Genomic DNA, 66718 nt, shown 5'->3' with positions numbered 1-66718 from the left:
GACCCGAGGGTTCAGATACCAGAGTGGGGCTAGATTTGTCATATTCATTATGTATTGAAAATGCAAAAGAATATCATGTTTACTGCTGGACATTAAACAGACAAACTATAATGTGAGATTTATTATACAACTGGGTTCAGATGCAAGTGGGGGGGGGGGGGGGGGGGGGGGGTAGTTGATTATATGTTGAAAATGCAATATACCTGAGTAATGATCCATCTTTCAAAACTGAAAAACTCCATTTGCCCATTTAGAACTCAAACTGAAAATCGCATTTCGCTGTGATAAGACTTACTGACCTATAAAAGAATTCTAACTATTGATTGTGTATGATAGTTACATCAGTATACATGTATTTCTATAATCTAGTAAAAGTATGAAAATGAAACAACGATGATTTTGGTTACTGCAATAAAATGTAAGAGGAGTTCTTGGAAACAGGTTTTTCCATAGAAAAATGTTATTTTTTCAACCTCCAACTGGCCCCCAGGGGGAAGACGAAATTCTGAAACCTTTATTTCCCCATCTATAGGACTTCACCAATTACTTTCCAAAAGATGATTTACCTATTGCATGAAATATATGAGTTCTGGGAACCAGAATATTTTTCCGAAAACTTTATTGCACATCTGCAGGATGCTACCTATCATATTCCAAAAGATGAATTGGTTACTGCTTAGAATAAAAGAGGAGTTTGAGGAAGAAAAAATAGTGACCGACGGACGGACGGACGGACCAGGATAACAACAATTTACCCGAACTCTCTATTGAAAGTGCGGTTACAACTAAATATTGTCATAAGACAGAAATACCCGTTTGTCTTTAAGGGACATGGACACGATTTGAGCTGAAAATTTTAAACTTTTATTTTTCCGTGTTTAGCTCACTTGAGCTGAAAGCTCAAGTGAGCTATTCTGATCGCCTGTTGTCCGTCCGTCTGTTTGTAAACTTTTTACATTTTCGACTTCTTCTCCAGAACCACTGGGCCAATTTCAACCAAACTTGGCCAAAAGCATCCTTGGGTGTAGGGCTTTCAGGTTTCTTCACAAGAAGGGCCATGTCACTTTCAAAGGGGAGATAATCGCAAAAATAGGGTGGGGTCATTTAAAAATATTCTCAAGAACCACTGAGCCAGAAAAGCTGATATTTACATGAAAGCTTTCTGACATAGTGCAGATTCAAGTTTGTTTAAATTATGGCCCCCAGGGGTAGGATGGGGCCATAAGGGGGGATCAAAGTTTTACATACAAATATATAGGAAACATCTTTAAAATCTTTTTCTCAAGAACCATTGGACCAAAGAAGTTGACATTTACATGAAAGCTTTCTGACATAGTGTAGATTCAAGTTTGCAAGAATCATGGCCTTCAGGGGTAGGTTTGGGCCTTACTAGGGACTAAGGTTTTACATGCAAATATATATGGAAAGTCTTCAGATATGGGCCAAGGTGACTCAGGTGAGCAATGTGGCCCATGGGCCTCTTGTTAATGTTTACAATGATTAACTAAGGCATTTGGAATGATCAACAAAAAATTCAATGTCAGTTGTCGAGGTACATGGAAGATACAGAGCTCACAACTCTTTGTTATGAAAGGTGAAGGCTCGTGCCATGTTTTTGTTTACATAATTATAAGCTGAATATTCTAGTAAAAGTTCCTTTAAAGCAGATTTTTTCAATTTACAAGTTAATTCTGAACACAACTAAATAGTTTCTAGTGTTTAGCACATCTCATTTTGTTTTAAACACGCTATTTTTTATTAAGCAATCCATAGGTAAACAAAAACATGGCACGAGACTTGTTTACACAACAAAGAATTGTGAGTGCTGTATCTCACTTGTAACTCAAAAACTAATATTCAAATTTTGATTGACCATTAGAAATAGTTAAGCATTGTAAACAATAAAAATGGCAAAATAAAATTTTCAGCCCAATCGTGTCTATGCCCCTTAAAATATACTCTCTGTCATACTGAAGGAATTAGGAAAGAAGCCACAATAGTTACCTCATAATATACCCTATACCATATATATTCATGCTGAACATATCACGATTCATTGAGTATTATGTTGGGCAAGTGCCCTGGGGGCATCTCAAACCCTATATCATGAAATATATTTAAAACAATTGAGGATCTGACCTCTAAACCATATATTCCAGCTGAATGCATATATCAAGATGCATTGAGTATTCTGATGGGCAAGTGTCCGGGGTTTATTCTAACCTCCAGCATTTTTTTTTTTTATTGTGTCAAATATAACAAGTATAAGGTTTTTGTTCGTCATTTTCCCCACACCATTTACCCCTCAAGATGAAAAAGAAAATTCCGAAAACTTATTACACACCTATAGGACACCACCAATCATCTTCGAAAAGATTATTTTGTTACTGTGTAAATTGTAATTGGAGTTCTGGGAACAGTTTTTTTTTTAACAGAAAAAAGTTCGGTTTTGGCCCCACAGTGAAAATGAAAATTCCGAAACCTTATTGCACATCCACAGCACACCACCAATCATCTTCCAATAGATGATTTGGTTACTACGTAAAGTGTAAGAGAAGTTCTGGGAACCGTGTTATTTTTTGTTTGTTTTTTAAAGAAAAAAGTTGTTTTTCAACCCCAATTTGAGCCCTAGTTTGAAAATGAAATTCCCGAAACCTTATTACACATCTACAGGACACCACCAATCATCTTCCAAAAGATGGTTTGACTATTGTGTAAAATGTATGAGGAATAATTGTACTTTGTTTAACGTCCCTCTCGAGAATTTTTCACTCATATGGAGACGTCACCATTGCCGGTAAAGGGCTACAAAACGTAGGTCTATGCTCGGCGCTTACGGCCTTTGAAAAGGGAGGGATCTTTATCGTGACACGGGTCCTCGGTTTTAGCAGTCTCATCTGAAGGACCGCCCCATTTAGTCGCCTCTTACGACAAGTAATGGGTACTAAGGACCTATTCTAACCCGGATCCCCGTGGGATAAATGTATGAGAAGTCCTGGGAACCTGGTTTTTCTTGGGGGGAAAACATTGTGGGTTTTTTTTAATTCCCAATTGGCCCCACGGTTAAAATTGAAATTTTCCGAAACCTTATTGCACATCTACAGGATACCACCAATCATCTTCCAAAAGATGAATCGGTTACTGCTTTAAAAAAGAGGAGTTTGAAGAAGAAGAAAGTGTGACAAATGGACGGACCAGAATAACAACATCATACCCAAACTTCTTTAGAAAGTCCCATGGGGATCCGGGTTAGAATAGGTCCTCAGTACCCCCTTGCTTGTCGTAAGAGGGGACTAAATGGGGCGGTCCTTTGGATGAGACAGCAAAAACCGAGGTCCCGTCTTGCAGCAGGTGTGGCATGATAAAGAATCCCTCCCTGCTCAATGGCCATAAGCGCCGAGCATAGGCCTAAATTTTGCAGCCCTTCACCGGCAATGGTGATGTATCCATATGAGTGAAATATTCTCGAGAGGGACGTAAAACTATATGAAATCAATCTTTAGAAAGTTCGGGTATAATGATGGTAGCTGTTCTTTTTCTCAAAGACACCCCCCCCCCCCAAAAAAAAAAACCCCTGACACCCACAATTTTGTGATCTTTGCCAACAAATTATGTTTGTATACCATTGTTCATTTTATAAGTTCATCTTGTACTTCTAAACGTTGATGTTAAAGTTATCCGTTGCAAGCCTCACGAGTGTCCATTTTTTCATTACGATTTATTACTTTGTAAGATAAAAATCAGAGAGTTATATAGATCGTGAATTTAATGTATCTGACAGCAATTATTTAAGATGTTTTGTCGACTCTCAATTTTGCCTGTGCTTTAGGACTGGGTTTCCTTTAGGACTGGGTTTCCTTTGGACTGGGTTTCCTTTAGGACTGTGTTTCTTTTAGACTGGGTTTCCTTTAGGACTGTGTTTCCTTTAGGACTGCTTTTCCTTTAGGACTGCTTTTCCCTTAGGACTGGGTTTCCTTTACGACTGTTTTTCCTTTAGGACTGGGTTTCCTTTAGACTGGGTTTCCTTTAGGACTGGGTTTCCTTTTTCTTGTTGTAGTTTAGCTTCCCCAACAACCCGTTCTTGTTGTCATGAAGCTGAAGTGTTCAGTATTCGTATTAGATTGATTGTTTTTTTACGTCCCGTCGAGAATTTTTCACTCACATTGAAATGTAACCAGATGTAGGTGAAGTACCACAAATTTAGATCTATGCTTAGCGCTCAGGGCCGTAGCAGTGGTTTTTTTTTTTTTTTATTGTACCAACGTCTGCCACGACACGGGACCTCTGTTTTAAGGTAATATCAGAAAGATCCGTGATTCTCACTCCCAAATGCCGAGCGTTTGGTGAAGGAACAATCACTACCTATGTGTGCGTCTTCTATGTGACACGGCCGTGGTACAAGCGGCGCTCGAACTCACGACCTTCCCGGTTACGAAACGAACGCTCTACCACTGAGCTACCGCTACCGGTCTGCTCGTTTTAGTCTTTCCCATTGTGATGTATTTGCAATAGTATCCATTGTAGATGCAATATCTAAGCTTGTCAGAACTATGAATAAAAAGCCTTGGAACATTTTCACGTGTATATATACATGTATATATGAAAGGTGAAGAACAGTGATCAATCTCATAATTCCCATAAGCAATACAAAGTAGATAGTTGGGCAAACACGGACCCCTGGACACACCAGAGGTGGGATCAGGTGCCTAGGAGGAGTAAACATCCCCTGTCGACCGGTCACACCCACCGTGAGCTCCATATCCTGACCAGGTAAACGGAGCTATCCGTAGTCAAAATCAGTGTGCCAAGAACGGCCTAACAATCGGTATGAAACACGTCAGACAGCATTTGACCCAATGATAGGTTGTATTGACGAAGAAGATTGTTATAACGACCATATAATTTGCGAAATGTTGACTACAATCGAGACTGTTGAAACCCCTGTACCATCAACTTGTTTGTCAGTAGCCTGCCTCGATTTAAAAACTGACCATACGCAGAACAAGCTCTTGCATATCGAATCAGTTGAGAGATATATAAACACCATACGCAGGTGATAATGGAATATTGCTACATAAATATGGGAAGTTGACGATGAAGAAGCTGAAATCAATCCGTTTGTCATACAGTTGAGTTTTCAGTTTGCCGTTAATGTCTACTTTCAATAAAATGTCTAAGTATGAAGCAGAAGTGGACAACTCTGTGGTGTCTTTTATTTCGAGTTCACAGGAATATATCGAATCGACATATGAATTAACGTTATTATTGTTAATAGACAAAACGTCGTCGATATATCTAAATGTCGAATTGAAGGCCACAGCAAGAGATTTTTTCTTCTCACGTAGAAGTTTTTGAATAAATTCTGCTTCAGATGAATATAGAAACAGGTCAGCTAACAAAGGAGCACAATTCGTTCCCATTGGAATTCCAACAGACTGTTGGAAGATCTGATCACCAAAGACCACGAAGATATTGTCAATGAGGAACTCTAGCATATTTTTTGTTTCAACTTCAGAATACTTGTACGTGGAATCACAGTGGTGTTTAACAAAGTAAGTTTAACCCTGATCACTAGATATGAATATTTCTGTTTTCCATTTTTGTTGAAGAAGCAACTGTCTATGATGTCAAAAAGTCTAGTCTTTAATTTATCGTGAGGAATGGTCGTGTAAAGTGTTGAAAAGTCATAGGTTTTGATGTTATTGATTTGGGAAAAGTTTTGCGATTTCAAGTTTACTAAAAGCTTTTTTTTTTTTTTTTTTTTTTTTAAAGAATTTTTTAGATTCCGCATTTGATTTACACCACTTCTGACATATGTAGTCGCACAATAAGGTTGAAGTTTCTCCTTCACAGCTGTTGATATTTTCTTGAGGAGCAATATATATATATATTTATAATTGTGTCCCTGGATTCTTATGGTCTCCGTTGATACTTGTAAGAATTGTGACATTGTACAGAAGGCTTTTTTGGCTTAGGTCAAGTTATTTTCAATCGATGGCATTCTGACATTCCCGCAATTGGGGCTTTCCCAACTTCGTGGATTTCATTTTTAATCCATCAATTTTGCTTATGTTGTCATAGTAATGAATGTTACAGAATAAAATATTATCAAAAAATGTTTAAAATCTAATTCAGAGCTGAAACAGATAACTCCGTTTACCTGATCAAGATATAGGACTTACGGCGGCTGTGACTGGTCGACAGGGGATGCTTACTCCTCCTGGGCACCTGATCCCACCGCTGGTATATCCAGGGGTCCGTGTTTGCCCAACTCTCTATTTTGTATTGCTTGTGGGAGTTATGGGATTGATAACTGTTCGTTATCTTCGCCTTTCATCATAAGGAGAGTTACAAATACATGAAAAGAAACCAAAATATATAGTTAAACACATTGACACATTGTATATGAGTTTTGGAGAAATTGTCTCTTAACAGCTAGAGAGAAGGAACCATTGCACATCATATAAATTATAATATTAATTCAAGTAAACAGATGGAGCTCTTTAAGCTAAATAACTTGTTCTATATTCTTGTTTCTCTGTTGTTAATGCACATGCTTGGGTTTTTCCAGCTTCGAGATCAACCTCGAGTTCATCGACTTTGTTGGTTCAGCTTCGACTCTGTGTCCGCTCTACACGCCCTGTAATTACAATTCATGTATCATTGTTTATCAGTAAAACTTGTATGTTTCATCAACAAATAACAGGTCTCTTTTTTCCAAAATTATGCTAAATGTACCTACAACCGTTGTTTCTAATGCACCAAACAGACATTAACCGTAATCACCATCCTTTTTAAAATTCCCTCTACTTTCTATTGTTAAAAGAAATATGTGATTAGAAAGTAAAATCACTCATAAAAAACAGTTCAGCCCTACAATACCCTTTATCCAAAATTGCATCCAAAACTGGGCCGAGAAAGCATTCTCATCGAAAGAAGTTCTTACGATGAATGAATTTCATGGGTAGGGGGTGTCATCAATTTGAACAGTATTTTATTACGATAATTCATGTAAGGATGGGACAGCAGGCTAAATAAGTCCTCTCTCGGGGTGTCATTGCATACAAAGAGTGATTTGTTTTTAAAATCGATGTTCTCTGCATAACGGTACATGATTAAAGAACTCCGCGCGAGAAAAAATTTAGTGGGTAACTTACATTGTTACTCCCCTTTGACTATGTATCAAACCTTCCGAAAAAGCAGATTTAGACTGTATAGATCGGCAATGAGATATTCTAAATGATATTTGGCTAGTGTCAGTTGTTCATTCAAACAATAAAATGTTTTATTTTATGTTTTGTTGGATGAGGAAGGTATTAGGCATTGCAGAAAAAAAAGCATAGCCACCTTCATCATTATTTATTTTATTATTTACAGTATTTATATAGCGCATTATATGAAAAAAAAATTACTCTAAGCGCTTTATATTAAAACAACTATTAACTACAATTCAAAATTGAACATATCTAAAACAGTGTAAAAAAAAAAAATTCGTTTCATGAAAAGAATATGAATTCTAATTTCATCACCCGATAAACCAACAAAGAAAGACATTTTATTGTTTACATTTGTATTTGTATGTATATTCTAAATACATGAATTATATTTAAATATTAAAATATCATATCATTGATCCATTCGTCACTTTGAATACGAAACAGCTAATGAACCCTTTGACCTTGACGACGCTCCATATTTGGTGCTGATTACGCAGACAGGTGGTAATAAAAACCTGATCAAACTAATTTGTAACAAATATGCATACATGGTCTCTGATGAAAACAGTGTTAATTTCGAAAAGTTCTGTGAATATAGATATATTTTAGATTATAAAGCCTGGCTGTATAGAACGTTATAGGAGCATACTGTGCGTGTGTGTGGTGGTGTTGTTGGTGTGTCCGTCGGTTTGTTTGTGTACAGTTAGTGAATCAAAACACGCGCAATTTCCAATCTAATTAAAATTAGATCCTATGATCCGCTCATCTACTATCACTACACTAGCGATAGTAGATGAGCGGATCATAGGATCTAATTTTGATTAGATTGACGCAATTTCATTAATGGTATGTAATATAAGTACATTATTTTCCTAGTTTAATCAATTCAAGCCTACGTGTAACTGCTTTATATTGTATCAAAAGTGCAAGTCTACACAAATGTAGGTTCAATATCAGACCTAATTCATCCAAATGTATACGCAACTGTTATACATGTATCATATCGGAGTTTTAAAACAGTCACGTTGCAAGTTGCGTCTAGCTTTTATATCAAAAATCAAGGTTAAGTCAAGGACAAAGAGACAAAACGACAGACAGGCTATCCACAAAAAAAAACCCGTCCATCTTAGATGCGTAAACATTTGTTTTTGAAACGCTATGTCCCAGAGCATGGCTAGGTTGATTTTGATAAGGAACCTTGACCTTTCTCAGTTCCACAGTTTCTCCCTTTGAATTCACCAAGAGTAAATTATTTATAATAGCTAGTATATTGTATAGTCCACAAGTTGAAAATAACACGCCACAGACAAACAACGATAGGACCAGCCCAGCCAAACTAAAGCAGCAGAACAGCGCGCTAAGAGCTCCATTTTCTGTTACTTAACACCCCCAGGGTAGGCCCGGCTGCATGTCTGCAGACTAGTGTGGTCGGCCACATTAAACTTGAATCTTTCTAGTTAATATTCCACGATCTCGGTACACAGAAGTCGGGGATGCTTTCTTCTCATTATTATAATAAACTGAGAATTAAATTGGTCTGTGGGTTCAGAAATCCTTCACAAATGAATACTAAGTAACGTTTGTACCTTAAGTAATTTCGTGACATTACTTGAATGACTGTAAGCAGCATCTTGATAATGTAGAATTGAAGAGAATCTACTAGTATTTAAGAGTCTGGCACTGAGAAGACCGTGCACTCAACAGCTGTTTGTCATCTTTCATTCCTGTCATATATCGGCAATAGTTTAACAATGCAAGGCCACATTATGTATCATGGAATGTCATACCAACACCATGACATCACACTGTTTACAATCATGCAAATACCGGAAATCAAAATATTTGACTGCGGGAACAGCATGAACTCTCGTTGGAGGCGTCAGAACTTTTGATGTGGTAACTATTGACTCACTTTCCGAGTCGCGATGCATAAGTTAGAACTTTAGATAATGAGAAATATAATGGCATACTTTTCCAAAACGTACTTAAGATTACAAATGGTTTTGAAACACAAAGTAATGCATTGAATATCACGGCTATTTTTGAAAATAGATTTTGTGCATGTAAACGTATTTCAAGAAAACTGCATGTACAAATACAACATGCATGCAGAGAGTTTTGTATTTTGATGAGTTTTTCATGAAAACGTGTTGTTTCTGAAATAAAAACAGAAAGGTTTGTTTTCTCTCTCAAGCAATTGACGTATATTAGAATCAGTTTCCCGCAAGTCCTCTAAAACAACTACAGAATCGACACCACCTAAATCTATTTTTACTCTTTCTAAAAATAGAAAATTATTTTCATTAGAATAGACAATGATCAGGATGTACAGGACAACAAAACAATAAGAAACATTGTGTCGCAAATCAAAGTAGCACATGAATATTCTGGCATATGACAATACTTCATAATGATAGCATTTAGCATACGTCCTTTATTGCGATGATAAACCTATTACAAATTATATAAAGGTTATCTTAATAACAAATCACTCATTTCCGCAACGTATTCCTTAACAATGGTGGTCAGCAACGTAAACTTTGCAGACCGTAATAAATATTTTCTTGAAATCGTTTTTGTTGGGAGGTAAATACAACACAGCTTTCTTTACAGTTTATCCAGAAAAAAAAGTTTATTGAGAATTCTGTGTATTACATCTGTGACCATTGCTTTATTTGCATGAACTAACGTCAGCTGCTCCTTTACGCTCAATTATTGAAATATGTCTCGTGCCTCTTTTTCTTTCTAAGTTCCCGTTAGACTAACCTACAGTCTTAGTATAGCGTTAACACTTACGGTAAACCTAGCAGCTGGCGCCTCCGATACACTGTATTTCGCGAGGACGCCATCTGTCACGGGTAGGAATTCACCCGACCTCTCTTTGTTGGCGGCGATTTGTACAGATAAATGTACATAAGTGCTTAAATCGACAAAAGGCACGCGCCATGTGTCATTTCCCACCTGCCAGACTGGGAACACGGTGGTTAGGACAATAAAGACTAGAATCGTATCACCTCTTCATAATTTAGCGTTTTCTTTTGTTGTGTATCGGAAGGCCCAATCTCGTTACCTTGCACCTCTCTTAACTTTGTTAAAATTTTTGTTTAATGACATTCCAGCGGTTGCAGTATGCTGCTTATGAAGTTAAATAAACGGAGGTTTATCTAGACAGATGGTGTCGACGATTTATGTCTGTACCATGTACTGCACCACAGAGATTTCAGGTAGCAGAGTAGTTTCCACGGACCTGTTCGAAAATTTTAATATTGACGTCACAATGACGTTAGGTGTTTCAATCGGATAGCCGTATCTCTATAGAAGAGCTAGGCTTTTATTTCCGATATCTGTTATACTGTGTTGATCTTATAGATGTTTGTGATAGTTTTTCCTGTTTATCATCTCAATTTTCAGCCCGGGTTTAACCCCTCAACGTGACAACAGGTAGCTTCATTATTTTGATAGCTTTATCTGTTACATCCGACGTAACTAGAATTTTGGTAACAAAAGAATTTCCTCAAATAGTTACATGTACGTTTGTTCTCCAGCGGTGTTTCCTGATTTGGAAAGCTTGATCAGAATTGGAAGCACAACTCTGCAGCTTGTTACTATGTATCTGCCGTGTTGGCACGAACCCGTGTACAGAGAAACACGCTCCGACTTGACCTTTGTTATGATGAAAATATTTCATATCTTTAAAATATATTTCAAAACGCCAATAAAGACTTTGGGCGTGAGACACAATCAAGGTTTACGTAAGCTAAATATAGAATTTACAAACTCGTGACTCAACTAACTTGTCTTTCCATTCAGGATCATATGGTCCGTAATGCTAAATATAGACCTATATATATACATAAAGGCCCGTACGACATTATCGGGCGTTTTTCAGAGATCGTGACGATCACAAGGGAAGACGTATTTTTCTCCGATCGAGAAGCGGTCTCTCATTTGGCGAGACCGAAACGAAACGCTTGTAGTCTTGTCTGCTGCATCGAGATAGAATTGCTTTATTTCATGCTTGAAAGAAAACTATTTCAAAATAAGAGCAATGCAACATTATCTTCAACTTTGTAAAAAATTGTAAACAAACAAAACAACTCTCTATCGTATCTGTTACAGCAATTTCAGTCTAAGGTTTGCTAGGTCTTATTGTTATAGCTAGTATACTTGAAGACACATGATTTTTCGACCATTCACCCCAGTCAATGAAGTGTTTTTCATGCTATTTAATTTATTTGTCACTCTAACCAAATAATAAAAGCAATCCGAGTTCGTTCGTCCCAATCAATCGCTGGCTGTTGTACATCATTAACACAGTGACCTACAGAGTTTTCCAGGCGGGTTCAGAGCCACGCGAACGTTGACCCTCATATATTGCGCGTATTGCTAAAATAAAATCGATCTTTGCCACAACAACAACGAGAAAAATAAAAATGCTGTACTATGATGGACAATGCGAACACATTCATTCATCATCACTGTAAGCGAAATTGGCAATCATTTGATAGTAATTTCATGTAAATTTTGCATTTATTAGAAAAATTAACAACAGGTTGTATCTGAGATACGGATATACGTCGAGGCCCTGACTAAGTGGTACCGAGCTATTGTATTTCATCATTGTAATTCATTATCAACTTTAGATATTTCATGAGTTTTATTGTTCAATATATCCTTTGCATTGAATAAAAAATCTACCATTTGTTATGCATCCTTTATGGAAAAATATGGGGTATAATATTTTAGTTTAGTTTAGCTTATTGAAACTTTGAGAAACCTCTCATTGGTATGATACAGGTATATAATAATCAAGTAACAATATACTAGTGAGTATAACCATGTGAAAAGAATAATGTGACCAAATATGGAGGATGGACAAACAATATCTTATAAGTTTCTTAGGCTCAGTGCCTTTATCAAAAACCTTGCTAAATCACATAATGCTTTTATGTTTCTCATTGAAAAAAGTTGCACAAGTTTGAACATGGATGGTTGAGTAAAATAATATCGTTTGATGTATTTTTTTCGTAAATCGGAATAATAGAGACATGACAGAACAAAATGGTATTCGTCTTCAATTTCGTTAAAGTCACATTTCTGACATTTTCTTTGAGACCTTGCTATGTTTGAGTATCGACCCTTTTCTATCAACAGCTCATGTGCAGACATTCTAAATTTACCCAATATTGTAGTAAAAATTTTGATAAACATTTCAAATAAACATGGTTCGCCAACGCTAAATAGGTCAGTTGGTAGAACACCTTACTTGAGATTTAGGGAGCCCGGATTACTGCCGTTCTGTCTGGTGTAATATTCATAATAAAGAATACAGGAAATGGGTAAGCATTATAGGACTCTTCTATAAAACAAAAGATACATTTTCTTTAACCCTTTTGAACGTTGTTCTTTAACAATAAACGTGGGATAACAACGCACGACACTTCACTGGTTCCAAATTAGTGTCAACTTGGAGAAAATTAAGTCCATATAAGGCAAGCCAAGAATATTAGTTCCGTGTGTGGGCGTACGGGGAACTCTAGATCTGCTTTCATGTTTGATCGAATTGCATTTTGGGTTCCTACTTTGCATTAGGTAGCCTCATAACATTTTTGAAGGTGCTAGCCTGAACACACATATTGCTTTGTGTAATGTTTTCACTGCTGTGTACTTGTGTGTCTATGTTCATCTATTTTTCCATTTGCAATTTACCAGGTCATACTGTTTTGTTTTTCATAACCTTGCATAAACAACAACATATTCGTTTACTATGTATAATTATTTATTTCAAATAAACATATATACGTTTTAGCAAAACAACGCCTTTTTGAGTCAGACAGGCACGTTATGTGGGAGTTTGAACATCATGCGGAGTTGGAGTAAACTTGGGACATCCCGGGTTTTTGTTTCCTGCGCTGTGATTTTCGCCACTCACGCATGCTGTCGATCACTTCCTGATTTTCGCCACTCACGCATGCTGTCGATCACTTCCTGGACGGATTGTTTCCTTCCATGGAGAAAGCTGCACATTTTTATGTAGACCAGAAAGTGGGCTTTTCCTGGAAAATAACGGGTTCTTGTTACAACTACGTTTTTGTCTTTCGATTATAGTAGTTTTGTTTAGTGTGATTTCGTTACAGCAATAATATCATTTGTGTTTAATCAAAGTAGATATGAATTACAATATGCTACCTGGTGAAAGCAGAGGATCATTTGGTCCCTGTGATCATACGGGCATTTCAATAACTGGTCCATCAGTCACATCCATAAGGTCATTGTAGGTGTGGTCAGTTTTTTCAGGAGCAGTGACCAAAACACAACTGCAGTCAAGCATATCGGTGTTGGAAGTCCCGGAAAAGACCGCTTCTAATTTCTCTAAACTGTCAACCTGTAAAGACGAAGGTCACGATTTTAGGAAGCTGTTAGGTTTCCACAAGTAGGACATGACGTACATTCATCAATGAAAAGGAAGTAAAGTACAATTTGGATAACCCACTTTGTTGCCCTAGTTGAAGTCAATTTCCTAGAAATTGACGACTCTAGATAAACTATAAGTACCGTGTATTTTGAGCTGTTAAATTAGATGTTGCAGAAAATGAGAAAAATGCTTGAGTAAGAAATTGTTTCTTACCTTTATTAGCTTTATATCGTTTTCCAAACAGAAAGCCTCCATTAAGGTGTGATGAATATGCACCGTGACGTCATTGACATCTCCCGGGGGAAGGATGCAGAGTGTTACATCATCAGAATTTCTGCAACAATAACATAAAAATCAGTTTCAAATAAAAGTCATCAAGCAATATGAGATAATTAAAACTTGTTCTTTGAACATGATTTTTGCAGACATCAAATTTTAATGCACTACTCACGTATTCAGTAACTGGGCACATTCATAGATGCCAAATGTCGCTCGGCCCTCTTCTTTGGCCTGCACTAGTACGTCTTTAAGCATCTGTCCAGTATTTGCGGTCCTACAAAACAAAAGATCGGAATATTATTTCAAATTCCCAGAAACACAATGGTGACATGCAGTTAGTTCAAAGAGCACTTGTACGCAGATTGCATTTGTGTAACATGATGATGAAAAATACTAAAAATGTGACCTAAGACTGGGGAGTTTTTCTTGTTGTTATTCTGGTATTTGAACCAACTCGTGATTCTTTCTAGTAAACAATAAATAGGTCAACCCAGTCATGCACAGATGATGAAATCGTTGGACTGACCAAAGGGTAAAGAAAGTTCATATTGCAGACGCAGTTACCAGAATTGCGTAATATAACTTCTTGCAGTGCAGATTAAGAAAGATGCTATACAAATATTTCATAAATTTAAACCATGATCAATCTAATTAAATTTTGATTAGATGAAATAACGAAAATCAATTCAAACTTACCTTTTCTCGCTTTGCATTGTGGATTCGGAGTTCTCAGTAAAAGTCATAGTAAAATAAGTCCTATATCAATTCTAGATATATGAGGGAAAACAGATCGTGTAGGCAACGTCCTCACTGTTCGGTATATTCTTTTGTGTAATCATACACGCGAATACACAAAGGTTTAATACCAGGAAACAGGAAGGAGGAGTTAAAATGTTTTCGCGTTATTTCATTGGCTGAAAAGAACCCAATATGGCAGATGGTGTCCTTAGAAACACATCGGTTCGAAATTATTATCCTAAAATTACCTTATTCTATGTGTCCCGGAGATAATTTGATTAGAGGATACGAGATTTAAACAGTACTAGTGTTGATTTTTAATTGCAATGGCATGGTATGTGGGTGCTAAATATGTAGTATGATCGCGGAGAATTCGCAAGATGCATATTCTCCCAACCTTCGATTCGTCAACGTGATGTACTATACACGTATATTGATTCTACGTAGTGCCAACGTGTTTCGACCGAAGTCAACTCATACGAAGTTCGTACCTATCCAAAGGGTATTTCCCTGCATTACGTGTCTTGTTGGAGTATTTTTAGGCAGACTGCAACACGCCAGCGTTTACCTGTATTTAAATGTCTGGGTGGACTTCGTTATGATCTACATGCAAATACTATGAAAAAGCAAAGGAACAGATGACAAGCGTAATTTCATTGTAAAAGAGAAAACAGGACCGTGGCAATTATTAGTACATATATCATCTCCCAGCTGGTCGGTGCACAGTCTAAAAATAAAAAATCAGCACAATGAGAATCATTTGTTTATTTAAAAGTTACAAACACATTTAGGGTGTATTACAGGTAAACAGGTGACCAGCCAGGGAAGAGTCCTCGATGTTTGATAACCCCCTACTGTTCCAACTAGTATTTATGACCCCCCTTGTGAAGCTGCAAGGACTTTAAACTTAATGTGTATTGGCACAAAGAGCTGATAATCTTGGCTCGTCACTATATTATGTACAGTAGGTAGTCACAAGCTAATGCTGTTTATGAATCATCCCTGCCTGGCCACTACTGAGTCAGTGCTTTTAGTGCACTTTGAATCATCATCATTTACAAGTGAGCTTCACAGTGCCACCTGACGTAAAAGAAAAGAAATGAAGAATCGATGTTGATGACAAATTGTGTTCAATTATTCTAAATTCACCGTCTATCTTTCGTCATTTTCAATACACTTGTGCATCTCGTGATATGCATGTCGAGCATTACGACTATTCATTCAACAAGACTACTCTGTGTTTTGGAAACACAACACGGGAAGTCGGGGTCGAAGTATTGTCTAGGAGGGGTTAAATGAAACCGAGGGTGGCATATACTGTGACTTAACGACACACTGAGGAGCATTATGAATCCATTCATGTAATCCCCACCCCACCCATCCCAAGTGGTTGATTTAAAATAGATATTTTTCTCTTGCATGGTCACCACATTTTTTGTTTTGTCCCGTTTCCGTCTTAAGCTAACATAAGTTCAGCATCGAACAATGAAGGCCACAACCTGAGAGATAGAGAGTGAAATCTGTAGACACGGGTAAGGTTAGTACAACCAGAAATCTCCTGTGGTGTATCATACCTACAGGGTCAGTGGATAACCACACACCTTAATCCTGACAATATCCGTTTCTTTATCAAAAGCTGTACTCTCATTAACTCTTCAACATTGTCAGATCTTTGATGTTATTGTAAGTGAAGAAAGCGGTGTATCAAAAAGCTCGTGAGTCGTGCTTTGGAACCCAATACATCACAGCTTTAATATCGTTAATGAGGACATGCACCGGTGACTCTACACCAGACACTATTGTGAGTCAGCATTAAACAAAGATTTCCTTGCAGGTTTCTTTGGTAGGTTTTGACATGAAAAAACCGCCTAGTTTCCCTGTTTTGTCTTCAGCTTGGCCAGTTATCCGGTGCAAACTTGTAGCCATGTGAGGGTCTACACAACGGGGGGGAAAAGATCGCTCAAAACAGCCACATGCACATATTTTATTCTGATCAAAGAAAACCCAATATATTTTGACTATTTTTATGATATTTTTTTCCTTTTGATTGCTTTCATGTTTCAATGATTAAATAATCCTTTTGCGCCTTTGAAAATGTCATCTGTGCCTTTTGAATTGAAGAAACATTGTCGTAAACCTGCTGGCGTCTGTAAACCGTAACCGAGAACCAGTATTTCTTAAATACAAAAGAGTCGAGAGCAGAGCACAAGGTGTGATTTTGATAAGAATAACGTTTATTTGATATTTGGAATTGTAAAAAATTATTCGATGTATTTTGTAAATTATGTTGAAATATTACATAAATGTATTTATGAATATACACGTGTATTTTTGGTTTTAATTTTTCAAATTTGTGTCGCCTTAGTATTAATTATTCATGTACAAAGTTTCACTGCAGACACGAGAGCACAAAGTTTGACGTTTGGTGCCAATCCTAGACGCTACGCTGTATAGTAGACGAAATTATTTCTGGTGCTATTTTGGATCAAAACATTTATAGCTGAATAGACTGTTTTCGTGGAAAAGGAACTCGTCAAAAATATAGTATGGTCAACCTCGTGTAAATATCAAAGACCAGGCAGAAAGAAAAACAACTTTAAAAAACACCTTTCTTTCATAAATCAGTATTAAAAATATAGTCTATTATCTATTTAACAAGAGCGTCATTGAATTTCCATGGAAGTTGTTGAAAATGTAAAAATATGTTTTATAACTGAGAAAGACAAGTGTAAAAAGCTGGTGTTACTTAAGCAGGTTTATAAAACAATGTGTGGAAAAAGGCACAGCAAAGACACACCTGAACGTGATGTACAAGCATCCGCTCAGCACAGTAGCATGTGTGACACCGACACGTGATACAGCGTTCAAGAATATTTCTACATGTAACAATTACTTTTTTTTCATTTCAGGAGTTTATTGAAGACTAGAAGAGACACCGGATCTTAAAAGAGAGTTTACACCCATCTCAACATCTCGAAATTACATGTAATTTTGCAAAAATACTCATTCAATATTTGTTTTTCATTGTAAAACAAAATTCAGATCTTTCTATATCTGCATCCGGACGGAATCAATATTTACGGGTAAAACCTGATTATATAAGGTTGTATTGTTCTGGGATTGTATCTGATAAACAAAAGGTTTTGGAAAAGTCTCTGTCGATGTTCAATCTCATCTGTTCATTGATTTTAGATTATGGAAGACGTGTTAATTTTCATTTATCAAGGTGCGTCTCTGTTAAAACTGTAAAACAAAACGTTAATTGGTGGTGGCACAGTGGATTTTAACTGTTATTGATCATTTATCAGTATGACTAGGATGACTCTCGCCCATTTGTAGTAATTAAACAGGTTTCGTGGACCGTAATTAGTGGGGAAAGGGGATGAAATGGAAACAAAGTCAGTGGGGGTGGGGGCCACCTCCCCTTTGACCTGGGCTTTCCTTAAATCTTAGTTTTCGCGACTGAAATCCTTTTGCTTTCAATGGTTTCGCCCCCAGCCTTAGTTATGATAACTGCAAAGGGCATTCCATTAATTTTGCAATTTCCAGTCATTCATTTATTTTTGGGCATCTTATTTTCAAGAAATATAAGGATTCCTGGATCCGCCAATTTTATTTTGAGGTTATGGTTGAACTTATTTTAAGTTGAAAATATTACAATTGAACTATAAAAAAAATCTAGGCATTCAAAAAAAATCCCGCTTTGCTAAAATTGAATGCCTCATGTTGTGCAAGTTACGCAAGGGAATTCCAAAGATCATAAAATTCTAGCATGTGAGGGAAATATCACGCGGATACGGAGAGAGTACATCGGAGATTCCTCTCACATTCTAGCTAATCTGAGGAAATGCGTAAAAATCTTATGCTTGTAGGTATTGAATATAGATGACGACATGAGAGATTTATTTCTAACATCGTCTGTAGTATAGGTACATGTCCTCAAACTCTCATGACGGGGTTGGGTAAATCATTATTACAAATGCAGAGGTGAAATCCATTAAACTTAGTACCATTTTATAAATAGAATTACATTAATGTTGCGACAAAAATATTTGACTTGCGGCTATTGTACTGACGAGCTTGGTCTTTGTAGAGGAGCTATTTTTAAATCTAGATTATACAGATTGATTTTGCCTGAGAAATGGGCGTTGTTTTTCTGAGCTTCTTTGTGTGGGAGAAGTAAGAGTAGCGGCTTGTTTTCGTTAACTGACTACACACACAAAAAAATTAAATGCATGAACATGTTAATCTGAATTTATCTTATTTCGATAAGGTCACATGAAATCCCACGCTTGCATGATGCATGGTACTTTCCGCCCAGCGTTTTAATGTACAATTCATTGCACACATGTGTGTACGATACATAGGTACATGCATTTAATGAAAATGATGTCAATGTGCTGGTTTTTTTCGACGATTTTTAAAAAGGAAATATATAGTCCTAGATAGATATGAATATGACCAGTATAGATACATTGTTCATTAAGAGTAGGTATGACCAGAGCTGGCTTACGTTTTGGAATAGAATAAATACATTTTACATTTCTAGGGGTTAAGTTATTTCTAAATATTTATTATCGACATATCCGCTTTCTTGACAATAAAAATTACTGCAATTCACTGTATAGTATATCAAAGTATCCCCGCCAGGAATCGTACCATAGCTTGGCACGTCTGGCTCCTATTGTAATATGTACCTATTACCATCAGTAGATTCAAGTTTTTGTTGGGAAAACGGTACCGATACTTCTACGAAAACACGTATCTTATGAATATTTAGATAAAGTGCTATGTATACTGTTTGTCAGCAATGTACAGCTTAGTCAGTAAGTTTTCATGGAAGTGCAGGCTTAATCACGTCGTACTATTCCACGCCAACAGCCCTAGCTGTGGAATGCTAAAAGTATGCGAGCTATGCCAGGCATTTAATTCACTCCCGTACAAATCACCTGTGCAGCAAAACAGACAATTGCAAGAATTTTAAAATTCGCTTCGTATCGAACAGGACATTCCTTGTAGTATTCGCGATATTTAAAGGGGATACACCCTTTGCGATCTTGCATGTGTAGAATGCTGGCGACCTTGATAATCTGTAGATTTCCTTGTTAATTAATTTTCACACCACATTAAGGGGAAACTTTTCTTAAAAGAATAATATTCCAGGAAACGCTGTACACACACATTTATAGGTTACGATCAACAACCTTACAGCCCACATTAGTGAAACTCTACTTGAGTTCCCGGAAAACAGTCGTCCTCGGAAATCTGCGATATTTACTTGATGCCATATTTCGGGTTTCCAAGTACATTTTGCTCACGATAAACAGAAGTCTGATCAATTCTTCACCGATTATCACGGGGATGACGATAAACAGCAGCAGTTAGCACATTATACATGTAAATCTTTTTTTCTCTCCTATCACACCATTATATACAAGTACATGTAATTCGCTGCATGAAGAAGGGTTCGATTCGAGTACGTTGTTAAGGATAGTTCGTTGTTTTGAAGCATGTCTGGCCGGGATCACAGTCAAGGTCACTGGCCGAGGTGGCTCGGTGTAGAGGAGTGAATAGTTGTAAAGGGACGTACCTATAATGATACTGAGATATTGAAATTGATGAACTCTATGTAGATTTCGAATTAGTGCACATGACCTTCGAATTGAAAGAGGAAGATATGAATTTACAAAAACCAATTCTGGCCAGAAGATCTCTTTAGAAAGAAACAAAAGAATATGTGAATTATGTAACCTTAATTGTGTTGAAGATGAATTTCATTTCCTTACTGATTGTCCATTCTATGCTGAAGAGAGAAATATGTTTTTTAATGGTATATACAAGCTCAACAAAATTTTTATCTATCTAACAAATAAGGACAAATTTACTTGGTTGATGATTAATGAAGACAAACCAGTAATTGTCAAATTGAGTGAATATTTAGTGCAAACTTTCAGAAAAAGAAGTGATGCTTTAAAGCTGCAAAAATCATTATAGTTTATTATTAATATATTGGTATAATACTGATACTGTCCATTTACTTGTATATACACATGATTAGCAATTCATATATGTATGTACTTGTTTCCCCAACATGCTGCATCCACATGCAGTTTGCAGTCTATGTAACCTGTAGTTAATGTTGTAAACTTTCTTTCTTTTTTGAATTTCCTTCTTTATAAACTGTCTTACTGTTATGCCCTCTGGGCCCAAAATTGGAATAAACTGAACTGAATTACATATCTGCATGCGCTAGTTAACTGCTACATTGTACAACGTGTTACAACAAACAAATCTATCTTAGAATTAGGCCTCGTTGAACAGAGAATGCTACAATTTGGCCAAGTTTAGCTGTCCACTCGGAAACAAAAAATCCATATTAACCTTTCCACGAAATTTTTCATGTTAACCCGGATTTGCACAATTCATTATCAGTCACCATTTGTTTGCTTTGTGGTTTGTTTGGTTTTTTTTTCTTTTTGTTTTGGTTTGGGTTTGTTTTTTTTTTTTTGGTTGTTGTTGTTGTTTGTTGGATTTTTTGGGTTTTTATTTAATTTAATTTTATTTCTTTGGTTTTTGGTGACTAGTCACAAGAAAAATCCTGTGTATTACATAACCATGAGAATATTTCCTGCTCTATTTCACATGATACTCGGAAGCCGAGTGACGTTATATGTCACTGTAAGGAGTTTTTTTTTGGTTGTTTTTTTTTTGCTTTGTTTTGTTTGTACCAGATATATGTAATTTCAGAGTTTTGGGGGTCCATACTTACGTAAATATATATACTTCAAATACACGTGCGCAAGTATTGCATGTTGATTTATTCATGTTACACCCAGGCCAGCTAACTGATTTGTACCTACCTAGCAATCTGTGTTTACCTGTAATAGATACTAGTAACTAGCGTCAGAGTTTTGAGCTCCTCCGGATAAACCGTGCGCGGATCTAAGGAATCCTGTTGCACAAGCGTCAGCGATTGCCGGATCAACCGTGCGCGGATCTAGAGGAAGGGGGTGTCAGGACTTCACCTCTTATTTAAGATGCAAGAAAAAGTTTAAAAATTCGGACCCTTTGCCAAGAAAAGTTTCCGTGGTGTACCATTCTCGGTAGCAGTGAAGCATTGCGCGTGAAGTTCATTTTATGTCGCAAGGTGATGGCATCCATTTTTCTGCTCTTATCTATCTATTCATTTTGTACATCTAAAAAATCATTGAAGAAATTTAATTCAGGCAAAATAAAGGCAGATCTGTCAGATGAAATCAAAATTGGAAACACGAAAGCCTGGTAGATTATTCACCTTTAGAAGTTGACGGGGAAACGTAGAGTTGACATGCAGTTAAAAAAAAAACTAATAAATAATATGGCGTAGTTCGGCTAGTGACCTTGTGACGAACAACAAGCAGGTGAAGCTCTGATACGGACTTTAAACAATCTGGGGACCAAACTTCTTAACGGAGATTGTCGCCTTCTTGTGTAGGATATAAAAAGCACTGATTTCTTTCACCTGAGGCTATTGGGAAAGAACAACTGCACGTTGTACGACTTAAAAATAGCGCACTTGATGGCTTAAAATAGCATCAGCAGACCTAAAATAGTTTGCTTTTCGATTTAGAAACTCATTAGATTTCGAGATATCCATAGAGAACAGCGTAACCACAAAACTGAAAATCAATGTGTATACCAGTAATCTTGAAACACTGTCATTTTGCCAATAGCATGCATTTTTAGAATTTCAGAGTAGTGCAGTTGCTTGTGGGATTTGATATTTCACTGCACATTTTTCGGCATTACATTTCCAAGATGATAAAGCCAAGTAAAGTTTATCATTGATTTTCTGAATATCGGAGAAGTAAATTTCGTATGGGTAAAGTTTGGTGCCTCCTTCCGCCATCATATATATAAAGGACACTAGTGGATGACTGCAAAAGATTTTTGACAGTCCGGTTGGTGTTCAAAGAAAGGTCAACGCCTCCTGAATGATGACATTACAACATCGATCACATAGATCAACGCTGAGCAGCGAACACTGGAGTGAATCAGGTCAGCGATCTGTAGAGCGTGCGAGTTCACTGCTCTCAGAACCTACTACATGTAATCAGACCACGGATGTCTAATCAGACCGCGGATGCCTAACCTAATTAATGTTTTGCTTGATTTCATATCATATCTCTTGCCGACATTGATATTTCCATAGATTGGAATATATCAATCCAAATAAATTTGACATCTCGATGGTTTTTTGTGACAATGATTATATGAATTACGATTTTGTAAAATGATTTTTATAGTTCCTCAATGAAATATAATGATTTAAGGACCACTTAGAAACATTTTTTAATAACCGCGGCTGAATAACTTTTCGGAAAATAATGGGAAGCATTCACAATTTTAATTGAATGCCGCCTCGTTTTCCAAAATGCAAGTATGTACAAAAAATACTCGAAGAGGGAATGAATTAAAAAGAATTGTTAAAAATCTGAAATTTTCTGAAGAGGAAGTGTGACAGTTGCGGAAATTGAATCTAATACTGATGCGAGTGAAAGCCAGGGATAGTAACTGATACAATGGCTGAATTTTTTTCTTTGACTGGATCCGCCCCTTTTGTTCCTTTGAAAAATCATCACATTATACATATCATCAGTAATGGTTGTGTACCTCAATATAATCTACAGTATATCTTCAAAATACGGCATAGCATATATCTTAAAATATTTCAGTTATCAAACTCAATCTTGTATGAATGATAGGCTTTATCTGTTGTTCATTGCCCTCAGTGTGTTGTTCATCAGGTACGATAGGTTTGAGACGCGTGGGTCTACTTCTGCATTATTATCTAGTTCTTACAGCATCGTTCTAGTTCCAGTCAGTTTCTGTCGGTGTGTTGCCTCTGTGGAAGACGAGAGCGAGTTGGTGGATATAGAATTCATACGGTGTCTTGAGCGTCCAAACCCAATTTTCCAGACAAAGACACATCTATATCTGGTTCATGACCTATATCTATACTTTGTATTCTAGTTTTAGCTTATTGCAACAATGAGGGTCAGACCAATAGAGGTGCTGTTGTTGAAATGACCTGACATTTTACAGAAAACGCCTTATATAATTCATATATTTTAAAATGTTAGACCTATTGTACAATATAGGATAGTGTGAAAACTGTGTGTAATAGATAGATGTTCGAAAAATATGTAACAAATTGATTTAAGCGTTTACAGGTGGCCAGTGTTAATGATGCATACTGCAGTATTTCATGCCAAACCAGTTTTATGTCACGTGCTTTTAAACATAGTATATTTCGGGACATTTACAATGTTTTGCTTTCAATATCTTTACCGATTATAGTGATAGCCATTTTCTCATGAATGCGAAGCAGATATGACCAATGTACTTATGAACCTTGATAAATACTGTACGTCTATTTCAGCAACTGGAAATGTAAAAGAATGAATTCAAATTTTGAAAATACACGAGGGTATGAACTGCAATGCTTAACATCAGCCTACTTTTCACGTTGGCGCTTCGTGAAATCATCGTAGTCCATGCCCTCGTGTATTTTTTTTTTTAAATGAAATTTATTTCTTGTCCAATTTGAAATATCTTTAATTCTGAACCCAATGTAAAAATAAACTTTTTTGTTATATGTTTTAAATTGGTAACAGGTGCCAGACATATTTCCGGTTTAATAGAACATGACCTTGCTGTTGTCTATGTGGTTGTAAATAAAAACTAAATGGAATCACGGGTATTCTCGCTGGAGTCAATCTTACACCGACTGCATTAGGCAGCGACTAGTCCTTCACCAAACACCTGCACCAGAAATGAAAGTCACAGGTTTTTCGAATGTCGTATTGTAATTTTTTAATTTACATCCACCTACTAAATTCAATTTTTATTTTTTTTTTGCAATATTTTGAATTCTTTCATCACGCATTTCCAAAATCAATTCAATTTAATTTTACAACACTAAACATTATAACAATCTGTAAAATGTGACCTCGTATTTTAAGATAAAATTTCTTATCGAATAATTGTACAGTATTTCGGTCTGCATAATCCTGACTTCTTAGCGTTTGTTTATTAAGCATAACCTTGTTTCCCAAACATTTTGGGAAGACATAGTTGTCATATTGTAATTCCCATCCGGCAAGAGAGGTCCCACGGCGCGGTAGGCGTTAGCACGATTAAGAATCCTCAACGTCACCGACCCGAACGCCATGTATAGGGCTTTTTTTTTAACATTTCACCTACATTTAGTTCTGTTTTTATACGATTAAACTTAATTTTTAAATACGTAAAGCATCAAACAAACAACAAAATGTATTTGTTCAAAAGTTGTTGACAATGTAATCTTTCAAAACATGCAAACAGTTATTCCACGCTGTTTTTTCTCCCTCTATCATCAAAAACATAAAAAAAACGAGACACCATTTATTATATCGATTTCAGCCTACTTGTTTCCAACTTCCTAGAAAACAGCGAAATGTCATCACATGCACAAACAACTTTTTTTTTTCGCGCCAAAGAAGAAAAGGTTGAGTGTGGATCGATGAGGTCTTCCACACGATCACTTCCATATAAGGAAATAGCACCATCCCGCGTTGCGGAGCCTGACTGGTTGTCTATTTTTTGAGGACATTTATCAGCAGGACACGGTGAATATTGATGTGCCATCTCGTGTGATGAACTTTTAATTCCTCAGTGCTTGCACCGTTAGATAAGAGCACACGAGCACGGTTAAAGTGCACGTTACGGTTCACTAGCAAACAGTCGATCGAGGTTCCTCTCTCAGTGCACTGCAACTTATTTACCTATTTCAATACAAGACATTTATTCATGCTTTATTAATTCATTACAGGTGTTTTAATTGTATACAGTAGACTGGTACAGGCATTCATTGTTCCCATACCTTGTTGAACTTACTGTTCTTAATAGTACACAATTCCCCTGTTTCCGCCTAAAATTCACTGGTTTGTTCACATGCCGAAACAATAGCTACACGTTACAGTATATCTACGAACACTTCGTGACCTTAAAACACCGGAACTTTGATCACGGTACGGTAAGTCCCTCATCAAAGGTGAGAGGAAGCAAACTCAACATTAAGTCGCAGCCACAAATCGTCTGAAGGTATCAAATTCCTTCGTGTTCATTCAAGTATCTACGGGTGCTTTTTCCCACAAAGACACGCTGTCTTCAGTCAGTTGCATTCCGGCGACAACTGGAAGAATTTGATCAAGGTGAAGTAAAAGTGTCACCCGGTGCGAAAACTCTTCATTTCTGATAATCATATCATTATCATAACCATTAGTGCAGGAGACTAGAGTGCATTAATTATGAAGATGAGCTCTACTAGTACCGCGGTTCTAATGATTCAACTACAGGTCTCCTCAGTCCGGTCTTCCATAGTCTAGACGACAGTCTCTGAACTTTCTTCCATGATATGCATATACATTTTTCGAAAAAGATTTCATCAGGTGCACCGATGTGCTGAATTATCTTTGCTAATTTGAGATAAACTAAAATATTCCTTCACGATGTGTCGTAAAATTTAATAAATATATGCCGACTTCATTTCTCCCCGTGTCTTCTCCAGTCAGAGATATTTTCATTTGCCGATTCCAGACTTTTGTATTCATGTCATGGATTGGTAGTTCGAGAATGTGATATTTACAATACATGTCACATGTACATACCGCATTCGGGTAGCTGTGAATAGCTACAGCTACATGTATGTGTCTAGCCATTGCTGAAAGAGAAAAATTTCATTTGCCCTTTTATCAGTATAGGGCTGCGACTAAATCAGAAATCTGGTCAATAGGGGAGGAAAACACCTCACCCTACCTAGAAAAATATCATTTTCTGTCACATTGATCAGACCAAGCCCAGGGTGTTTCACTTTTTAAAAATATTGAACCAATCAGAGGATTTCCTCTGGGGGAAACCCCCCCCCCCCCCCCCACCCCTGCTTACCCAAGATCCAACTTCAACTAAAAATTAAGATCGTATCACTGTAATATACAAACAACTCATTCATTTCTTAAAACATAAGATTTATTACCATTTTTCAACAACAATAATTTCATTGTTTTTCTCACAAGTACAATGTACCGAATAGTCTAATGTCATTAGTACTGAAAATCAGTATTGTTAAAGTTCCATGTGCATACAAAATACTAGTATGCAAAATCAACAATCCCGTTAGTACAAATCTTGAAATGCGAACTCTCTTGTTTCCACAGACGAATTGCATGTACTCCAAGAATGTCCAGTGGAGTTGTCACATGTACTGAACTCTTGTTGAAGGAACACGTGCTCTTTTGGCGCAAGTCTTCTCGCTCTAAGGATCGACGTAGATTCAATCCGTGCAGACGTCGCTGCCAGTACGAGGGTTCACGTGCAGTATGATGAATTAAGATTACTCAGAATGGGCTGCTGAGAATCACGAGAAACAGTTCGCTGCACTACGTCACTCCGGCAAGGTTATCACAGGGAAAGGTTCGATTTCGTTCTTCATGATGTAATCGAAGAAGTCTGCCAGCATCGATTCGGATGATGACATTTTGTCTGCATTCTGAAAAGACAAAGAGGAAAACACATAAGAATTTTGCTCCAGAATTCCGAACATTCGTAGATGGTATTTCAAATGGGTGCGATTAGAGCTGTGCAATTTAAATAGTAAACGTACCTTAACAAGTATGCAAGACAGGTCATCGGGTTCGTTGTTGTTCTGTTCACCCTTAGACGCCAGGATGTGGCGGACTTTGTCCTCGCTGTCCACTTTCAGCAGAGGAATATCATTTTCCCAACAGTAGGCCTCTACCAGTTTGTGTTGAATGCTGATGAGGACGTCATCCGATTTGTTCTCTAGCAGGAGACAAAGAGCCACGTTGTCAGCCTCCTCGCCGAGGAACTCAGCGCTAGGCATGGCCCCAAGAACCAGTCTTCTGTCTATTGCAGCCATGCTGACGACGTCTTTCACGGCCTCGCCGATTTTGGTCATGTAACATCTGCAAGGTTAACAAAGAACACGTGAATGTCAACTCGTAACACTCAGTCTGAATGCGAAAACTATTGTACAAAAAATATATAAAAACGCAAACGAAAAATGGTGCTTACCTGTCCTTATGAGCCATTTTTGATGCAAGTAAATCCGTAATAGTCATAATTAATTCCTTTGTATTGTGTAATAAATCCCAAGAATCGTAGTATGCGTGTAGCAGTATCGGTGTCTATCCTGAACATGTGTTCTATACAAAGCGACCGTGGCTTATATACCGTCGGCGAAAAGTAGGCGGAGCTAACGGGTTCTACGCTTTCCGATTGCCGTGTCTTCGTCCTACATACTGGTTGTTGACCTGAATTGATCCCGTACAGAAGAAAATGCCCATCGGAGTAAATGAACCTGGAAGAATACAGGTTGTTGACTTATTTTATGTTAAATTTCGTAAAAGAAAGAATAATGTTAATATGACCTAGTAACCCACAAGTTAATGCTTTCTTATACCTTGCATGAGGTCATGCAGAATGGTTTCAAATTGTATCGGACTTTGACTTGTTGTGTATGGATTCAAAGAATAGTGGTACCGGATATTTGCGATTTCTGAAGTACAGGTTTCCACACGGCTTATCGTAGCGGTTTAAAGGTTTTATTAGTACATTCACTAAATAGATGAATATGTAAAACACTCGAGTCGATGCCGTAAGTGATAAGCTGGTGTACATTGTGTAATGAATAATCGTCGACCGAATGAACAATTTGTAAAAAACTGATTGATTGCTATCTCTCTTTGGTATGATTTATTTTCTATGTACTGTTCGAGGTCAAATGAAAGGTAATGAAGAGAAATGGAAGCATTAGATAATATTTGTGTCACGTATAATTCGATGATTCAGAGTGTGTCTGTATTGCCGCGAACAAGCTGAGTATTTAGATTTCTTTGTTTTACACTTTCTCTCTAATGTTGTAAAGATAAAATGACGAATCAATTTGCATATTGGTTTGACTTACAGCAAGTACATAGATTAATTACAGGTACTGTAGATATTCACTTCCACTGCGTTATCGTTCTGATAGATACGCAATATCCTAATACTGGTGCAATTGTTTGTCCGTCATTAATTGAAGGTCAGGTTATGATGGTGGCGTAGTAAATATTTACTTGTAAATATGTGTACAATGTGTTAGAATTTAAAATGTTGCAGAGAATTAACCATCGCTGTAGAATAAATGCATAAGTCGAAAAATATTGAGAATTTCACCTCAAGCAATTGGCAGTACACTTTCATGTAATATAGCAATTTAATATTATCAAACTAAGAGGAAAATCGAAGGTTGTTTGGCTTTGTTACTTGTAGTGCACTAGCTCGAACCTTTCCTAGCGGTTCGGACGTTGATACGGGGTTATGTTCTTGATAAGAACTAAATGATTTCACCTAGCCTGATTCACTTCATGGTTTAGTAACCTTCCAGCAGACCACAAACAACGAGTACGATAATACCCAGATTGAGGTCTGCTGTTGGTACACTGTGCCAGGCCATGATTCATTTTGTTTTTGTCGGAACTGACTTATTTTTACCTTACGCCGTACCAAGTGTATCGCGTACCTGGACCTTGCATGTTGTACTTTGGCAATGTACCAGGGCCAGTACTGGGATCAGGGTACCAGGCCTGTACTCTCGCGACTGGCGATAGTAACGGGGAAATAACGGGATGTAAACATTTGGTAACCATTGCCTGACTAGCACGCAGCGGGGTCAACCTGTTCACCTGATTTGTTCACCTGACGATACATGTATATCTGAAGTGGCGAGCATGACACGGATATATGAATGAAACATAATCATACGTCAGGGGACTCATGCCGTAAACTGTATATATAACAACATGATTCACATATAAATGATTGCCCATTGTCTTTGAATCAATCATTGTTCCCATTGAGAAGTCTGAATTTACAATGTAAATGTTCTAAATACAAATTTAAACGTTCATTCATTATTTTCAACACTTTCAATGTCTCCACCCAAAATCGTCTGTATCGTAAGGTGACAAGCAGAGTACTTTATGAACTCCCACGGGCGGGTACCGGAAACGGAAGGATGCAATGATAAACAGATACCAAATCTGAAAGCTACCCCCAAGTTTCCAATATGGTAGGTTTTTTATAGGTACATGGAACAAATTAGCTCTTGGAAGGTCATAGATTTATTGTTCTGGGTATTTTGTTGTTTACATCATTTGCAAAATACACCTATGTAATTCTAAGCATCGATAGAAATGTTCCACGAACAGCAAGGCTGACATAAACAGAGGTGCTGTTAATGAGAAAAATTATTTATCTGAATTCCAAATTCAGTATTATAATAGTAGTTACTATATTTAGTCTTATCATTGATTGCGGATATGACAGGGATTTTTATGACAATCGGAAGTTATTACATGTGATCTTTGGTATCATCGGCCATGTACAGCCATGCGGAAATGAAATATCAAAGTTACTCATAATCAAAAGGGGGAAAACACGACACAAAGCACCATCATACAAAGGGGGAAACACGATACAACGCACCATCACATCTTTTAGAGATAGAACTGTTTTTGGCTTTAATACACTGAAATTTAGAGAATTAATGACAACATGAAACTTTAAAACATAAAAAAAATTATGTATATGTTTATTTCTGAAAATCCAGGAGTTAGTCTGCTGTCCTCCCTATTATGTATATTTATCAGATTCCTGAATCTCTTTGTAATAGTTTTGTATGCATTATGTCGTCACCTCTATTTTGTGCTTATAAACATTTATGTGCATGTATTATTTATATAATTGTACCCTTAGCAATGTTGTTTATATGATTATAAAATCATACTTAAGTGAATGGTTTGAGTAAATAAATGAAATAAAATGCAAACAGAAAATTGTAGACTAGCTAGATGATTATTTTGACTACGAATTACTCCGTTTACCTGATCGAGATATATGGCTCACCGCGGGTGTGACTAGTCGACAGGGGATGCTTTCTCCTCTTGGGCGTTTGGTCGCACGCACCCATGGTGTTTTCAGAGGTCCGTGATTGCCCCTACTCTAATTAAATTTTGTATTCTTTAAAGGATTGACTGCAGTTTGTTATCTTCATTTGGAATTTTATATATACAAATGTTTGCCCTTTTTGCATAGCTAGACTTTCAAATTGAATACCTCTTGGCATAAAAAAAACAACCTTACTTTGACGTCAGAAAATTACAGTTATTGGAGAATCCCTTTGAAGCTGCAGACCGTTTGGTTCCTGACGTAATTCGCGTTTACTGGATAGTATGCATCAAAGTGCGCCTCGCTTGCCTACTTCTGTCGCCATTGTTTATATATCTATAGGGCACCAGGTATTATCGCTACGAAGCATTGTTTTTTTTGGGGTTGTTTTTTTTTCAAAATTTTGTTAAACTACCCATCAAAACATGTTTAGTCGCTCTTGTTATTTTTATTTTCAGCCAAAGAAAAACATCAAGCAAATATTAAAAAAAAATGCTGTATTTAATGAAAAAAAAATCATAGATGTGAAGATTACTTGAGTGCTGTTTTCAATAGCTAATATCCATTCGGTTTAAAGTGACAATTCATGTTCGTCGTATTTCTGTTATATGTTCATATATACTCCCACACTGCTAAGAATTGAAAAAAAGTTGCTATTAGAAAAATATTCACTGGTATTAACCGACTGTCCGTTACTACAGTAACCGTCATCCAACATGTCAACACCAGGAAAAAGTATGAAATCCTCAGGTCGAAAAATAAGCTTAGGTCTTTGAGTCTCGAGCTTTAATACACAACATAGTAAGCAAAATATGGAGAGTTACCATGTTATAAAAACGCCCAAAAATTAAACGCGGACTGTGTTTCAAAACTTGATGAACAGGGCTAGGGCTTAGAAATAAATGTCGGTTACTTTATTTACTGATGTCACTTATTCTGTGAATAAAATCTCAGATGTGAGTGAAAATTCCATGACGGAATCGATAGATGAGGATTTGAAATGAAGAAAGTATCACAGTATGACCAACTGATCGAGAATGTTTTGTCACACACATAAATTATTATCATAGTGTATATTTTTCTTCAGAAAAGGTGTAAATGAATCGGGTTTGAAAGCGTTAATTTTTTTGTTATGCGTCTATGATTTACAAATCGTTTACATTTTGAAACACATTGATGTTCTCGCTGCCCGTTTCTTGAAATGGTGTTTGAAAGAAGCAGTACACTCGATATTTATTTATTTATTACATTTCTTTGTATTGGGATAGCTTTCTCTCGATATCCTTCGAAAATATTTTTTTTCCATTTTCAGTTTAATCAAAATCAAATGTCTAATGTATTTTTTAATGTTCAACCAAATTTTGATGGTCAAAATTTGCTTTGATAAGTTCTAAATTTCGGTTGACTGGTCCAAGATTGCCTGTTGACAAATGTTACTATATTCACCATAATAACATTAATATACATCTACAAACGAATGGTGTGCGACCATTTCAGCAGTAAATGGTATCTTTGTAGTCAAACATACAGTAGCTACCGACATCGAATTCTTTAGTATCTGGCATCATAACATTTTAAAACATAGCCGTGTAAATAGCTGAATGTAAATAGTCACGAATATAAACGATTTCTAATTCTGAAATATTACGTATAATGTAAGACCTATCATATTTAGTGTAGAGAACAAGTGTATTTTTGATAACTGGTTAGGAGGTTTATGGTATTGTTTATTTACCAAGAACCATGCAGTTTCACATGTTTGAAGTATAACGTATTTAAATAGTGACGATAATTTGTAAAATATCATAATTAATACGGAATATGTGTGTGCGTATGGGTGGGTGGGTGCGTGCGTGCGTGTGTATCTGTATCAACTCCAGCACCCACCAAAGCAAATCCATTTGGATGTACATGTATCCCTACAGCTTTAATGCATACACGTAACATCATTATAGAATACATGTATGTTTTAAAATCTCTCATTTTAATTCTGATCTGGAGAATTACGTTTCATGCACATGCCTGTAATTAATTTATCAAATGTTCTAGAACACGTGTTCTATGTTATGACTTAAATTAAAGCCACTACCATTGGTTACTATTTATATCATTCAACCTGTAAAACAGATATTCAAACAAAGCACGACCTTCCTCATTCGAAGGCTTTTCTTTGCCACATTTACACCCCCTCCCACCCACAGTTTGCCCAAAATTACGATATTGTTTTAGTTATGAAAGTATCATGTGCTTTTACTAATATATATATTTTTTGGTTTATTACAGATGAAGTTGAAATGAAAACTGTAACATATTTGTACGTTTAATAAATGCGAGCATATAAGCGCTTCTTTCTCTTAACATGTGTGTTGTTATGTTGTAAATAATTTATGTTTGTTTGAGTGGAACGAATTATAACATAACTTCTTTCTCCACTATTTATGATGAGAATTGATACCGTGCACGACAGAGACACTACAGAATTGTGCGATTGATTTAGTGTTGTTAATCTAACATTTGAACATCTCCGTCTTTCATTTCATTGTATTTCCAAACTGTTTCATTTGTATTTAGATATTAAAAGAAGTAAACTCCTTTCAAAGGTCTTGTGTACAATCCACTCGAGACTATCGACAATGTGCAGAAGATTGATATTTTCAATTCAAACAATACTTTACTATGCATCATTCTGGCTGCAGTTGATCTGATGTTCCATTGTTTACTGCTGGGAAGCTACAGAATTGAAAACGTAAATGGATTGAAGATCAGACATCGTCTATGTAAGTCTACTCCGTGAAAGGACAGATATACTAATGTTGTTTCGCTCTCTGAAAATAATTCTTGTAGACTCTCAAGAGGCATAGTGGCGATTTCATGAAACACCCTGTAGCTTATGTTAAATGAACCAGATGATTCGATCAACATCTCACTACCCCCACATCGAGTGGGAACAAAGATGTATGTTTAACAAATACGGCGTTGTATGCAGGTGCCCCCTCGAACTTTGCAAGACTAATAAACAAAGTGTTCTACTCTATTCCTTGGCTTTTGCCTACACATATACTCCTATGAAGATTCATTACGATGACCCGGTATGTCTTTGGGCTCATTTTCCCCATCATCCTACACTTTGTTATCGAGAATTAAAATATCTATGATGTTTTGTTAGGAGTAAATCTCCACCGTGTAGTCTATACCCGAGTTTGATAAATTGTTCAGAATTTTAAAGTACAACATTAATTGATGTACTCTATACAGTTTGGTATCAAAATCTGAAAGCATTGTAAATTTCGCGATACTATCTACTCATAGTTGTTCTTTTTGCATGATACATAGATTGAGATAAAATTGAGCTCAACTAAGTTTTTGGTTATCAAAATTATGATTGATATTCAAACCCACCACCAGACACCAAATAGACAGTGTCATCGATAGTTCTCACCAAAAGACAGAGTTATTGAGAATCCTCGCCATCACCAGACACCGAAAGACAGAGTTGTTGAAAATCCTACAAGTACTAGTTACCAGTTTAGTTGGGGTGGGGGTGGGGGTGGCGGTTACAGTTATTTTGTCTTCAGGTTTAGGAGATGTTAGAAAATGTAAAAGCACAAGTAATGATAATTTATTAGCTAAAATATTTGATCATCGATTACCAAAATTTTCACTTTGATTGTATATAATGTACTTTTGTTCATATTCAATAAATAATGAGATATAAATCAAAATGTGTTTCTTGTTGTCCCCCGTGTCATGGGTAATTGATGACCTTGAAGGTTTATTGAAGCATAAATTGTGTCAACCGCCTCCTCCGCGCTCAGCAATTATTCATTTTGTGACGTCACGAATGTCTGCGACACTAAAGTGCAGGTATACATTTTCTTTCTTATATAAAAAGTGCAAGAAAAACATATTTACATTGTAAAGCAGAAGTACATCTCGCTAATCTAGTGATAATAGGACAAATGAATAAATGTTTATTGTGTGAGAACACATCTCGGTATATTGATCGATGAAAATGAGGATGGGCATTTGTGAATTATCACTGCCATCATGAATACAACCATTCCACACCCTGTCAAGTCCTGTTGATTGTTTGCATTAAAATTGTACCTATATAATGGAATTCCTCAGATATTGTTCAACTTCAATGACAAATTAAATCGTAGTTTATGTAAAGTTTGACTCTAATAATGAATTAAATGTCATTAAGATATGAAAAGAATTAATGTAATCCGTACTCAGAGCGGCCTTGGCCCGATTTGATTGACATATTTCTGCTGTTTATTTTGCTGGCTATGATATGTTGTGACGACATGTAAATGCACTGCTTCTGCGTTTTGATATATAGACTTGTAGGTTTGCAACTGTCTTTTGAATTGTTCATGCATAAGATGTAGTGGTAAAAAAAGCCTCCATGAATATCAAAATCCCTTTTAACTGCTTTTATCCGTTTTCCATTCATTTTCACAAACATTTTAAGCAAATTCTAGAATAAAACACATGTAGAAGGTGAGCGTTTGAGAACTAAACACGCTCGTTCACCTTATCTGTCTACCTAAAGAAAGCATATACATAACGATGCGTTTCTTTGTTCATTCACTCTTTATTTCGTTCTCACGGAGATTCGGCCGCACCACAACACAAACACAAACTATAAGCATAAGAAGCGGTGAAACAATAATCTCGGCTTGGACTGACGCCTTATCCAAATTTTGGTGCAAATTGTTACACACCGTCTCGTTGTTCAGATTCGTTCCGATTCTTTATTTCTTTAAGCTATACAGCTCATCGGTTATAAATACAAAATATTTACAAATATATACAAATAAGACAGTAGAGGGTGAGTAGACATACAGATACAAAATCAATGCATTTCAACATACATATGACAATACATGTGAATAATATGTCGTAGCAAGTACAGAATTCATAAGTTACATGAAGATCGTAGGTAACTTTGTAGCCTGTTGTAAGAACTTTCCTAGATTATTGAGTTGACATTGCACGTGCATACCGTGCCATATCAGAGTAGTTCTTTATAATTCATGTCTAGAAGTTCACATTAAACTTCGGTCGGTTCTAGCAATTAATATGCACTTACGTGACACTAGTGCTGCCGTTCCTTCAAAAACTAACTCTCTATTTATTTTAATTCTGTATTGCATATCGTCTAGGTATGAAAATCCCAAAATAAAAACAGTCACTACATTTTCTGTTCATATGAAGACTCCCACAACGTAATTATTTATCTCCTGATATTGAAGAGCTCATATAGCATTAGTTTCCCCTATTTCAGGGGGAGAAATATTGTTTTTGTACTTTCCGTCCGTCTGTCTGTCACAAAATCTTGTGAACACTTCTCCTCCTATATGGCTTATTGGATAGACTTGAAACTTTGCACAATGCTTCATTGCCATTAGTAGATGTGCATATTGTCTGGAAAGGAGGATCCAATTATTTTCCTAAAAGTTATAGTGGATCTAAGAGGGGTGGATGATATAAATAGCTTGTGTACACTCCTCCTCCTATATGGCTTATCGAATAGATTTGAAACTTTGTACAATGCTTCATTGCAATTTGTAGATGTTCATATTGTCGGGACAGGAGGATCCAATTATTTTCCTAAAAGTTATAGTGGATCTTAGAGGGGTGGAGGATGTAAATAGCTTGTGAACACTTCTCTTTTGGCTTTTCGGATACATTTGAAACTTTGTACAATGCTTCATTGCCATTTGTAGATGTTCATAATTTAGGGACAGGAGGAGCCAATCATTTTTCTAAAAGTTATAGTGGATCTAAGAGGGGTGGAGGATGTTAAAATAGCCTGTGAACGCTCCTCCTCAATGGCTTATCCGATAAACTTGAAATTTTGTACGATACTTCAATGCCATTTGCAGATGTGCATTTTGCAGATGTGCATTTTGCAGGGACAGGAGGATCCTATTGTTGTCCTTAAAGTTATAGTGGATCTGAGGGGTGGAGGGTGTAAAATAGTTTGTGAACACTTCTCCTATGTGGCTTATCGGAGTTCATGTTGTTTAGTTTATGTACATGCTTATGCTTTCTCCTCCATACCTTGCAGTATATTAAAGGGAGTAGGTTTCATTTGGAGCACTTCCAATTTGGGGAGTTGGGGAGACATTTGTTTTTCATAAAAACAATCCCTAGTTTTCTTTATTGTTTTTTTTATACAGTAGTTATGACCAGATACTAAACATGTATATATTGCTTATAATAAAGGAGAACAGAGTACATGTACAGGGACTCCTCAATATCGGGAGGTGAATAATTAATAAATAAGTCATAGGAGTCTTTCATTTCAACGGATAATCTAGTGACTTTTTATTTTGGGATTTTCATATGCAGCATTGATAGTAATATAGAGAGTTACATGCAGTTTAACTGTCAAATCACTCAAATGAAGTGAACGACAGTTTGACATAAGATGTACATTGATTGCTAGAATCGAACGAAGTTGAATGTGAATTTCCAGACATGAACTATGAAGGATTGCTTTGAGATTCGATGAAAACGTCGCTCCAAATATTCAGCCGTGTCTAGATTAGTGAAACAATACCAGAAAATAAGTTTGGAAATTAAATTTTTGTAAGACAGTGTTTGCAAATTATCATAACAGAGAATGATCAAAGACCCATACATTAATGTAAAATATGAAGATTGTTGAATTTAATTCATTTTAATTGGGTTGGCAGGTATTGTCCACAGTGGTCATCAATATCACAATGGGGTAGCCGGCAACACGTCATACCGTCACCCTCAACGTAACCGTGTGTCCTTCCTAGAGACAAAATGAGCACACAGGGTTGAACGCAATCGTGCTATGGACGCGATTCAACGTGCACGCACACAAACTCAAGGGTAACTTGTTGAAAAAAATCCCCAGGAAAATCGTGATGGCTTCTCTGGTCAATTACACATAGTTTCTTTATTTTCCGTGAGCCATGCGGCTCATTGGACTTAATTACATACAATACAGTTTTAAAATATAACAACATACAGTATACAGTATATGAAGAGTGCATAAACTTAAATAACATTCCAAAGTGATACTCAAATACCTACATGTTAATGCGTGTTTAGATAAGGGGGAAAGGAAAATGAATAAATTATTTTCAGACCTCAGGGGGTGAGGTGGGCAGGCATTTCAAGTTTCCAAATTAAAATCACACACATATATGTAGTTAGTACTTTCATCTTTTCACCGCATCATGGAAAAATGGGAGTTAACTCGTAAAGAAAGAGTCTTAGTACCAAAACTGTATGGATAGATAAAATTATTCCCGCTTTACTCAAAATACATACATACCTTACAATAGTGGCTGATGCACTGCAATCACTGTAAATAGACGAACTACAGTAGTAATTACCGTGGAACAATCACTGTAAATAGACGAACTACAGTAGTAATTACCGTGGAACAATCACTGTAAATAGACGAACTACAGTAGTAATTACCGTGGAACAATCACTGTAAATAGACGAACTACAGTAGTAATTACCGTGGAACAATCACTGTAAATAGACGAACTACAGTAGTAATTACCGTGGAACAATCACTGTAAATAGACGAACTACAGTAGTAATTACCGTGGAACAATCACTGTAAATAGACGAACTACAGTAGTAATTACCGTGGAACAATCACTGTAAATAGACGAACTACAGTAGTAATTACCGTGGAACTTTGATAACGGCGCAAAAAAGCTCAAATATGCGTAATAACTGGTAGGGTAGGGTTACATAGATTTACTACGAACTACACGAGAGTTCATTAATATTGCTTTAGTTATATGAAGCAGAGAGATATACAGTATATTTGAATGACTACTTGCTTTGCGAAACGTTTAAGCAGAATATGAATTCAGACGAATATATAGATGAATGTATTATATAAAGAAGGCAGCATACGTAAATGCGCTGAAAATAATATGTGACCATTTCACTAGGAAAGGTAGTGGATTCTTCTAAAGAAAAAGAGGAAGACTTACTGGTACATCCATTGCCGGCAAATGAGTTTTCTCAAAATTTAGATTTAAAAAAGAATTTCATTTTCGGCAGAATTCAACGAACTAAAAAAAAACTATCAGACAAAGAGACAAGACCTCTTTTTATATATTTTATAAGTTGGTACAATATCACGTCTAAATTATGTACTTTCCTATATGAAAGTTTGTTTTGATTTCTGAAAACACGTATGACCGAAGTTTTGCTGAAAGCCCAAGAATAATGACCATTTAGCAGACAAACTATTGCATGAGAACAGAAGTATTACGAGTCCACGACGTGGCTGTATCCCTCAGAAAACGAAAGGTAAGGAGATGTATGCATTGGCGGCGGGGGTGGTGGTGGGTGGTGGTGTCGTATTCGGATATCTGACAAAAGAGTGACTTTGCACCAAAAAAATCACAAGCCCTCTGAACGTATGAGTGCCCTTGATATGTTTAAAACAGAAAGACGTGTGACTCTTATTATAGGGTGCCCATTTTGGTGATTAAAAAGTAATCAAATAAAGCCACCTCATACTGCATTTTCTGTTGCATTCGACTTTCGTATAACTGATCTAGACTGTCATCAAATTTCGTTCAAATTTTATTTTCTTCCAAATATTTCCGGAGATATTCAAAATTTAATTCGAAAATGCAACACGATATATTTTATTTTAATTGGGCAATTAATATTCTCCTTACAGAAACGCCAGTTATCGAAATTAAACCGCAAATTATAAATCAAACTGCAATTACCCAGCTCCACTTCAAATTCATTTTAGTGATATTTTAGGTGTGTACACATAACGATATACAATTCCTGCAAGTGTGGAACCTTTGAACAACTCGATTGTTATACACAACAGAAGCTCAGTTGGAAATTGAGACACCAAATATAATGGTAACCCTGTACCCCGGAAATGGACGTCTAGTTTTCAGTTTGTATTTTAATATTCACAGGTAATCAGGAGTTGTATAAGATAAGATAAGTCTTTCAATGCTATGGTTTCGCGGTAGAACAATGGACTAACCTCTGTTTGATTCAAGATATACCGGAACATGGAACTAAGGAGATTCGTACGCATTTCCATGATACAGAAGTTGTTCCGGTTATTACATATATTATAATCTGTATTCAGATTTCTGTATTGAGCAACTCATACGAACACTCATTGAAAAAGAAATGTAGCCTAGGTTAGTACAGTGTATATGTGAGGTTGTGAGTGTTAGAGAAAATATTATTTATATTTTTGATAAATACCTGCATACCTAACCCATTATTCCTAATAATGACATCGTTTGACAGTGTTATATCATGGTTAAGATATCGTCCACACGACACAATATTAAGTCATTTTAGAATAAGTGGTCCTCCGACCCTAGTTTGAATTGCAGTAAAGTACCTAATTTTTATAAAGATTGTCTGATATATTGGTGTTCTTCCTCTGCAACTAACTGTTTTCACACATGGTTGAATTATTTTTGTTGTAAAATATTTTAATGTAGAGCGAATCATTTTCATAATACATGTACTAATTTAAAGTTAAATTATGTTACAGGTAAATATAAAATTCCAAATAGTTTCGATCTTTAATTTTTAATTCATTACAATGAATGAATACTCGAGACATCTTTTCTAGGTCAGTCGAAAAGGGAAAGCAACCAAAAAAAAAAATTCTAGTACTTTTCTACATTGAATGCATAATAATGAAATGGGTAGTCTGAGTCTTTCTTTTGGTAAGAAGTCCTTAACACTGTTGATTACCATGGCAAGAGTCAATTGTTTTTACATTACTTGCATATCACGTACAATGACTGACAATAACTTGAACCAAATTCTGAGAGTTAATAAAAGTGTGTGTGTGTGTGTCTTGTAACCCCTCCATCCATTTGTATTTAGCAATAGCTTGTTTCAGAAGAAAACACAAGTTCGAAACAGCTAGTCTTGTCCCATGATCCTTTAGCACCACGCTATATCAGATTACTTAGAACACGGAATCATGGGACGGACCTCGGATATGGGAAATTCTTCAGGGATAAGTTTTTCATTTCATTTTTTGTCCCTATGGGCTAAACAGTTTGAATGGTCGGTCATACATCTGTGTGGTGTGGGATTAATTGCATACATAGCATTTCCGACATGTCTCAACACAAAAAGATTGTTTTACACCTTCCACTCACAGCATCCATAAGAATTTAACATGTTTTTTAATGTATAGATACATTTACAAAGATTTGAACACAACTTTTATCACGAGGTTCTCAGTTTTCAGCTTTTAAAATGGATTCAGTGTCCATTGTTAAAACTAAAGGGGTTGTAAATGACGCACTCTCTTTCAATTGTATCAAATTCATATAAACATGTGTTCCTCAATGTGATGTAAATTGCGTCATTGCAGTTGGTGTCATATTTTCCTGTTACTACGGAAGCTGTTGCATCCCGTTTATCCAATCATATCGGCCGACCTTAGTTTATCCTGAATATCTCCGCCCATATTTGAACAAAGACACGCGAGACTTTCGCCGTTGTTCGACGTTTGATCTACGTGGCTTACAAAGTGGCTTACAAAGTGTTGATCCATAAGGACAACAGCATTATCTTTTTCTGTGTTGTGGAATGAATTCAGCTAAAATCTGCAGAATGGCGGAAGCACATCCAATTCAGTACGTATATATACGCATATTCATGTATTTAAACATCTAGATCTGTAACATGCAACATTGCATGGCTGAATGCACATTGTTATATGCTAAATTCTCTAAAACATCGTATAAACAATATGTTTTTGCAACATGAATGTAAGAGAAACATCTTAAAATGTTTTAAAAACTCACTATGGTGCAATAATTGAGGACAACGCTCTTGACCTTTGCAAAGTTCGTCCATTGTTGCAGTATCGAAAACAGCTGTTCATTGTTTATCGGTTGTCATTGCATGCCTTTGCCAACCTGGACCGCGAAAACATTAAACTCCTGAGTATCTACACTTTGTTTTGAGCCTAAACGTAGTTTTGCAAAAAGTTATCAAGTTCTTTGTGTGCAAATAATCTTTGTGTGCAAATATTGCTAGTGTCTAAAAATAACTGGGCTTCCCCAGGTCAGGTCCCGAAGTCACATGATTTTTCTCTCGTCTTGCTATCAGATACCGCGCTAATGTTCATTACGTTTATTAGAACAGTCACATGATTTTTCTCTCGTCTTGCTATCAGATAGCGCGCTAATATTCATTACGTTTATTAGAACAGTCATATGATTGTGTAATGTTGAATTATCAATTTAATACTTAATTTCTTATCAAATTAAAATTAATACACATTCATGTTGATTAATTATCAGCATGCATTAATGTACTTAATCAGTTTGTAATTTATGTAGTTAAATTTTAATGTGAGACCCCTATCATTTTCAGGAGATCTGTGAATATTGGTCAAGCTTTAAAAGACACACTTTTACAAGCACTTGCACAAGGCAGACTTGTTCTGGGGGTCATGTCCAGTGCCAAACTGCTGGAAGTGTAAGTTACTCCGGTTTTTGTTTGAGATAAGGAAACGGTAAAAGGATTCGTGGACGCAGACTACATTTGCTAATTTAGATACAGGGAGGTTATTTGGGATAACGGTATATACAGAAGTAAAATAAACATTTTATTCTATACGTAAGGTTTTTATAAGGAAAGGTTTTCGAGGTTTAAGACATTTGGATTTTCTTAAATGTTCTTCAAAACAACAGATAGCGCGAGCAAGTGCAACTGTAGTGCAAGCTCAGTTCTCTGATTTGCTTATTAATTACGTCTACATCGTCTAATGGAGTCAGATGGCAAACTTGTTTTTGGGTACACAGCTGTTTGATCTTTTCATTGTTATGGTATCGATACTGTGATTTGTATTGTATTCAAGGAACCCGGAGAGCGTCATGGTGTGTATTCTACCTGCCTCTGTTCCCAGTCATGACGTCACATTTCACATCCAGCAGACTCTGGTGGAGGCTTTCTGCGTGGAGCACGGTATCCCCATCTTGAAGGTAATTACTGTAACGTAGTATGTTGACATTCCAATTTACGCCCCAAAAATCACGATTTGCAATATCCGACCTTTGCCTCACACGCCTATGATATTTCTGTTAAGCGCTTGTATTGATCTGGATACACATTTCTCATAAAAGTTGATGGTATTTATTCAAAATGCGCATCGAGTTTGACGTTAAATGTCACCCAATGACGTGGGAGTTGACAGCTGGTTCGGTTACAGCGCAGTTCACACGGATACCGGTCACTGCACATTTTATAGTTTTGATTTATGGGCGGATCCACATCGGTGTTCTTGGACCCTAAACGCCACAATCTCAAATCCATGATTTTTTAACGACATATTTCAGTAATAAGTTCAGGATACTAGTACATAGAGTGAACTGGTTACGTGTTGTAAAATCTTATTGATAGATAATGAAATTCAGGTTTCAGTCAGGACACCTCATCAAGGAAATTTCCTTGATCCGCCCCTCGATTGTTATATTCATGAAGGTTTTTCTTCTTCTCTTCTATATCTATGAAGGTTATGTATTTTATTTCCTTACTTATTTCTTATTGGTTTTGTGGAATTTCAGTTTCCTTTTTGTTTTGGGATTAAAGGACATTTGTGTGGCTTCTTTATATTGCACATTAGAAGATTATAATGCTGCATATAGTGCAAGAAGGTGGTTTACTTGTGTTATTAATACCATGAACTAAGGGGGTAAACAAATACTGGTATTGGATTTTGAAAGAATGATGATGACAACTTTCAACATCACAGCTCTTATTTTGATAGAAATTTTTATAATTTGTGGACAGATTTGTGACTCTGAAAAGCTAGCCTTGACCTTGGCCGAGAAGCAGGATTCTGCGAATAATAACAGCGACAAACAAGAGGATGGCGAGAAAGATCTCACATGTGTACTTGTACAGGTGAATGTTATATCCTTTACAAACATTTAAGTGATTTTACTCGTGGGCGAGGAACTCGTGACCTTCAGGATCGAACTGACAGAATCATGCCTTTTCTAAGCTTGAATTTACACGAAACACGAGATAAAAATTTGAGTGTGGGTGGAATGTAATTTTTCTGTGAAATTTTTACTCTGAAAATCCAGTAGTTACTCTTGCATGCGAAATAGTCCCATCATTGGAATTTATGAGTATAACATTCATATGGAATAGAATGCATCAAGATAAACAAAAGCATGCTGCGATCGCAGGAAGTGTTATTGCCTGTCAGTAAATATCATGCCTGTACAAGTTAATGTCTGAGAGGTCAAAGATTGTAATTAAAATATGAATTAATAATGCATTAACATGCTTAAGTTCATCAAGTAGAGGAAAATATTAAAAAGATTCTCCATGTGTGAAAATATCAAGGAAACTTTGAATTAATGCAGAAATGAGGAAACGGCCTTTTGGTCATAAAAAATGGTTTTCTTTAAAAACCGTTTTTGATAATTACTTTTTATCTTGCTTGCTGTTTTGCAGAATCCGGAAGTCAGAAGCTCCGCGGACCAGTTTGTCATTGAATTTTGTGAAATGATCTTTCTTCCTCACCCTAGAATAGAATTACCTGTGTGATAGATGTCATATAATGCCGATTTATAACTTCAAGGAATCAGGTAAAACCATTTCAACCACACAAATAGTTGACAAGTCCAACATAATACTTCATGCTAGATAACATTTTAAGTATCCCGATGTATGCCGTAGCTTTCATCACATTTGTGCAAAATGTTATTAACGTTCATTTTATGTTTAAGGACTTTCCTGCATTTCGTTTCGGCAACACCATTTGGTTTGGATTCAGTCACTTCAATCCCGGGGACACCCTACATTGTAGTGGATACCAGTGCAAGACAGAGCTAACACCACGAGAGTGGTGCAGCGTCAAGGCGGACGAGCATCGCGCGGAAGATGGTGACGTCAATAATGACTTGCAGATACCTGCATATCAATTTCTACGGGAATTCAACTGAGAAATAAAACTTAATATTTTTTCCAGTACTTTCGGCGTTTTTGTGTGTTGTTATTGAATAGACTTATCAACGGCCTTCTGTTTCAACAGATGCAGTCTCCGAATCCTTTTTGTCTAATAGGATGTTTTCTTCTATCAATATCTATATGATCTATAGCTAGTTAGTTTTCCATGTGAATGGTGACGATCACCGTCGTCTGCTTCCATCAGAAGAATATGGTTACGTATCCTCGTGTCTTTTCTTAATTTGTCCTCACAACTTAACTTCTGTTTACTCTAAAAAGTTCTTTGATCTCTCCGCTAGTTCTCTAATGAATAAAAAGTTCTTTGATCTCTCCGCTAGTTCTCTAATGAATAAAAAGTTCTTTGATCTCTCCGCTAGTTCTCTAATCATTAAAACAAGTTCTTTGGTCTCTTTACTAGTTCTCTAATGAATAAAAAGTTCTTTGATCGCTCCGCTAGTTCTCTAATGAATAAAAAAAAGTTCTTTGGTCTCTTTACTAGTTCTCTAATGAATAAAAAGTTCTTTGATCTCTCCGCTAGTTCTCTAATGAATAAAAAGTTCTTTGGTCTCTTTATTAGTTCTCTAATGAATAAAAAGTTCTTTGGTCTCTTTACTAGTTCTCTAATGAATAAAAAGTTCTTTGGTCTCTTCGCCAGCTCTCTAATCACTAAAACAAGTTCTTTAGTCTCTTCGCTAGCTGTTTAATCACTGAACAGTTTTTTTTGTCTCTTCACTAGCTCTCTAACCATTAAAACAAGTTCTTTGTTCTCTTCGCTAGCTGTCAAATCACTAAACTGAAAACAAGTGGTTGTTTGAAGCCATTGCACTAAATTTTGATATTGATCCAATATCAACCCTGATATTGAATTCATGGGTGAATTTACGATATCATGAAGAGAGATCATATTATAACTGATATTAATTAATAGATAATAATATTAATTAATAGAAAAAAAAATTGCAGTTACATGTACCAGTAATGTTTTATCAATGACAAAACATGCTGTTTTAATACATTTACTTCTCGATGAAAGCACTGACTTCAACTTAACATGAAAACCTATGTTTCACAATATAGAAGCTGTTTGTGTAATGCGGATGTAAACCAAAGCATGATTTCTGCGAAATAGGATTCACGTTTCTTGAGTATAACAATCATGAAATGATAGATCTAAAGAGGGTACAAAGGGACTATGGATATAGAACATACTATTTCCAGTCAAGGGCCCTAAAGAAGCAGCATACAAACATACAAACATACAAATGTACACATAAACAGGAAAGAAAAAGTGACGACACAAAGCACTGAAAATGCCACGACACTTGATTATTTAAAACTAAAATTCTGGCCTTGCATCTTTTTAGGTCCGACACTTTAAGAAAGTAGGTTGTTGGTGTTGTTGGGTTTTCTTTTATAATATATATATATATATATATATATATATATATATATATATACACCTACATATATATATATATATATATATATATATATATATATATATGGGAACAAAAGAACAATGGATTCGGAAGACAACAGGTGGCGTTAGAACACGCTACATGTCACTCACCAAACCAGTCTGCTAAATTGAAATCATGCATAATTTAAGAACATTATAGTTGTAATAAAATTATAGTTGTAATACACAAAAATTGTTACATTTCTGATGTTTTAGTAATTATCTCAGGTAGACTGTGTGTGTTTCTATACCACAGTTTAAATTTGGAAGCGGTGATTTATAAATACCACAATGTTTCTAAAATGGTCGAACTTTAACAAATAATAGAAGTTATGACGACAATGACATTAAGAAATTAATTCTGAACTTTAAAAGGAAAGCTTAGAGGTTTGTAGATATTGAAATAATGTATTATAGAGCGAAATTTTGAAAGAGCATGGGCATTAAACAACTAGCAAGCTGTCCTCTAAATTTTTTTAACTTGATTTCATTGACGTCATACCCGAAGAAATGACGGAATTCAAAAAGAGGTACAGTCATGATTTTATTGAAAAATTGTTAAATCGCTTCCGAATTTTAAACCAAGAGTAAACATGACCTGGTTTTGTAGTGCCTTCTGTGTCACGGTATGTAAAGAAATGTCCCTGTCGTGTGTCTTACTGACAATAGCATTTACGTACACGTAAACTTTTAAATTTCTCACGCTTGTTTCCGAGTACGTATTTAAATATATCCATACATGCACATGTATGTTGTGTAATATCTATTGAACGGTGCAAAATCGCCAGCTGAAACTTGGGCATATTCATTACAAAATATCATAACCGTAAACGAACCCGATCAATAAAATCAATATGAAATAAGCTAAGGACAGGTGAACTTAATCAGACATAAACAAAGCCACGATTTACTGTAACGGCAGTCGATACAGGGGAATCGGAGACCCATGCCGCTCCCTTCTGACATTGGGATTACATGTATATTTTTATACGAAAAATATATGTATCCAACAAGGCTGGTAAAATAAGTTATTCCCGTGCATATTAACCTACACATATAATTTACAAGTATGTTAATTATACATTGGTCATTTGGAGGTCCTAAATGTGTCCGTTCCCTAAACACGTGCAGTGCAACATATGGTGGCTTATTTCTAAAATCTCGTTAAATCGATAAATACGTGATGCAAGGTGCGGTCACAATTAACACTGCCATCATTGATCGGTATATTAACATTTATCATTGTCTTAATAATAAATCTTCCATATTTAATTGTTTATAACTGTGACGAACAGGTGATCTACTAATTTAACATAAACAGTTATATTTGGGCATTTTACAGGTGATGGAGCTAACATTTCAGAAGCATGGGCAAAAATAGTTTTTTTTTTTTTTTGGATTCTAAATATTACATACTACAAGCAAGAATTAATGCCGTTCTTATTATCAATGCAATGAGTAATTTAAATGGACATTTTCTGTTCAATTTCAGCAATTTAAGGAGGAAAATACATTCTGAAATCTAGATAAAATGCATCATTGATTGGACCGTGTATGTAGAATCAACTGACGTTTCTTACTCCGGAATTAGTTTAAATCTCGTTAATAGTACCCCCCCCCCCTTCCAATACCCAGAAACACATTATATTGAATCTAGTCTATATCTTCCTCAGTGTGTGAAATATGACCAATCGCTTTTTCTGTGAGAGTGAATCATTCATTAACAATGAGTAATGTTCATGAATCATGTTAGAGTATAGATTGAGTTAACCTTCCTGAACTGACAATGGTTGTTTAATTAAGTTGTGCAGAGTTGTGTTTCGTGAATATGATAAATCTTTCTCCTTCGTCCCTCTTACACCCATTTTGAATAGGTACCTTGAAATGATAAAGATTTTACCAATTTTTTTTTTCTGAAATAAAAATGCGTAGAGGGACGCACGAGGTATTGGGTATCTAGGCGACCCCTCCCCCTCCTTGTCCTTTGTAACTGACGTCAGGATACCAGTGCTCACACAGTCGCAGAAATGGAGGTGGGATACACAGGAAGTTGCAAACAAACTCCTTTGGTTTAATGAGAATTTGTTTTTACAAAAAAGATCATTATTTTGTGTCCTTGAGGATGCAATTTTTTGTCCCTGACATAAATCTTTGCTATTCAATAACCGGAGAAAATTTCAATAACTTGTACATGAATTTTTTTTCTACATAATATGTTTCTGCATTCGAAATGAAAGTTTTTAAAACATTTTTAGAGCACTTAACGTATTTCAGTTGATGTTGTCACAGTTGCTATAAAATTCCTATTGACATGACATTCTCTTCCGGAGGATGATATGCAAGCTTCACTTCACATTCACAATTTTCACCAGATGCTAATCAAGCTTTGCTTTCATAATCTTTTAGTCTCGCTTTTTCTTGCACGAGCGAGAGTCTGGTACGATTCCTAGCCTACCTCTGTGATTCAACTCGAGGCTTAGTGAGAATTATTGGCTGATAGAGAGATACCTGCAAAACATTGATGAACAGAAGTTCGAAGAAGCTGTGTACAAACATAAGACTTCTAAAATTTTCAATTGAAAGACCTTCAGTTATATACGACATAAATGAATAAGAAGTATATTTGTTTATATTCCTTCATGGTAGTCGCCATTTATGTTTAATAGCGCCCTCTTCTGGTTACATAAATAGAATAGGAATCGTACCACACTCTAGCTTGGTTCTTGGGGCTTTCCTATTCTTCCAGCACAGAAGGGCCTTCTGGTTTTGCACAATCGGGGGCCTTGGGAACCAGGTTAACCAGGACTGCGTTCAAGATTGTAGCGGCTACGTAGCGTCATATAGTGCTATGAAATTGAACTAGGCTAGCCCTAAGTCGGGATAACAATCGTGCGTTCAATAGACCTAGATATCTAGCCCAGCAGCTAGGCCAGTTGCTACAATCTTGAATAATGAATGAATTTGCTTCTGTCAGTGTGTGCGAACTGTTTGTTATTTATATCGGGTTCATTTTAAAGCCACGTCGGAATCAAAATATCCGCATGCACTGACTCTACCAATTACGTCTTCCTGAAGGCTATGGGTATTCATGTTTATGACGAGGTCAGCCAGACGGATTCCAACTAACGCTTACCGATCTTGAACGCAACCCTGACTTTCGTTCGTGCAGTCTCAAGAGCGAGAGTCTAGGAAAGCGAGACTAACAATCTCGGCTGCGCAAGCTTGACCTTCACAATTTCTACCACAGAGCGCCATTCAAACTTCTCTTTAACAATCTCTACCAATGAGCGCTACACAAGCTCCCAATTCTGCCAGAGGACGTTACGTATGCCACAGGGTGATAGTAAAGGTAAAAGTAAAGCACACACAGTACCCCATGGTCGTGAAAAGAAGTACACATATCGTTCTCTCATAGAGATTGGACGAAGTCGCAGTAGCTCCGAGTTTAAAGCGTTCGCTTCATGACTGGGAGGTTTTGAATTCGAGCTCCGCTAAATTAACCTAAGTTGTAAAAAGGTAGTGATCCCTCTTTTGTCCAACACTACGAGAGTTGTGGGTCTTTCGGATATGACCTTAAAAATAGAGGTGTCTTGCACGTCGTTGGTATTTTTATGTGTTATTTTTGGGGATGTCAACAAATGGTTGACTATTCGTCAGATGAACCGACGTTCGAATAATAAGACAGTAATCGAATACCAATAAACCAGAGACAATAAAAACCGTGAATGTGAATGAAGACTCTCTATTGTGGCGGCGAGATCATGAAAAGAAATTGCTAAAGTATTTTAAAGCATATTTTTTCTGAAATATTGTACAAAAGTTTTTTTGGGGTGCTCAGCAACATCTTTGCGGACGGATTTTTTTCCTTCGTGGGGCTAATTATATCTAAATTTAAGAACGGTTTGTCTTCAGATACTGTACAGTTGATAATTTCATTTTCTTGAATGAAAACTGTTCATTGTATATAATAGTGTGTGTGTGTTAAATATTGATTACAGATATAAGGGTCGGGTGAGAATAAGTTGGCCACATAATTAGTAAAACAACACGTTTACGGGATGGTGATTAATTTTAAAAAACACAACAATAGGATGGGTTTAAAACACTGATGTTTAATGTTCATTTATATTTAAGGAATTAAATAAAGTTATTTTATCCCAAGCACCCGCGTTATAATCAAAGAAAGATAACTCTTAATAATTTTTGGAAAAAGAAACGCAACATCCATATCAAATATATTTACTGAAAATAATCCGAGTATTCGAGCATTCTTCAACTAAAGCAATTGAATATTCGAATGATGAAAATTAACAGACATCCCTAGTTATTTTAAATCCATACAAAAAGATAATACATTCATGAAAGTTTCGTATACCTACATGAAAACGTTGCGAAAACCTGCTATATGAAAAAAAACCCGGTTTATCACTCCGTTTCAGATTCTAGATTTTGCAAGACGCACGTGAATTTTCCAAAAACAAAAGTAATTTCCATTAACATGGGTTCTTGAGCAAATGATTTGAAGGATCCGTGGAATTATGTTTTATTTGTTTTTTCCACATGTGGAGAGGACTGATTTTGACTCTTACCGTATCCAGCTCGTTTTAGCTCACCTGAACCAAAGGCTGAAGTGAGCATTTGTCAGGTGTCTGTTGTCTTCGTTGTTGTTAACTTTTCACATTTTCATCTTCTTCAGAACCACTTGGCCAATTTCAATCAAACTTGGCACAAATCATCCTTGGGTGAAGGGAATTCGTGTTTATTCAAATGAAGGGGTCATACCTCCTTCAGGGGGAAGATGATTAAGAAAAGGCAAAAATAGTTTGGGTCATTTAAAAATCTTTTACTCAACAACCACTGGGCCAGAGAAATTGAAAAAAATGAAAAATACATGGAAACTTCCTGGCATAGAGTAAATTAAGGTTTGTTTAAGCCATGACTCCCAGGTGTAGGGTGTGGCCAGATAGGGGACCTCGTGTCTCAACCTTCCTCTTAATACGTTTGTTTTCTTCAAAGTTACCAAAAACTAGTAGTGTTCAGGGTTAATTATCAGACTTTAATCGTTAAATTGTGATATATATTGTTGTGTGCAACTAATGACTGTGAATTGCGCCTTGTAAACTCTGAGAAAAGTTGTACATGTAAAAACAGGTACAATGGACTCAAGGAATCCATTTGTCGCTTGCAGATGCTTCTTTGTAAATCCACCCAGACTGACCAGAGGGACTGACTGACGACACACGTCGAACAAAATGATTTCTGTGTGGTCTGCAAGCGACACAAACTTGCACACGAGTTCATGAAAGACAACCTCGTATGATTTAATTCAGGTAACTCGAGTTATCTTTCTTTGTGTCTACCTTGCGAGGTTGTAGATTATTTCTTAAAGCTGTATGACCCGATGTTCATGTATTATTTTTGTACATAATTACGTTAAAGCAGATTAATTACTTTATAAAGTTATTAACTTTCCTTTAATTACATGCTTGAAAACATCTGCATGTAAAAGAAAACAGTGCGAACATGATGTATTAACTCGTACGCAACTTTTGCGTTATAACGCGAAAAATTTTATGATATGAATATAGTTTTGCAAAAATAGGAACCGAAGATTAATACAATGAACGAGGACTAACGTTTATGCATTTATAATTAAAGAACTATATGCGCACGCCAACACGTCTACATTTTATACACGCATGTTTCAGAATTTTTTGGTATATATGCTATTAAAGTTTTATTGAATGCAAAGTAGAATTCATATTTGTAATTGATTAGTACCAGTGTTGCTTAGCTAACAGCAGCTTTTAATAAGGGAGTATAAATTTTCGTCCATTGAAATTAAGCCTTAAAATGTCACAGAATTTCAAAGAACTATCAACCACTAAATCTATGAATGTGTTATGTTATTGAGTAAACTATGCTTAATCTACTTTGCTTTTGATTCATTTGATATCCTGGAAAAAAACACCCCAGAATGTCTCTAGAAAGCACTTGGTGACCTAAGTTGTTCCAATAAAATATTAATCCACACTTTTCAAAGGTTATGGAGTAGCAGTAAATCGTGGTTTCTTGTTTAGAAAAATGTAAACGTATTAATTTCACCTTATTAAAATTGACAGAAAATAGTAAAAGTGACTACATATGAGACATATTTCAAACCCTCTAAAATCTGTAAAATTCAGTAGAATTTAGGGGGGCTTCGCCCCCTAGGTCCCCACCACTGGCGCGGCCCCCAGCCTCATAAAGTTGCACCCCTAACCACAAATCCTGGATCCACCCCTGTTATGTCCCTTGGCTGTCATATTTTGGGAAAACCCATAGAATTCTCACAGCAACCTTTGTAACTACCCCTTTTTTATTTTTTATTTTTATATAATTTTGCCATTTGATATGCATTTCGTTTGGTTTAAACATATTTTATTGTCTAGAAAGACCTCTCCTATATGACAATTAATAACACAAAATATGTACAACAGAATCAAAGGTCAATAAGATGATATTCTTACAGCAGTCAAATTATATCAAGAGATATGCATATACAAGATTACAAAGTACATCTGGACAAGTTTATCGTTATTTTTCTTCATTGTAATGAACAAATTATTTCATGCTACTGTTTTTGATATTAAGCGCATTCAATCCATAAATTATTGTTTATAAGCAAAATCTACGCTTTATAACCAAAATATTACGAATTTATTCGCGAAAGTTTCGCGTTAATTCGCGAAAGCTACGCGTTATAACGCGGACGTTACACGTTTATTAGCAAAAGTGTCGCGTTAATATAACGCGAATTTTTTCCCCAGCTACGAATATGAGCTCAATGGGCTTTCGTAATTGTGGTTACTCAACACAGAAGAGAAAGAAATTCTTCATCCTGTGGGCAGATTTATTAACAATAACATGGAATTAGAAATAAAGTATTCTATTCTATTGTATTGTATACTCTTGTGATTCTTTAGATGATGATTTAAAAAAAAAAATCCTATACGTATTCCAATATGAAACTTTGAGTCTCCTCTGTTTTAGTTTATTGAAACCTTGAGAAACCTCTCATTGGTATGATACAGGTATATAATAATCAATTAACAATATACTAGTGAGTATAACCATGCGAAAAGAATCATGTGACCAAATATGGAGGATGGACAAACAAGTTTCTTAGGCTCAGTGCCTTTATCAAAAACCTTGCTAAATTACATAATGATCCCACCATAAGCCCAGGGACCATACTAAATGAGGATTCGTCTATGGGATTACAATGTATATAATAGTATTTCATTTTTCTCCAGGAATCAAAAGTTATATAGGCCTATAGGCCCTAATAATTAAAATGGTATCCTTTGAGGGAATAGATCTATAAAATTATTTAATCCTAAGGAATACAAAAACGTGTTTAAATGCAATGCATGAAACATCTACTACAATAATTTCGGTGTTCACAAATCATTTCAAATATTTATACCAAGATCTCCGAGTCCGCTGTAAACAAGAGCGAATCAGGAAACGGATAGAGATGTATACTCCTCGTTCACTTTGTGTTGTTACATTTGTGTCGTTTCCCGTCCTTAGTTCAAAACACCTTTAATTTTCATAAAATATGTACTTTAAGGTTGTTTTTTTAAACACGACTTCAGAATAAATGGTCGCAGGCTATGTAAACAGAAGCTTGGACCACACTTTAATCTTTTTTTAAATATTCTTACATGTATATCGATTTATTCACCAATCAAGGGCCCCCAGGATGTATACACTATAGATCCTAGACACCCTTTCCATTTCGTAGCAGTCTACGTTGATTAACGATAACTATAGTGCAATAATCTATGTAAACCCCCAAAATCGAGTCGTTACATGGCACCATAATGCCGGGGGGGGGGGGGGGGGGGGGGGGGGTGTCACAACGAGTTTCTCTTCCTCATTTAATCAATAAAACGCTTTCTGTTGTTGAAGGTAGCTAGCATTGCAGAAAAATGCACAACCCGCGTAAGCAGGTTCTGCAACTTTTTTCTTTAATGATTGTTACTTTCATCACCCGGTGAAACAACAAAGAAAGTATGTTAATATTTTTATGTATTTTTTAAAAAACAAAACTAGAGTTAAGTTCTAAAAATATCATACGATTGACCCATTTGTTACGTTAAACGAAACAGCCAATGTACCCTTTGTATATAAACATGCATGTGTATGTGAATCCAATGAGCCATATGGCTCACGCAAATAAACTGAAAAACTCCATATTTGGTTACGAGGGTACTAGAAAACCGGATCGAACTAGTTTGCAACAAAGGTATTCATTTTCCAACAATAAAACGTTTCATCCGGTGAAGATGGCTAGCATTGCAGAAAACAATCTCTACCCAACCTTCCAATCTGATTAAAATAAGATCTTTGATCCGCTCCATTATTGTTATGTCGCTACATAACAATAACGGAGCGGATCAAAGATCTTATTTTAATTAGATTGCCCAACCTTCCTGCAACGATTGCTTCCTAATGAAACAAAGAAAAGATATCTATTATTTACATTTTTAAGTACCGTATTCAATTCAAGTACTAAAATATCAATTCATATGGTTAACTATTATAATTATTTTGTAAAAAAAAAACAAACAAAAAACAAACAACTAATGCAGCTACGTCAGATAACCACTTTGAAAAATATATACGAGGAAGAATTATTGATTAATCACAAAAACCACGATGGTTTATCTGTTTTGAGGTTAATAGATGCTGGTGTTGCCGACATATAGAGGGCTTTTTTTAAATACTCAATTACAGATAATGCAAGGGAAGTGTTAATTTTAGGAATTGCAACTAGTTTTCAGAGTCGTGGTCATATATCTACAGTCACTGAATCTTATTGAAAAACCATTTCAATCTGGGTTTTTAGTACCACCTGTCTAAGTAATTGCCAAATACGGGGGTTAAAGGGTGTATTGGCTATTCTGTTTAACGTAACGAAAAGTAGTAATCGACCCAGACATGTTTTCATTAATCACAAATCTCAAGATCCATGTTGCATTGCAAAAAATATGACCTAGGAGTTACATCCGACTTATACGTTCACCAATTACAAAATAACACAAGATACCCCACCCTCTCTACTTTGGGTCATTATACCAGTACATTTCAGAGCAAATGCGCTACAACTTCTCGATCAAAATATTTTTTAAACATAAAAAGTTGACACAAGTTTATTTTATTGATTTTTAATTAGTGATTTTTTTCGAATTTTTTATCCGGTACAAAAAATATGAATTGAAATTTTTACAATTAGACAACGTCAGTGTAAATCAGATCTTATCCTCAGATCTATGCACCATGATCAGTCAGTGCACCCAGCACTGCAAGGGACTTTGGCTAAGAATGACCGTTTGTATGTGTGACTAGATAAACAATTGGAAAATAGACTAGAAGCACTTCCTGTGGACAATGGATGGACCAGATTCATCGTACTCCTGTTTGCTGATCCACATCTGTTGGAAGGTGGAGAGAGAAGCAAGGATGGAACCACCGATCCAGACGGAGTATTTCCTTTCTGGTGGGGCAATGATCTTAATTTTCATTGTGCTAGGAGCTAAAGCTGTGATTTCTTTCTGCATACGGTCAGCAATACCAGGGTACATGGTTGAACCACCAGATAATACTGTGTTTGCGTACAAGTCTTTACGGATATCGACATCACACTTCATGATACTGTTGTATGTGGTTTCATGGATACCAGCAGATTCCATTCCAAGGAAGGATGGTTGGAACATGGCCTCTGGGCACCTGAATCGCTCGTTTCCAATGGTGATGACCTGACCGTCAGGAAGTTCATAACTCTTCTCCAGGGACGATGAGGATGCAGCAGTTGCCATCTCCTGTTCGAAGTCCAAAGCAACATAGCACAATTTCTCTTTAATGTCTCTGACGATTTCTCTTTCAGCTGTGGTTGTGAAGGAGTAACCACGTTCAGTGAGGATTTTCATAAGGTAATCGGTCAGATCACGTCCAGCGAGATCCAATCGCATGATGGCGTGGGGAAGGGCGTAACCTTCATAGATGGGTACTGTGTGGGTGACACCGTCTCCGGAATCCAGTACAATACCAGTTGTACGACCGGAAGCGTACAGGGAAAGTACGGCCTGGATAGCGACGTACATGGCGGGGGAGTTGAAGGTTTCGAACATGATCTGTGTCATCTTTTCTCTGTTGGCCTTGGGGTTAAGTGGGGCCTCGGTCAGGAGGACGGGGTGTTCCTCTGGGGCCACACGGAGTTCATTGTAGAAGGTGTGATGCCAGATCTTCTCCATGTCGTCCCAGTTGGTGACGATACCGTGTTCAATGGGGTACTTGAGGGTGAGGATACCTCTCTTGCTCTGGGCCTCGTCTCCTACATAGCTGTCTTTCTGACCCATACCAACCATTACACCCTGCAAGGAAAAAAATATTTATTGTAAAATATTTTCAGTACGTTTCATCTAATCTAGGGAGACAGAATTAATATTTTACAGAGCATACATGCAATACATGTTTCCCTTAAATCAGTAAATGTTCGTATTTTTAAACTAGTAAAACCAAAGGCACTTCCTAGTGTATATCGCAGGCACATAGCATAGTTTTTTAAAGTGTGTGCGTGTGTAGGAGGGGGGGGGGGATAGGTTTCAAGCTTGCATTCTTGCCTTTCAGTACTAAATACTGTCGAAGTGGGGGCCAATAATCTAATCCCTCCATGTCCATACATGTAAATATTGCAGAAAGTGAAGTTTGTTAACAAAGGGGGTCACCCCCTCCCTGTTCCACGTGTCTGACTCATAGTTTGAAACCAAGCCCAAGAATGTTTCTAGTAGATCTATACACCGAACGAATCTGATTGGCTACCGTAAAATTGCCATATTTGGTAATGTTCAGGTTTGCGGATTTTACGGGAATGGCATCGAACATGTGAGAATTTATAATTCATTCATTCAATTAGTTTCTCATTGCAACTTTAAAGAGTCAAATTTCAATATTGTTCGATCAAATTAAAAAAATTGAGCAATTTTCTGTCATGTCTACTGCACCGGTTCACTAGCCCCGCCCACTGAAATTAACATAAAGCCGGTACATGTGAGCTCTCATAAATTTACTAAACACTGTTTTAACTTTTGAACAGCAAATTTCTTTACTTGTTACCTCAACTCATATTTTCTACTCCGTGGATATCTCGAACAACACAAGTACCGACATTGTATTGTAAAAATATGCGCTTTATTATTTCGACAACATGTAGGACAGTTATGCGCATATAATTCACAATTGGTATGCAAATATTAGGCTAACTGCATATTCAAACTTGTGAAAAACAACAACAACCCATCAATTTACCTGATGTCTGGGTCGTCCAACAATGGAGGGGAACACGGCCCTGGGGGCATCGTCTCCGGCGAATCCGGCCTTGCACATTCCGGATCCATTATCAATAACTAAAGCTGCAACATCATCATCAGCCATTGTGAAAATCTGATAGAATAAATTCACTACTCGCGTTGACCTCTCCTCTGTACGAATTCAAATGCACTCGGCTACTGACGCCACGCGGGTTTTATTTCTGCCAGTTGGATCACCGTGTAAATTTCCATATAAGGCAATCGTCAGTGAATCATGTGAACGGGAGTTCCAAGAAAAAGCCGAATAGGTCTAGGTAACATGCCTATTTATGGTATGGCGACGTAGCATGACTCTATTGATCGCGCGGACTAGCGGCTATTTAGGTATGCATGGAGAAACACGCCCCGAATGTATAGGAACGGCATTGTGTGATTGGCGATGTAGTCGAAATACGGTTTCTAAAAGAAAGGTAAACAATGGAGATTACTTGTACGAATATACACCTATAGGATCATTGTCATACGAACCCAACTAATCAAATAAGACCGTTGTTTATTGAATTGCGTTGGAATTTAGGTTACCTTACACCTTAAATGATGATTCATCGTTAAATATTGTATGAAATCAAAATAAGGAGAGAGAAGTTTTGTAATCAACGTATATTTGAGAAAATTACACGTTTTTGGGGTGTTATGATTTTAGGCATCACATGCCATAAATCTTGATTACTTCGTTTGCGAAAAATGTAAGATTCGTTTTGTATACTTTAGATCTGTATAGGCTTTTTAGTTTGAAATATGCAGAAAAGGTTTACTCAATAATTTATTGCACCATATTAATGTATATCTAAGAATATTTGTGGTAAACGTGGAAGATGATGTTCTCATAGCAATGTGATGTAGACTATTCTAAAGTAGAACATCTTCACCAAATTTTACTTATATCTAACCGAAGTCAACTAAACCAGAAAAGTACTCAATAATTTGACAGCTGTGTGTCAGGCTTACAAATTATGCTTAATGGGTGCATTTCCGAACCAAAGTACATTTACATGGAAAGGTTAAAATTTCAAGGTCAATGATACATAAAAAATGGTGAAAGTATGGCATTCAAGCTACACACCCCTATCAATGAAAATACTACATCCCCGACTGAAGTGCATGTACAGTATTTGAAATGAGAATTTGAAATATGACATGCATCAGCTGTAGACAGCCTGGTTGACCCCTAGCGACAGATCGATTTCCTCCGACTCCTGACTCACTCAAGTCGATTGTTTTGTCTGCAAAATGAATCACATGATCACCAGCGTAAAGTTTTCTCTTGAAATAATATTAATCAGTTCTTGTATCAATTATTATATTGTAGTACCCTGGGATGGGCGTGTGATTTAAAAACATTCACATAAGCAATACTTTGTAAACTGCGTGAACTTGAAACAATCACTTCTGGTGACGTGCAGCTTCACTGAGTTACGTATATATATATATATACGAGAGCGAAACAACAGGGCAGTTCTACAGTAATACAGGTACATAAATGTATATTCATATGTAACAATGTTTAAAATCGATGGAATGTGAATAATTCAATAATATTTTAGGGAATGTACTGGCGGATTTAAGGGGGCGGGGGGCTCACGCCACCCAAAATTTTTAAAATTTCAAAAATTTAATGCATACTTATGTCCTTCTTCAGATTACAGTTCTATTCACATTTTTAAAAACGATATTTATTCAAATAATTTGATGGGATTGGGCACAATTTTTATGGATATATGTATATTTACATAAATAATGTAGATAAATTCATTAAAAACATGTATATTCTTAAAAAGAATATCATAAAAAACAAGTGGGTTTTTTCAAATCATGTAATCTTACTGTTTATTTGCCGGTTTAGGTTTCAATTGGATGTACCTGGTCAAGAATGCAGCAGAACATTGAAAAAACAAAATCATCGAGGGTATAAAGAGCGACCATTCCCGGCGGCATGCTGTATGAAACGCGTTCATGAAAGTATACTGGCGTGAAGCCTTATATGTATTTTCAAACTTGAAATTTATTTCTTATATTTACATTCTGTTTTCATTTATTTTGGAATTCCCCGTTGTTAGAATTGACATACTATGTATATTTATCAAGATTCATACGCGCATTGTTCACAACCAGATCGCATTCATGAGGAAATGGTTAGATCTATCATTACAATTTGTAAAGCTATCCAAGTCAAAAACATTGGAAATGTCATTATCTAAAAGTAGCTGATGGGCATCAAGTACTGGAACAGGATCGAGGTAGCTAGATAAAACATTTATACTGACCAATGATGTACTTACACTGTATGTGTACAGTAATAAATTTATACATTGACAGTGCACGGACAATCAGCCCGACTCCCCGCGGCTAGTGGCTTGTAGAAAACATGCCAGCACTAGCCTGTGCGGCTAGAGTAAAAAAAATCTTGGATCAGCAAATTGCTGGGATTTTAAAAATAAACAATAGACAATCTGATTTGTACTGTGTTTTGTAAATCAGTGCAATATCTCTATAGTCTATTTGTTGTGAATTCAGTTTGATGAATGCTGCTTTTCAGGTTTCTTTTACAATATGTTTACGGGCAAGCAAATTTTTCATAATGGCCTTGGGCAGAGTACATCTGTTATTACATACATGTATAATCAGTATGGCTAGTGTCTCGGAAGAGTTGATTACAGTTCAATTCCTCTTCTCTTTTTCCATAAGGAAATTGTATCTCTGTATATGATTGAATAAATTAATGGATATGATCACAAGAATATGTAATTCATGCCCGATTGACACTTTATTTAGTGTCAAATTGAGACGCATAAATCAGTTTGTTTTTCCTATCCTTTTTACCTTTTCTATATATACAAATATGGACGTCGTCACCTATGTCTGTTTATGAAAAAAAGATGCTAGACAGTATAAAACACGGGAGATTCCGGGGACTTCACTCCTTGGGCCCCCAACAGGGCGTTACCCTGGACCCACTGGGTGTAAAGGCGGCCCCAGACCCCCTATCTGTCATATTTATGCCCAGTCTGATTAAAATCAAACCTCTCACTTCGCTCGATATATACGGACAGTGTGATTGTCCGTATATCGGGCGAAGTGAGAGGTTTGATTTTAATCAGACTATTTACTCCACGCCTCTTAGACTGATCCTGGATCCACCCATGGACCATGGTATGAGGGAGTTTTGGGATAAATTGTTATTCTTTAGGACATATTGATCAACTAATATTGTAGCAATAAAGTAGGTTTTATTCTAATTTTCTTGGTGTTTGTAGATATACAAACATTATAAAACTGACAAATTGTAATTGTTGTATTCAAACACACCCAGTAAATAAAAAACAATGACATAGGTATGCATGTACATGTGATATGTATGTGTAATAAAAGGCACCGAACTGTTTCCAAACTAAAGAATCAAGTACAAAAAAAAAAAAAAAAAACCAACAAAAAACAAAACGAAAAAAAAAAAAAAAAAAAAAAACCCCACCAAAAAACAACTGCCTATTTGACTGCTGCCGAATATTCACAATACACAAACACCTTGTATAACAATATCTCCTTACGTAATGAGAGGTCAATGCATCACTTTTTGATGACTAATTTGTTGATGTCAGACGGTCTTACAGCACACGTATGTCGGCAACACATGGTTAGCAATATTGTAAGAATATTGACGTCTTGGAAGGTCAGTCTAGACTTTATGAAATGATATGATAATTGATGAACGAGAAATGAGCTTATATATATATATATATATATATATATATATATATATATATAATCCAAATAGAAAGAGTTGATATCACACAGTCAAAATAATTCAATAAAAAAAAGCAGGAAAATATACAGTTCCAAAATATATTTAAATCACTAGCGCTTTCTGGATTTTAAAATCCAGAAAGCGCTAGTGATTTAAGGAGGTATGCTACACCAGAGAAATTTGATGTAGATGAAAAGTGTAGGATATGTACAAAAATATTTTGAATTTGAAAATTTTCAAATTTACTTTATTTTGTCAAAAAATACAGTTTTAGTAGAAGGTAATCTGAAAAAAAAATTTAAAACCCCTGCTGGACTCGAACCTGCGACCAGTCGGTATTCTAACCTACTGAGCTACTCGGCTAGGTATTTAAATGGAAAAGGAAAAGTCAAATATTGCTGATATCGATTTTGTCATCCATGTTTTTAAAGGAAGTCAGCCATTATGACGATGTAGAGTACTACCTTAAATATATTTTGGAACTGTATATTTTCCTGCTTTTTTTTATTGAATTATATATATATATATATATATATATATATATATATATATATATCCCGTAATCCCCTCTCCCATAATTACATGTAGTAATATACATTTTATATATGTGTTAGAAATACATTTAAGAGCATTATCGTTTGTCGATCGTGCTGCTAATTTTCAAAGTTGCATAAATGCTCATTATATCAAATATCGACAGATAGATTCGCGCATGAGAATTACGAATGAGTACTTAATATACCAACGTACCAGGGACGTAGATTTCTGACATTTTCTGTTATTTTCATATGCAAATTAAGTTATTTCCACATGCAAGGTAATGTATATAATATTTCTTTGGTGGTAGTCAGGGGCGGATCCAGGAATCGCGGTTAAGGGGGGGGGGGCAACTTTTTGAGGCAGGGGGTCTGGAGTTTAGAAGGCTAGAAATATGTCTCCTATGCAGTCATTTTTACTATTTTCTCTCATTTTTGATAAGGTGAAATTAATAAAATGGCGCCAATTTTAAGAGTTCTTGGAAAAAAATATAAGTTCTCCCAATAAAATAATTTTAAAGTAATAATAAAAAGATTTTGTCATTTATTTCTCCGAGAGTGAACGAAATGATTGCTTCTTCTATCGTTTACATTTTTCTAAACAAGAGACCACGATTTACCTTAAATTTGAAAGTTTTAGGGGGTGCCGGCTGCGCCCCCTTTAAATCCGCCACTGGTAGTAATGAATGGTAAGAATGTAACATTCAATGACCTGCTGAATTGAAGGATGCGAACGGAGCTATTCGGCCCATTACACACAAGTTGCATAATGCATTATTTAGTTCAATGTTAATGATAAATTGCATAACTGATATTATTTGAAAAGTAGGGATGTGTGCCCCCACGATGGCTCCCTTCTCCTACGTATCTCGGCCGAAGTGAGAGTAGCCACAGGTGCTTGAGGATAGGACACAGTATCCCCCCTCCCCCCGAAAATGTTGACCCCCGGGTCTCTTGTGACTTTTTTTAGTCAATCATTCATTTATGATAGTCGGGTGTGGTATTTTTTTAATGAAATGTTTGGTTACGTTTATTTTCGGAGTTGTAGCATAGGATGGACCAAAATATGTCATTTATAAACGAATGATTGACTAAAAAAAGTAACAAGAGACCCGGGGATCAACATTATTGGGGGATGGGGGTGTGAGAGTAGCAGGCCTTCCGAATGAAATATTAAAAACCGAGGTCCCGTTTCACGACAGACGTTAATATGATAGACTTCTCATCCTATCTGAGCGCCATGCATAGATATAAATGTCAAAATGAGTGAAAAAATATCAAAAAAGACGTACACGTAACACAAATATAATCGTCTGGAATACGCTCTCTTGTAATTTAGATATCCGAGATAAATCTTTCCTCCATATAATCAACTGGTATATATCATCCTCCCTTAGTGAAACCAGGGATACGTAATCTATCTAATTATAGGAACCCGAGATATTACCTGTTTATTACCACCTAAACTACGTCATTTTTATTCAACGTCACCCAAGATAGTCTTGGAACCGTTTTTATAGTTACCTGGCATACTTATCCTTCCTTATAGCCACGTGATATGAAAACAGGGACTGAATAATGAAAAGTTAAATACACTACACAATTTAAATTCTTTATTCAAATTCAAGAATGAAACAGATATTATAAAGCTTTATTATACTTAATAAACGATTACATTCTCAATATCCTGGCCTGCTCAAATACTAGTAATCTATTACACATTTTTTGAATATTTATGCAAAATCTGATCACAGTTCACTTGATGCAGTACTTAGTGAGACTTGCACATTCAAAACAAGTAAATATGTGATGGGGACTACAGGGCGAGAGAGCTCTAAATTTCAAAAGAGTTTATTAAATCCTAGTTAGACTTCTTAGAAGCATTTTCTGTGGACAATGGATGGACCCGATTCATCGTATTCCTGTTTGCTGATCCACATCTGTTGGAAGGTGGAGAGAGAAGCAAGGATGGAACCACCGATCCAGACGGAATATTTCCTCTCTGGTGGAGCGATAACCTTGATCTTCATTGTTGGTGGTGCGAGAGCAGTAACTTCTTTCTGCATTCTGTCTGCAATACCGGGGAACATCGTTGTACCACCAGACAGGACAATATTAGCGTACAAGTCTTTACGGATATCGACATCACACTTCATGATGCTGTTGTATGATGTTTCATGGATACCAGCAGATTCCATTCCAAGGAAGGATGGTTGGAACATGGCCTCTGGGCACCTGAATCGCTCGTTTCCAATGGTGATAACCTGACCGTCAGGAAGTTCGTAACTCTTCTCCAGGGACGATGAGGATGCAGCAGTTTGCATCTCCTGTTCGAAATCCAGAGCAACATAGCATAATTTCTCTTTAATGTCTCTGACGATTTCTCTTTCAGCTGTGGTTGTGAAGGAGTAACCACGTTCTGTGAGGATTTTCATGAGGTAATCGGTCAGATCACGTCCAGCAAGATCCAATCGCATGATGGCGTGGGGAAGGGCGTAACCTTCATAGATGGGTACTGTGTGAGATACTCCGTCTCCGGAATCCAGTACAATACCAGTTGTACGACCGGAAGCGTACAGGGAAAGTACGGCCTGGATAGCGACGTACATGGCGGGGGAGTTGAAGGTTTCGAACATGATCTGTGTCATCTTTTCTCTGTTGGCCTTGGGGTTAAGTGGGGCCTCGGTCAGGAGGACGGGGTGTTCCTCTGGGGCCACACGGAGTTCATTGTAGAAGGTGTGATGCCAGATCTTCTCCATGTCGTCCCAGTTGGTGACGATACCGTGTTCAATGGGGTACTTGAGGGTGAGGATACCTCTCTTGCTCTGGGCCTCGTCTCCTACATAGCTGTCTTTCTGTCCCATACCAACCATTACACCCTGAAACATACAAAGGAACATATCGAATGCTTTTAATGTTATCAATAAATGTCGATGATTTTGTCGTGTCTTATATTGACATACGCGTTGTATCTCCCTTTCAGTATTCAACATACACGTTAATATTGCATTCATGATTACTATAGTACACGAGACTTGAGAGTACGCTTCGATTTATTATCATACTGAAAACGTAGATATATCGTGTTATTAATTACACGCATGTCCCTGGCAAACCATTCTTGAGGGTTTAATTAAGCGAGGGTGCCAGTATCTTCTATAAAAAAGGTAGCATAAATATGGGAATGTAATTTACACGAAGTGTAAATTTATAGCCGCCATGTTTATGGCACTATGATATAGGTAAAACTTGATATTGATATTACGCATCTGTGTGTATATGTACTTGAAAAGTAATGTTTTGAACAGAATTCCCTCATTTTGATAATGATTAAAGGTTTACCAGGAAAATTCATGTAATGAAGTTCCTCGTTTCCATGTAATCTCTTGACCTACCAGAGGAGAGCTAGCAAGCAAGAAATGAACTTCCGTTATAACTAAATTTTACAAAATGTAATAATACTAGCATTAGAATCGGGAATTCTGGGAACGATTGTTCATAAATTTTATGTGATCTGGATTAGCGCAATGAACTGAACTAGGAAGAAAATTCGTATACTACATGTACATTATGTACCACCAACCCGGAAGTTATAATGCAAGTATCAGAAAACAGGAAGGGTGTCGTCAGAAGGGCGAAATTGTTGACAAGAGAGAGGGGAATATTTCGTATATTTGGTGAATATAGGAATTTCTAGGCGTTACATCCTGTTTCGTTTTATGATTTGATGAAAAATTATATTTCTTTGAAATGGTTCTGTACATAGCAACAAGTGTATCAAAAGTCAAATATCGCACAAAAAGGAAACACACTTAGTTTGTCTTTAAAAACTTAATTCGTTTACTGAAAATATAGACAGCAAACTCTAGACTTACTTAGTAGCAACCAAAAAAAAATAAAAAAAATAAAAAATGGGTGTGTCTCAATCATACTTTGCGAAGAACGATGAACGCTAGTCACAAATGGGAATCGAAATTCAAGCATGTGTATGAATGTACAAACTAAATTGTGCTTGATCGGCAAAAGTTGGTTTTAACATTATTCTGATTTACTTTATATATACTTTTATATAAAAGTTATATACCTGATGTCTGGGTCTTCCAACAATGGAGGGGAACACGGCCCTGGGGGCATCGTCTCCGGCGAATCCGGCCTTGCACATTCCAGATCCATTGTCGACAACCAAAGCTGCAATATCATCGTCTCCCATTTTTGAAAAATTGAGATAATTATTTATCCAAACAAGAAAGTGGTGAATTGAGATCAAGCTCTCGCAGTGTAGTGGGGTGAGGGATATGAAGTTAGAATTTATATGTAGAGAAAATGCACGTGACCTTCATACAAAATATATCTCCATATAAGGGCATGTACAACTACATCCTCTAGCACTCTTCAGTTGTTTCATCGTCTAACGGAAATAAAGGAAATCGCTGGATGAATCCTTTAGGAGTTTGTGTCCGGGTTTACTTAAATCTTGTGTACATACAATCTTATTAGAGCTCACATATATAATAACAATGTGCCTCAGTTCTACAGCTTAGATAAAAATATTAATTAAGGACGGCCGTAGTGTATGAATTACCTAGTACAAACATATATATATATATATATATATATATATATATATATATATATATATATATACTATCATTTATTAACATGTACTTTGCTCTCGCACTCATGTCGCAAAGTGAGTTTTGTGGAAATCTAGATTTACATGAAAACATTGCCAATATATAGTGGGTGCGTCATGTTCAATCCGCGTGAAGTTTTGTTGCTCTATCTAGAATCTATCTAGCTGGATGTTGTATACTTCAGTTTGCTATTTCAAATCATCCATGTTAGTATGAATAGAATAAAGTAAAATAAAAACTTTGCAATATCT

At 36.3% G+C, this 66718-nt stretch overlaps 5 protein-coding genes and 1 long non-coding RNA gene across 7 annotated transcripts; 2 read left to right on the top strand and 4 right to left on the bottom strand.

Annotated features, from left to right (window-relative positions):
- Nucleotides 1–12978: 12978 nt before the first annotated feature.
- Nucleotides 12979–16342, bottom strand: LOC125671724 (growth arrest and DNA damage-inducible protein GADD45 gamma-like). Its single transcript, XM_048907591.2, has 5 exons — nucleotides 14608–16342; nucleotides 14084–14185; nucleotides 13846–13966; nucleotides 13407–13602; nucleotides 12979–13273 (listed from the first exon to the last, which is right to left on the bottom strand). Exons 1-4 carry the CDS (start codon nucleotides 14652–14654, stop codon nucleotides 13441–13443), a joined length of 432 nt encoding a protein of 143 aa, XP_048763548.1. The 5' UTR covers nucleotides 14655–16342; the 3' UTR covers nucleotides 12979–13273; nucleotides 13407–13440.
- A 10337-nt stretch (nucleotides 16343–26679) lies between these two features.
- LOC125671723 (growth arrest and DNA damage-inducible protein GADD45 alpha-like) lies at nucleotides 26680–33030 on the bottom strand. Of its 2 annotated transcripts, XM_048907590.2 has the most exons (3): nucleotides 27763–33030; nucleotides 27332–27653; nucleotides 26680–27217 (listed from the first exon to the last, which is right to left on the bottom strand). In XM_048907590.2, the coding sequence occupies exons 1-3, from the start codon at nucleotides 27807–27809 to the stop codon at nucleotides 27113–27115; spliced, it is 474 nt and encodes a 157-aa protein (XP_048763547.1). In that variant the 5' UTR covers nucleotides 27810–33030; the 3' UTR covers nucleotides 26680–27112. The 2 variants fall into 2 exon arrangements, with proteins under 2 accessions (XP_048763547.1, XP_056018581.1); XM_056162606.1 differs by having other exon boundaries at nucleotides 26680–27653; nucleotides 27763–27885.
- Nucleotides 33031–41093: 8063 nt separating this feature from the next.
- LOC125671986 (growth arrest and DNA damage-inducible protein GADD45 beta-like) lies at nucleotides 41094–44703 on the top strand. Its single transcript, XM_048908031.2, has 6 exons — nucleotides 41094–41345; nucleotides 42091–42195; nucleotides 42578–42701; nucleotides 43510–43623; nucleotides 44185–44318; nucleotides 44460–44703. Exons 1-5 carry the CDS (start codon nucleotides 41299–41301, stop codon nucleotides 44275–44277), a joined length of 483 nt encoding a protein of 160 aa, XP_048763988.1. The 5' UTR covers nucleotides 41094–41298; the 3' UTR covers nucleotides 44278–44318; nucleotides 44460–44703.
- Nucleotides 44704–55337: 10634 nt separating this feature from the next.
- LOC130046474 (actin-2-like) lies at nucleotides 55338–57956 on the bottom strand. Its single transcript, XM_056162605.1, has 2 exons — nucleotides 57494–57956; nucleotides 55338–56559 (listed from the first exon to the last, which is right to left on the bottom strand). The coding sequence occupies exons 1-2, from the start codon at nucleotides 57617–57619 to the stop codon at nucleotides 55555–55557; spliced, it is 1131 nt and encodes a 376-aa protein (XP_056018580.1). The 5' UTR covers nucleotides 57620–57956; the 3' UTR covers nucleotides 55338–55554.
- Nucleotides 57778–60290, top strand: LOC125669571 (uncharacterized). The gene is made up of 3 exons (XR_007367957.2): nucleotides 57778–57965; nucleotides 58865–59027; nucleotides 59399–60290. It is a non-coding gene; the product is annotated as an uncharacterized LOC125669571 (long non-coding RNA).
- Nucleotides 60291–63431: 3141 nt separating this feature from the next.
- On the bottom strand, nucleotides 63432–66310 carry LOC125669569 (actin). Its single transcript, XM_056162604.1, has 2 exons — nucleotides 65918–66310; nucleotides 63432–64712 (listed from the first exon to the last, which is right to left on the bottom strand). The coding sequence occupies exons 1-2, from the start codon at nucleotides 66041–66043 to the stop codon at nucleotides 63708–63710; spliced, it is 1131 nt and encodes a 376-aa protein (XP_056018579.1). The 5' UTR covers nucleotides 66044–66310; the 3' UTR covers nucleotides 63432–63707.
- Nucleotides 66311–66718: the final 408 nt, after the last annotated feature.

Source organism: Ostrea edulis, chromosome 4 (genome assembly GCF_947568905.1).
Source record: "Ostrea edulis chromosome 4, xbOstEdul1.1, whole genome shotgun sequence".
NCBI lineage: Eukaryota > Metazoa > Mollusca > Bivalvia > Ostreida > Ostreidae > Ostrea > Ostrea edulis.
The sequence above is the reverse complement of the archived record's forward strand: the minus strand, read 5'-3'. Positions and strand labels throughout refer to the sequence as shown.

Coding starts and splice junctions, on each gene's coding strand:
- LOC125671986 (XM_048908031.2), top strand. CDS start 41,299: ATGAATTCAGCTAAAATCTGCAGAATGGCGGAAGCACATCCAATTCA. Junction 41,346..42,090: donor GCGGAAGCACATCCAATTCA/GTACGTATATAT, acceptor TATCATTTTCAG/GAGATCTGTGAATATTGGTC. Junction 42,196..42,577: donor AGTGCCAAACTGCTGGAAGT/GTAAGTTACTCC, acceptor ATTGTATTCAAG/GAACCCGGAGAGCGTCATGG.
- LOC125671724 (XM_048907591.2), bottom strand. CDS start 14,654: ATGACTTTTACTGAGAACTCCGAATCCACAATGCAAAGCGAGAAAAG. Junction 14,186..14,607: donor ACAATGCAAAGCGAGAAAAG/GTAAGTTTGAAT, acceptor TTTGTTTTGTAG/GACCGCAAATACTGGACAGA. Junction 13,603..13,845: donor ACGATATAAAGCTAATAAAG/GTAAGAAACAAT, acceptor TCGTCTTTACAG/GTTGACAGTTTAGAGAAATT.
- LOC130046474 (XM_056162605.1), bottom strand. CDS start 57,619: ATGGCTGATGATGATGTTGCAGCTTTAGTTATTGATAATGGATCCGGA. Junction 56,560..57,493: donor TTGGACGACCCAGACATCAG/GTAAATTGATGG, acceptor TTTTCCTTGCAG/GGTGTAATGGTTGGTATGGG.
- LOC125671723 (XM_056162606.1), bottom strand. CDS start 27,809: ATGACTATTACGGATTTACTTGCATCAAAAATGGCTCATAAGGACAG. Junction 27,654..27,762: donor AAAATGGCTCATAAGGACAG/GTAAGCACCATT, acceptor TTAACCTTGCAG/ATGTTACATGACCAAAATCG.
- LOC125669569 (XM_056162604.1), bottom strand. CDS start 66,043: ATGGGAGACGATGATATTGCAGCTTTGGTTGTCGACAATGGATCTGGA. Junction 64,713..65,917: donor TTGGAAGACCCAGACATCAG/GTATATAACTTT, acceptor TGTATGTTTCAG/GGTGTAATGGTTGGTATGGG.